The sequence below is a fragment of the Gossypium hirsutum genome, chromosome A13 (assembly GCF_007990345.1).
Source record: "Gossypium hirsutum isolate 1008001.06 chromosome A13, Gossypium_hirsutum_v2.1, whole genome shotgun sequence".
In the NCBI taxonomy this organism is placed as follows: Eukaryota; Viridiplantae; Streptophyta; class Magnoliopsida; order Malvales; family Malvaceae; genus Gossypium; species Gossypium hirsutum.
The window spans coordinates 3,903,810-3,954,536 of record NC_053436.1 but is presented as its reverse complement, the minus strand read 5'-3'; the positions used below and the strand labels follow the sequence as shown (position 1 = coordinate 3,954,536).

Genomic DNA, 50,727 nt, shown 5'->3' with positions numbered 1-50,727 from the left:
AATTTTTTTTAAAATAATAGTTTATTTTATTTTTTAAATAATTTTAATAATTAAATTTTAATAATTTTTAAAATTTTAAAAAATAATTAGTTGCTAACCTGGCATCCATATAACAATCCATAACAAAGCTAACAAACATTAATTTTTCTATCCATTTTGGAGTAATTTGACAAATAGTACAAGTTTAAAAGCTAAGGTAAAAAAAAATTAAATAAATAATTAAAATAATTTTTTTATAGAATGCCAAATAAATTATTTTACCAAAAATTAAATAACTTTTAAAAAATTGGTGATTGGATTCTAAGAAACATAGTTGAAGAAGTATTTTTTTTCATTAATAGCACTTAGAAATAAATAAATAAAAATTAATAAGTTTATTAAGCATTTTCCAAAATAAATTTTTTTATTTATCAAAAGGATTAAAACCCAGCTGGGAATTGAATATTTGCAGTGGCAAAACTCAACCGAGGATTGAATCGTGAACTACAATGGCGAATTCAGGGAGCTGACAGGAGGTTAACTTTTCTATAATAGAAAATTTTCTATTTAGTCCTATTTATAATATATAAAATTTTAAATTAGTAAAAGTTACACTTTGCTCCCCACAAAATAATAAAAATTTAATTTAATTTTTTAAAAATTATAAAGATGTAGACTATTAAAATAATAAAATATAAAAATATATAATTTAATTTCAGTACCAAAAAGAAAAATTCTGACTCCGCCTTGCAGAGATAAATTAAATGCACTCTACTAACAGAAAAAGAAACAAAGGGCTGCTTAGCCATTTGATTTATTTTGCTTAGCAAACTAACATATCTAATATCTACCTTGCACTGCAAAAAGAACCTGTAATTTACATAAAAAGTAATTCATAGTAGTGGAGCTTCTTTTTTTTACTTTTCCTTGGGCAAAATGCTGCAAATGCCACCTTCAGAACCTTCTTCACGCAATGGACCGTGACAGCTTTCGATGGTGCCCTTTCGATTCCAAGCTCAAATGCTGTCCGTGAAAGTAATTTAAGATCCGATCTGGTTTATATAATTGTACCATCCTTTATTGTTGCCTTATCTAGTATGACAGTGATACCGGACCGGATATAAAATCCTTCGTCTGACCTATCCGCTTCTTGAACACCCTACGAAAGCAGCAGCAGCAGTTTATTTATGTTCTATAAATGCAGCAGAACTTGATGTTCAGAAAAAGACTATGAATGAATGGATGAATATGGATTGTATGCTTACATCTTTATTCGCAATGATCACATCTCTTCCTATCTTTGCATTCTTGTCGATTATGCAGTTACTGGCAGAGAAAATAATACAGACAAGATTACGGATATTTCATTGAACTGTCAGAATTTGTTCTCCGTGTTGAATAATTTACCTGATTTTGGTATTGTGTCCAATTCCGATCGGGACCTTACCCTCTGCCAGTAGAGATATAATTTCGAGCTCAGTTTGGTAATAGTCTGCTCCCATCATAACCGTGTCCTGTGGATAGGAAAGAGTCGAACTATGTCAGATTGAACTATGAAGTTTAAAAGAAACCGATTTGCTTTAAACCAAGATAATTCACCTGAAGCTCAACGCAGGAGTCCAAACGTGAGCGTTCACCAATTACCGAGTGTTGGACACTACACTCTCGTAAGAAGCATCCATGGGAGATTATTGCATCTTTAATCTGCATGAACAGACTGAAACATGAGAAGGAACAAAACAAATTGCCAGAATTTTAGTCCAAACGTATACATACCCTGCATTTATCAATTTTTGTCGGTGGTAAGTATCGAGGAGATGTATAGAAAGGTGTCTTTGGATCATAAAACTCAAACTTAGGAAACTGCATGGAAGAGACAACCAATAGCGTTTAAAGCTTATTCGAATGATGACCAAAAAAAGTAATATACAAGTTTCACATGTATCTAACATAACATCCGAATCAATAAACCAGTGAAAATTTAGGAAAATTTTAACAAACTCATGATTCAGAGGCCGAAGGATAAGAACGCAAAACAAGAAACTTGGCTAACAATAAAACCAACCTCTTCAGTGAGGGCTAAATTGGCTTCATAAAAGGACTTTATGGTTCCAATATCTTCCCAGTAGTCTTTGAAAATATATGCCTGTAGACATGTGAGACATTCCGAATTTAGAACACCTTTTGATCAACTACTCAGTATACAAACAGAAACCATGTAGAATATGAATGACATGATGTCTCAAATTTATGGTCTTAAAGATGCTAAAATGCAATGTGGACCAGTAAGAATTGGTGCTTGGTTTGAACCCTCAATGGCAAATGAACTCGTCTCTCTTGTTAGCAAAAGATGGAGAGACATCTTAGAGAAATGAAAATTTCATTTTTATAGCTCTTACCTGGACGTCATGTTCCTTAACTGCAGCAGGAATGATTTCAGACCCAAAGTCATTGGAAGTAGGAAATCTCCATCTCAGAAGCTTTAATAAAACATCCGTCTTAAATACATAGACTCCCATTGATGCAATGTAAGGGCAACTTGCGGCTTCTTGGGGAGACAACCCTAGAAGAGTGGTATCTGTTTGCTGCAGAGAATCATAAAAAGAAGTGGTATCATTTGAGAAAACGTTCATTGTTTATATGGGTAGAAATCAAGTAAATAGAACACTATCACTGTAAAAACATGTTTTAAGAAAATCTGCTCGAGTGCGCTTTAAATTATTAGCCCTTCAGCAACATACATAAGATATATGCAAGCTCAGTAGGAACCTACCAAATCCTTCCTTCAAACTCGCAATAACAGTATCCTAGTGCTTACCATTGCTTTCAAATCAGTCCCCTTCGGCTTTTCAGAAAACTGGACAATACGGCCCCTGCCATCTATCTTCACCAGTCCATAATCAGAAGCACGGCTGGAAAGTAACCAATTATCGATGGTCAGCTTCTTAGATGATTTTAGGATTTGTTGATAGAAAGTTATACAAAAGTAAATCAACTTTGTTTCGAGTTTACAAAAAGAAGATTGCAGTAAAAATAAACCCAAGAGATAATTTCATCATGATGGTAAACCATGAATCTGGTACTAAAAGGGAACAGTTAAATAAAGTATATATACAACTTAAAAATCTAAATGGTTAAGCTGAGAAGATCGAAGACCTGTTGTCCATCGTCACACATGAAATTGTAATATCAGCATTACCGTCTACGTGACTCTGTCATCCATTGCAATAAGTTAGCAAAGCATTCAGCTTATGCTAAAAAACATGACACCAATTGAGTAAAAGATATCAATACCTGTACGAATTCCATATAATCCATTCGATAGAGATGATCCCCGCACAAGATCACTACATTCTCAATGTTCCTATTCTTCGCATCCTAGAAGAATAAATTTTGATTTATCATAGTTTATTTCAGGTTGAACCGAATGTGAACTACATGAAGTAATTATTTTCATGATAAAGGGAAATAATACTTCTAGTTCCTACCTCAAATACCCATATGAATTGCCTCACAGCATCTGCGGTTCCTTGGAACCACTTCTTCCCTGCCTCTCCTGATGTTTGAGTGGCTGCCAGAATCTGTTCATCAAATGAGTTTCGTTCAATTGGTCTTACTCACAAAGGAATTCTCAATAGAACTACTACGGATCATATAGCATCCAATACAAGAAATCATTCAAAAAGAGTTCATTCTATCTTCTGGATAACATCACGCTTTGTATTTCTCGATAGATCGTCTATATTCACAACCACCCCATAGCCATCTTATTCCACCAGATGAATCAGTAAAAAGTTAAACAAATTGATCTTTATAAACCTTAATGATATCATACCTCCACAAACCCATCTCCAAAATTTATACCATTGCCATAATACGTGCGGGCAACGTGCCGGTTGAGGGAAGCTGAATTGAACTGTGTCAGAACAAAAATCTTGTTTATCCCACTGTTGATACAGTTGCTCATTGGAATGTCTATCAGCTTATAGCATCCTCCAATTGGAACCTACAGATCATAGCCACATAAAAACGAACAGTCAAAACAGAAATCTTGACTCGATGCATTGAATTCTGCATCAAGCATATGCTAAATAAATCGCAAAAACAAAGAGAAAAATCTGTCATGAAATTGAGGTTAGCATTAAAGAAATTGTATGTCCTTACAGCAGGTGTGGCAGCCCTTCTGGTAAGGGGAAAGAGATGAGTCCCTGCACCTCCTCCCAATATGACTGAAGCCACATTCTTGGGGTCAACTCTTTGTCTGTTGAATCGACGTGACGGTAAGGTCTAAAACCAAAATCAAAGAAAGAATGGGATTTCGTTTCACCAAAGAGCCATTGCAAAGTCCATGTTTTCAACAGTAAATGATGAAACTGGTCTTTGATCATACAAATATTACCAGAATCAATCATGATAAGCACTAAATTAAATAAGACATGAACTTGAGCGCTCGTAACCTTGCCAGGGCCTCATTGGCAATCAAACAAATACAATGGATACAAAATCAAACATACCTTGGCTTCTCTGGGATTATTTGATGTGATAACAGCAAAAGCGCCAGGTTTGATCTTCATAGCTTTCTTATTATAAGTGCTTAAGCTGTTTGCCACCCGATTGACCCAAACACTGTTGTTATTAAGACTCCCTCTAATTCTCTCCCCCAGAAATGTGTTATCTCCATTGCCAAAGCCACTATTCCTTACATTCACCAGATGAGAATTGACTTTCAAGGCAACACAACCTGAATCCATTAAAGCTTTCTCGCTGGTAGGACCAAATATAGGATAGATCAGATAATAAGACACTCGTTGAACACCCAGAGATGATCCTCTAAATCTAAGTAACCAAGTTAAGTGTAGATCACATAAAGATACAACAAACAAAAATAAAGGAATGACAGTTGTGTCAGACTGTCAGATACTCAAAGGTACATACAGTACAGAGAATATATTAATACAAAATATTAAAATCAAAGTAACCCCAAAACTAAGACAGGCATAAATCAAGGAATTTAAGATTTATTAGAGAACCCAGACCGCAAAACACCCCAATGATGCAAAATTCTCAATGACCCAAAGGCAAAAGAACCATTTTTGAACATAAAAAATACTATACATGTAAAGATCAAAGGAGAAAAACAACAAACCAAGGTGAAAATTTGTAGAATTGGATTCAAAGGAGGTTTTTTTTTTTTTTTTTTTGGAATCAAGATTCGTGAAACGTGTGATGAATGTTGAATGAAGGTGGCGTGGTTAGCTTTATTGGCTTGTGAGCTTTTTCACGAGAAATCCTGCAAAACCTGTTGTTTATATGTGTGAAAAATAAAAATAAAAAAAGAAAACAAAATGTACCATAAATAACAGTGCCCTTTGTTTCCCCTTCAAAAATGCCACTCAGTTCTCAAAATCTAAGCTCTAATCTTTATGCTTACATAGAAGGGAAGCCATTATTAGCCAAACACCTGTCCTTTTCAAAGTTTTCAACTTTGAACCCAAAAAAAATTGAAATAAAATAGTAAATAGATACGTCACATGATAAAAAAAAAAAAATCTTCTACCCATTCAATACTCTAAACTGCAGCCGTTGATTTCGTGATTTCAGGTGGAAAGAAAAGCTTTCAATTCATAGCTTGGCTTGCAACTTTGCATGCTTTAATGGTTTATTTGACTGTTAACATATTTTCCCGCCCACTCGGACATGTTACTGATTGCTACTGGCTGGTTTAACTGATAATTGAACCTAGTAATCTTCAAATTTTTTATTTTAGTCTTTTCCTTAATATTTCAGTATAAAAATCGTCTCCATTTTCAATCAGATTTAATTGACTGCATGATTGTGATAGCCAATTGGTTCAATGAACAATCATGAAGAAGAGGTTTCTTGGTCTAAATTCATAGGTTCAATTTGTGGGTAAATTTTAAAATGTTAGATTTATTTATTTTTAAGTTTATTTGTGTTTATTTCATATCAATTTAGAATTTTAAAAATGTGTTTCGGTTTTTAAATTTAAAATAATTAAGTTTATTCGTTTAAATTAAATAAGTTTTTTATGAATATTGTTGAGGGGGTCAATTTTTTCGACAGAAAGTTCATGTGCTATTATAGTTGCATATCCATCAATTGAGACACTCTTGGTTCTGTGAATCAATACCACAGACATGTACTCGCGGCATGCCGTCTCTTGGTGGAGTACGAGAGATAAAACCCATACCAAAGATAAGACTTTTAGTTGTTGTGGATTGGTTGACTGTTCGACGAACAACACTCCCAAACTTATTTCTAAAGAGTTGATCCCCTTCAACAAACATGTTACGAACATTAATTTAATAAACATGTTCACGAATAAGAAAAAAATAAATCATAAATAAAACCAATAAGTGGTTAGGTGTAATAGTAAGTCACATTACATTCTCAATGGAAGGACCAAGACTCCAACATTAAAGACAACATTGTTGGAAGAGATAGCCACGAACCTCAACATACACTATAAAACAGATATCATAGTCAACATCTAGCCCGATAAAATATTGTCCGCACATAGTCCTCGCGACTTTGTTATTGGGAGCACCCATACAGCCCCCAAAAAATCTCTTACCACTTAAGTGTTGCTACCCCTTTATATAGCACAGGTCTCTCTCGTATTTTGCCGATGTGAAATTTGTCTAGGTTATTACATTCACCTTCCTTAAGAACTCAACGTCCTCGCTGAAGTTTGTCTCACCATCACTTAAGAGGCACGACGAGTGACTCTGATACCAATAAATGTCATAACCAACACCACGACAACAGGTTGAAGGAAAAAATTCTTTTGATGAGACCGAATTTGAGTTATAAATATTTTAGAGGATTAAAGATGTAATTTTTTTATTGTATTAACGTAAAATTTTATAATTTTATAATAAATCAAATTATAAAATTTTTATTTTTGAAAAAAATTAGAATTAAATTTTAAATTTTAGAAAATACCAAAATATAATTTTATCACTGAATTAATTTAAATTTTTTTATTTTTCAAAAAATTAAAAGAATAATTTTCATTTTTGGAGGGGAGGTCGTGCTTGCCTCCTCTAGCTCCACCCTTGATAGACAATATAATAGTTGTACTTTGCTTTTGGCTAGCAGTGTTGAAGCTAGAAAACTTATTTTAAACGGGTGAAATTGAAATAAAATTTTATAATTGTATGACTTATTATTTCATAATTAAAGGGATTAAATTAAAATTTTATAAAAAATATTTTCTATAAAAGTTTATTTCCATTTAAAATTTATTCAAATAATAATTAGTGAAATTTTTGAATATTTTAATGGGGCAAAGCCCTTGTGTGCCGCCCGTGAATGCTGCCGTGCTTTTAACAAGGAAAACTGGCAGCCAATGCAGTACTTGCACACAATCTGTCAGAATTCAGCTTCTGCTTCCATGGTTTTTGGAGTTTTGCAATCATTCATTGTACTTCGATTATGAGCATTCTTGTTAATAAACACATTACTTGACCACCGTTTTTAGCTTCAGCTTATTAAGTAAAACCCATATTGCTTCTCGTATTAACATGATGTGATGAAATTGTGTATTCGGCAGGTCAGATTTTGTTGCCTCAATCACTTCAACTGATGGAGAATCGTTTAACTGATGTTTAAGACTTGTTAGAAGAGAATCACTTTCTACGAATCTTAATACAATTATCAACCACTCGTCCCGTCCTTGTATCAACGGTTGATTTCCGAACAAGGAGATATATATATATATACACACACATAGTTGTGTGTGTGTTAATGATGAATTCCACTCTCAAACAGTGTAGGATTAGGACCTGTGCTTCAACCTAACCGCATGGACGGTTGTTACTTCATGGTGTAGAATCACCCCCATTTCATGGCTGGACTTGCCCCATCTCCCATGTGCCCCTATCGAGGTGTCCGCCTTACAAGTCGTCTGTTGTTTTTGGTCCCACAAACTGCAGTATCCCTTCTTATTTCAGTATTTTACCCTAGCCTTTGCCAGGTTTCCACAGTTTGCTTCTCTTGATTTTATTCAAGTTTTTTTATTCAATGAATCCTAACATACAATGCCACTACAACAACAAATATACATACGAGACTAATTCCACCGATATTCTCAAACTATTACCTAAAACTGATTGATAAATTGATGAAAGGAATTAATTGATATACTATCGATACTATAAAGACCCTTGAAGTTGATGGAGAAAAATGTGATTCACAGGGTGTATTTTTCTAATAAGTGTTGAGACACGCATATTATAGTAGAGCTTAATCGATTTAGGCAAATCAAAAGCAAATGAAGGGAGAGGCATGACTGGTTAATCAACAATGAGCTCCCTTCGACTGCTTCTAATTGTCTTTTCAAGTGAAATGTGAAAAAGGTGATGGAACTGGTGGAGGGGGGCACTAGCCCCATAAAAGTAGCTGACAAGGAGAAAGTGTTAGAAGCCTGGAAATTGAAAGCAGGGAGTAAAATGAAAACAAACAATGTATTATGTGACAAAATATTTCACGTGGGATGCTGCTGCTCATCAACCAAAACACTATTATTACTTTCCTTAACAATTCAACGACAGCTTCTCTCTCTTTATATCAACCATGCAGCGTATTTTTCTTTTTTCATATTTTTTTATCCAATTTATTGTTTATCTTTAGAGTTTATGGTCATTCTTTTCAATAATATATCTTTAAAATTTAAACATACGTTGTTCCTTGAGGGTATAATATATTTTACCATTACATTCAATATATATTTCTTGATACAATATGTTACCACTTTCTTCCTGACTCATGGAATTTTCCTATTCCATTTAAAGTAAGGCAGGAAGGAATTGAAAATATTGAAAACATGGTTAGGGCGTTTGCTTTGAGTATCTAGAAATGAGCTATACTGTAGAGATGGACCTTTGAGGTCAGAATCCTGGCCAGTGGCCATTACCACCACTAAGATGTGTTAAATGACTTGCAGGACAGCTTTTTGGCAATAATTGATTTGGAGCTGTTCCGGTTGCCTTCAATATAAGAAAGCTTTGTAATACAATTTAATCAATGTCTAATTAGGCTCAAACTTAATCAAATTCCTTTCCTACTTCAAAGAATATATTGAATAAAAATTGAAAAGCAAAGCGCAAATTTTGATGCTAGTAGCGTTGTGCTGGTTAGGTATATGATGTGCACTACTTTCCGAAAAAGGAATAACCAAATTGTAGCAAACAACACAGGCCCATTTCCTAAATAGTCGTAAAATCAATCACCAACACTGTTGGCGACTAAGCTCAATGTCACCTTAAAGTTGATAACCATTTCCACTGGCCCCTCCACCCATCACCTCAACATCAAACTCCTCCAATAACAGTATCGCAATTGAAATAGTGGACACCCCCATGTTGGATCTTGCACTAAGCCACCATTTAGAGCTTTCACCTATTTTTTTTTTAATTGATTGTTATATCCTTGGCATCTTGCTGTTAGATGTTTGTTGTTGGACTATATAACCCAAAGATATCATCTTCCTCGAAAGCCAAAGCAATGCTCGAAATCATGACCGCTGAAGTGCGGTGAGTGTGAAGACTTAAACCCACAAATATAGTGGTCAAGTATTTCGCTTGTATCCTACAAGTGAGGGTTCAATTTTCATCATTCGCCGAGCTCTTCAGCAATCAAAGACTGAAACCCACAAATACACCTTCACATTATCAGCACAATGCTCTAACAATGTTCTACTAGCTCAAAGCAAAGATAAGTTTGGTTTTTGTTGGTTAGAGCTCCCCCAAGGTTTTCAAACTAGAACTACATATTATGCAAGCAACTAATAACATACTATAAATGCATCCTTCAAGACTAAAGTTTTTCAATATTAAAAAGATAAAGTTCCTGGTTAAAGCAAAGATGTGAATCTTTCAAGTTTCAAACCCATTTCCTCAGAATAACACTTCCCAAATTCTACATTTGCTCATAATCCGACAAGGTTGAATATTTCCAATTAAGGCGGCAGCTGGCCTCAGTCTGAACCCCAGACTCCCCAATCCCAACAAATATCCATAAAACAATAATATAAAGTATGCAATATAACATTTTAGGATTGAAACACTAAATCAACATATGAATCTCACATTAGAAAAAAATTTCAGAGAGCTGAATAGTAAGTCTGCAAAGTATCAATTAAACTAGAATGATAAAAAGAGAATGTATCTCACACATTCTACACAAAAGGAGAAAAAAAAAAAGCGGCAGCAGTAAATAAATTCACTTAGAAGTCAACTCAACAACCAACAGCACTATTGCATGGAACTAAGCAAAAATACAACGAACCATCTAGGTATTTGTAGCCCTAGTGTAAATCTGCTGGCTTGAATGGGCAGACACCAACCTAATCGATCCTCTTGCCATCAGTTCCCTAATAGCCTTCCTTGCAAGTGATCCATTTATCTGTGAGGTGAATACAATACCATGTTACGCTTACTGGAAGTGCGGCTTTCATTTAATAGAGCTCAGGCAATCATCTCCAAGCAGACACATACAAAAGAGGATACCATGACACGAGACCAACATGCTACCCCATACAGTACAAATATTAATCAGACAACGTTAGCCTATGAAAATAGCATTTTAGATTGTCATTCAATGCTTTTAGCTGCCCTATGAGGCGTCATTCTATTCCTACTAGCTATTAGAAGCCATTCAATAACCAAACACCGGGATAAATCCATGGCAACAAAATCCCATCATCCAATTCCAAGTTTCAAAGTAACGGACCCCATTGTGTCTATTCATGGAACAAGTAGCAACTAAAGCCTAATTTTAAGACAATGAGCAGTGCATGGCAACAAAAACATAATAAGTAAAACAACATAGAATTTCCGTATACGGAGCTCCATTACCAGAAATAGCTATCTCCCCAATGATATTCGAATTGTCACGCAAAATCCTAATAAAGGAACACTAGTGATCCAATTCATTAAGACTAATGACCTCAGTAGCCTCTAATTTATTACAAAATGATTGAATAAAAAAACAATACACAAACTTCAAATTTCATTTATTTAAAATTATGTATTTATATAAACAAAAAATAACACATTAGTTAGAAAAACGTTTTTATGTTCCAATTAATCGTATTTCGTTCCTATTAAATAAACCTGAAGACTACAACTATTGACTTAGGTTTCATATAGGTAAAGTTTTGCCTTCTAATTTTCGTTCCTCCAACTGGACCGGTATGCATTTCTAGCAGACATTGATCCAGACGAGAGAAAAAAATATCAAACTAAAATCTAACAGTTCCACGAATAAAAGAGCTTGCATCGAAAGGGGGAGAAAATACATAACCAAAACAAATCATTAACTTAAAAAACAGGTAAATGAAATGAAAAGTACCCTCATACGATCAGATAGGATAGAGGGAGTGATGAGCTTGTATTTAGGAGCTTCAGAGAGAAGCTTGTCATACGTAGCCTGATCAAACAGCACCATGTTATTCACCTTCTCCTTTTGCTTTCCCTTGCTCCACTTCTGCAAATACCAAAAAAGAAAAACCCCATTTTTTAATCAAGTCATAAGAAGCAGAAAATGAACCCCAATAAATACATAAAATGAAACATATAATAAAAAAAATGACCTTCTTCTTCTGCTTGCCACCTCCAGACTTTGCAGGCTTGGATGAAGGAGGAGGGGCTTTGTCTTTCTTTGGTGCCTACAAATCCAAGTCAAAATAACCCAGAATTTCGTTAACAATCTAAAAGCAAACTTTGTTTTTGTTTTTGTTAGTAATAAAAAAGAGGGTGATAAACCATGTGTTGAATAATGGAGGAAGGGGATGAACATACCATGGAATCTGCCGAAGTGAATAAAGGAAAAGGAGAGGGGCTGTGAGAGGTTTGTCAAACCCTAGGGTTGGTCGGCGCTACCTGAGCTGAGAGTGTGACCACAACGGGAAGAAGTCTTTTAATTCTCAAACTGAAACCCTAAACCATTGACAAGCCGAAGATAAAGGCCCAAAGCAACTAAAAGTGACAACGGGTTGTACTAAGCCCAATAAAACTTTAAAACTTAGACACTTGTACAAACCCATTGAAATCCCTTGCATTCGTATGAAGTTTTAAGTATCAAATTGATCACAAAAATATTGTAAAGTACTAAATTGGTAATATTACTATTTTACCGGAACCGATTTATAAATTGAGTTTAGTTTTAAATGTTGACTTCGAGTTTTGGTAGCTATATATTTGGGAGTAGATGTATTCATTGGTTAGGTCGGGTCAGGTTCGAGTAAAACTTAAACATGATATTAACATAACTTTATACTTGTCTAAGCTTGGTCCAACTCGAAATATGAGCTTAAAATTTTGTTCAGGTCTGTCTATATTTGCAAAAGACTAACCTAAGTTCATTTTAGGCACATCTATATATATTTTTTAAAAACTTATATTATTTAATTAAAATTTAATAATTTTATATATTTTTATTTATTTAAATTTTTATATACTCATCTTAACATTAGTTTAATGTCCACATTAGAATAGTATTATATATTTAGTATAGATTTATCTTTTTAAGGTGTTATAATTTATATAATATATAAAAATAACATAATATAAAGTATTATAAACTTAAAAACGGGTGGGGTTAGGTTCAAATATTTTAAATAAACCTACATTTTTTAATCAAGCTTATTTTTCAAGCTTAATATTTTTCCTCAAACCCTCTTAAATTTTAGACAGACCTTTAAACCTAAACAAATAACTCTACTCATAAATGCAACATAGTGAATCTTATAAATCATGTATCTGTTATGTATATAAATAAAAATCTGTTATCACTAATAATATAAAGTCAAGAAAACAAAAACTTAATATTTTTAAAATGTTTTCTAGCAGCTGACTCAAGGCCGACCTTAGCTCAGTTAGTAGAGCGGAGGACTGTAGAGGGCATAGCCTTGCTGTAAAAATCGTTGGGTCGCTGGTTCGAATCCGGCAGGTCGGATATTTTTAACTTTTGCCTTTTCGGTTAAATTTGTTCTAAGTCCCTGTAATCATTGTAAATTTAGAATTTAGTCTTTCTAAATTTATTTCAGTAAATTTTGTCCATTTGCTTTTTAGATTTAAGAATATAAGTCTAATTATTAATAATATCAAAATGCTTTTGTTAAACTTAAATTCATTGTACTGTCATTTTCTCTGTTACGTGATAAGATTTTTTTTTTTAAATGTCACACCAATAAAACTAATAAAAAAATTTTAACAACGTTAAAAATTAGATTTAAATTTTGAAACTAAATTACTAAAAATGAAGAAAAATTCAAATATAAAAAAAATAAAAACTTCAAACATATTTCATTTTTCTATTATTTTCCCAATTTATAGAAAAAGTTGAGGTAAACAGTAGAGGTATCCAAACGGTTAACAGAACTAGTATTAACCAAATTAACCAAAATTTTTAATCCTTTAAATGTTAATCGAACCGAATATTTTTCAAAAGAAATTAACCGAATCAAAATATTTCGGTTAATTAGGTCAGTTAATTGAATTAACCGAAATTTATATGTTTTTTTTGTTAAAACAAGTATAAAATGATTATTAAATTCAGTTAATTATCCAATTTAGAACCAAATTAACCATTAATTAAAATTTTAAAAAACCTCTAACTGACCTCCGACCGAATTAGATCGGTTAAATGACCGATTTAGATCGGTTAAATGACCGATTAACTGAATTAGATTGGTTCAATCAATTTATTTCAATTTCAATCGAAGTTTAAACACCTGTAATAAACAAGAAGAGAAAGAATTTATTTTATTTGTTACACTTTATGATGTTCATAAAATAAAGAAAAACCAGAAGAAAGAAGAAGAAATAGTGGGATCCAACTCAATAAACTAAGAATCCGACGTGTATTGATAAGCAAAAAACCAAATGCATAATAATTCTAAAATCACAATTTATAGAATATAATCAAACAAGGTATTCAGAATTTCAGTCGATTCTTTGCTCCCGTGTCATTGAATCAGCTCCCACTCACTCCTCCCTCTATTTAATACATCAACAACATACCACTTCCCTATTCCATATACTATATAAAATATCATCTTTAATCCTTATATTAATCAAGCCAGATTTGGGGTTTTTCTTTATTTTTTTATTGTAGAGTTAACAGTTTAGGTTCGAAGATTTGTTCGAAAAATAAAAAAGTTTAGGCAAAATATAGGCCCGCAAAATGGGCTTGAAAAAAAAAAAAATTTGTTTTCAAAATGGGTCGAAATTTGCCTAAAAAAAATTTAGTGCTACTTGGTGCCATTTTGATGTTTGTTTTACTACAATTTTGTTATTATATTACTGTTATTTTGTTTTTATTATTTGGATATTGTATAACTATTGTCTTATTAGTAATTTTACTAGTGTTTTAGAACCATTTACTTGCTAAATTGCAATTATCTTAGGGTTATTTAAATATAATTTTTTTAACAATTTGTTGAAAAATATTTATTTTAATATTTTTAGTGCATTTTATGTATTATATTTTTAAATTTTATTTTTATAGAAAAAATTAATACAAATCGACCGAGCTCAATAAAATTTTTAGATCCATTTTTTGGGTTGAGTACTAGCCTAAAAAATAGGCCCAACCCATGATCAGGTCTTAAATCAAATTTTCTTAAAGAAAAATATATATTTAATCAAATATGCCGGTATCTCTTTTATGGTCAATGGTTTCAAGGAAAAATCAAAAACAATAGAGGCATGTTAAAGAAAAATAATGGTGAGTTTAGATGGGCGATTGAGTGCAATGTGGGACGTTTAGCTAACTTATTCTCTCATGCTACAGTATCTAATCTCACAGCCACAGCTGTTTTTACACTAATCGCAAGTAAACGCACCGCCCATCCAAACCCACCGTGGTGAATAAAATTATAAAATTTTGAATTTCAAATGTAATCTAATATTTCAATTCAACAAATTTGAGTTCGAATTTAAGTTGTTAAATCATTCTTAATTTTTCAAATGATTAATATAACTAAAATCTTAAAATATTGTGTTATCTTTGGAACATGACATCTGAAAAATTAAGAATGATTTTAACAACTTAAATTCAAACTCAAATTTGTTTAATACCATTTTATAAGAGTTAATTGTACCAAACATTCTCATATTATAACTATCATTTTAAATTAGTCTCTAAATTTCAAATCTTTTTAATTACATCTTCAAACTATATTGGTTATATTAATTAGGTCCTTGTGTTACTAAAATAGATAATTTAAATGATAAATGACATGCCAGATCATATGTGACATAATTTAAAGGGTAAACTACAAAGATAGTCACTTTTATTTACCTCAGATTACATTTTAGTCACTTATATTTGAAACGTTACGCTTTAATCACTTAAGTTATCGTTTTGTTACAAAGTGGTCACTCTACCATTAATTGCGATTACCTCCCTATCGACAGTCCTACGTGACAATCCAAATAAGTTTTAAATGCCAACTTGGATGTCTAACTGTTAGGATGAAAATAAGTTTTTAATTAAATAAATTTAATTTGGACTACCACATAGGACATCTAAGTTGACATTTAAAGCTTATTTGGACTGTCACGTAGAGCTGTCATTAGGGAGGTAATAGAGCTTAACGGTTAAGTGACCACTTCGTAACAAAAAAAATAATGTAAGTGACTAAAACGTAACATTTCAAACATAAGTGAATAAAATATAATTTGAGGCAAAATAAAAGTGCCTATTTTTATAGTTTACCCTAATTTAAAATAAAATTTTAAAAAAAATATTGTACAAATGGGATGCTTTAAAAATATTAGTTTTGAGGTTCTCAAAATTTTTATAAAAACTTTATTGTTCATTTTTTTTAATTATAAAAAAATTAAAAAAATTAAAATGAAAAATGATTGAATGAAATAATTAAAATAAACTTCGATTTATTTTTTTTTTGTTTTTATTTTGCCACTAGCTTGAAATGGATAACCTAAAATAAAGGGACAAATAGAACCCTAAACCCATATTGTCCCACAAAGCACTTTCCTCTTTTGGGAACCACTAGGTTTTAAAAAATACTTTCCTCAATTGGGCAATTTACGAATAATTTCTGTCTATTAATGTCGTTTATTGCTGCTCAAAGGTCCTTTTTGTGTATATGGTTGTGTTTGCAATTAAAAATTCTTTGATTTATCATGTGAAATTGTTTTACCATTTAAGTTCAATTAAAACTACCATAGATAGGTTAAGAAATAGTTAGTGTCGATAAATTTTAAGAGGGCTAATATTTTTTAAAACGCATCAAATTCAAGTTGTTCATATAATATATACATACTTTAACACTAGAATTAATTGGTAGACTGACAGAAGGACTATTGGTGAAGGTTTTGAAGTTTACGGATCGATTTAAAATCTGGGTTATAGTTTGAGGACGTTTGGTGAATTAGCCCTATATGAAGAAATTAAAAATTTAAATCTTCTGGTGGCTAAAACGTCCAAATCCACGTGGCATAATAGTACAAAAGGAAAAAAGAAACAGAGGCCTCACTCTATTATTGGTGGGTCTAACGCACAGAGGAGTGAATAACTGAATGGCAGTTAATGAAAGTACTAAAAATAATAAAGCAGAGAGAGAGAGAGAGGGGTGAGGTTACATCGTTGACGTGGCAACGGCTGCTTAGTGAGTAAGGAACGGGAATTTCGGAATTTTAAACTTGTTAAGGCTGCCTTCGTGCGCCACGTGGGCAAGTCATTGTCAGCATTTTGGTTTATCTTCTAACTAACGAGCCTCTAATAAAATTATTAATAATTAACCAAAATATAAATTTCTTAAATATATATTTAATTAATTATATAAAAATATATGTTTAAAAATTATTGGATGCTCAACAAAATGTCCAGTTTCGGACATATTTTATTTAAATTTTAACTGGTAATATTTAAAACCTTGACATGCTAATAGAGATGTACATGGGTCGGGCCCAGCTAAAAATTTAAGCTCATTTGCTAGGCTTCGGCTTGACTCGACCCAAAAAATGGGCCTAAAATTTTGTCCAAATTCAGCCTGAATAAAAATATTAAAACCCGAGCCCGACCTGGCCTGCACATATTAATTTTTATATAATTTTAAAATATATATAAACCATCAAAAATACTAAAAATATTAAAATAAATATTTCTCAACAAATTAAAAATAAATTTTTAAAAAATATGCATACTTAAATAATACTAAAATAGATGTAATTTAACAAGTAAATGCCTTTAAAATAATAACAAAATTAGCAAATGTCTTTAAAATAATAAAAAAAATTAACAATAAAATAAGTTTTATATAATATCCAAACAATAATAATAAAATCGTAGCAACATATTAGTAAAATAGTAGCAAAATAGGGAGAAAATAATATTAAAAAATAGATATATTTTTCATTTAATGAATTTGGGCCGGGGCCGGACCAAAAATGCCTTACTTGAGGCCCAGCCCGTTTTTTAAACGGGCCTTTTTATTTCCAAACCCATTTTTCGGGCCTATATTTTTGCCTCAAACCTTCCCACATTTCGGGCGGGCCTTTGGGCCGGGCCGAGCTGGGCCGGGCCACCCATGCACACCTCTACATGCTAAGATGTATACATTTCCTTCAATAAGCAAGCGATGATTAGGGATGAAGTTAGAAAATTCTTTTAGGGGGACGAAATTAAATTGTGATTTCATAAAAATGTAGTTTTATCATTTTAATGGTTTATTTCTTTATAAAATTTAAAAGATTAAATCAAATTTTATCATCTTTAAGGGGTTAAAATACAATTTTACCTTTATTGATTTAAAATTTTAAAAAAAATTAAAAGATCTAAACCCCTAACTACACTATTTGCAATAATACTATTTCTTTCTAATTATTATACACCATTCTATGGATGTGTTCTTATTAAGATTAAAAAAATAAAATATAAATATAAATATGAAGTAAATAAATAAATAAATAAATTAGTAAATGTGGTTTAATAATGGTTCATACATTCTCATCCAATAATATTAATACATTAATTCTATTACTTATAGGCTTATACTATAATTAATACATTAATTTTAATTTTGGAATAGATATGTATTTTCTTTATTGTTTTTTTTCAATTTTTGGACGAATGTCAATTGGCTCAATCGATTAGTATGATTATATTTGTCAATGTAACAAGATGTAGATTCGAGTGTGCTCAAGCGCATTATCCTCCTATTTATGGGTTGGGAAGGGATTATAGATAGTTCTAGACATTTAAAAAAAAAAGAAGAAGATATGATTAGAACCTATAATGAGATTGTTTAAAAAAATAAATATATATTAAATTTGAGAATATATATTAGATTTGATTAAAAACCTAATTGAAGGAGAACTTATGAATAAAAGTAAGCATTGTATAAAAATAATTAGATATTTGAAAATAGTGATCTAATTATTTAATTTTAAAATAAAATAATATGCATGGTTTTGTTAATAAATACAATAATTGATTAATAAAATTATTTTATTTGGTTTAATGGTATGTTTTAATAAATAATTAAAAGGCTAGATGAGATTATTTTAAAATTTTAAATCAAATTATAAATTTCATCAAACACTTACATACGTGGAAGCCATGTATTTAGAATACATGTATGCATTTAAGAATAACATAAATAAATAATGAAGTGAGGGTCTGAAATTAATAATAACATTATGCAATATGTATGGAATTAAAAAAATTAGTTTAAACTATAAGTAAAATAAATTTTAAATGGGCAATAAACCAGATTAAGAATATTAAAGGTACTCAATTTATTTATCGTGGTATTCTCATTTTTATTGAGTTTGTATTGATTTGACTTGTAACACAAACTCAATTAACGGCATTATTAATATATACAAACAACGTGAGTGAAACGATCTATGTAATAACATTAAAATGTATAAAAATAATAAAATAAAGCTTTGGTTGATCTTGAAGTTGTAAACTAAAAATTTTGTAAATATTAGTGCATCAGGAGTGAGCAAAATCTGATTCGATTCGAAAAACTCGATAAAATTTTCAAATTTTGAATTAAATAGTTCAAGTTATTTGAGTTAAACAATTTATTTGAATCAACTCGAATAAAAAATTAAGTTTTTCGATTTAACTCGAATATGAATTACACAATTCGAGTTATCCGAAAATCTGAATTAGAAAAGGCAAAACTATGCTATTTTGATAAATGTTTACCTTTTCTAAAGTTAAATGTCAAAACCATTAAGTTAAAAGGCAAAACCATTATATTGTTTAAGTAGTTAAATAATTTTATACTTTGTTTGCTAGTTAAATAATCGGTTTATGTAAACGCAACATTGAGTATAAATAATATGATTCGTTAACTCGACTCGAAATTTTTTTATTTGATTCGATCTGATTCAAAAAATTTCAAATTGAGTCCGGCTGCTAAAATAGGATTGTCAACTTGACTAACTCTAAATTTTTTGACTCAATTCGACTCGACTCGTTCAAATACTCACCCCTAAGTGCATGGGTTCAAGTCTTAATATTTGCTACTTGGTATGAATATTTTATCATTAAGTAGATGTCTATTAAGATCAAGATAAATTGGATTAAGTGTATAAAAAACCCTTAAACTTAAAAAAAATTAAACCCCTATTTTTTCTCACTCAATTGGGTGCTTAAACTTTTAAAATGCATCAAAAAGGCCCTCAAATTAAAAAAAAAGTCTCTGTTTTTATTTTTATTTTTATTTTTATTTATCATTTTTGCCACATGTCATGCCATGGTTGTGACACATGGTGACTTTAATTGAAAAAATTATGGGCAATTAACTTTAACGATTAACTGTTAAAGTTAACAGTCAAAAGACTTTTTTATTTGACAGTTCAAGCACTCAATTGAGTGCAAAAAAAAAGAAAAGAAAAGGGGCTTAATTATTTATCTTTTAAAAAGTTTGAGGGCATTTTTTATACATTTTGAAAGTTTAAGTACCCAATTGAGGGAAAAAAAAGTAATGGCTTTATTGCTTTTTTTTGGAAAAGTTTGAAGGTTTTTTTACACCCTTAAGCTATATAAATTTGTACTTTAGGACTCTAATGTTCAGTAGAAGTAGAGTTTTATATCACGTGTACTTCTTATGTATACATATATAGAATTTGAAAAAGTTTTATCTAGGTTAAGTTGCACTGCCTCTAAGCAATCACTTTTCATAATAATATTCGATAATCTGGCTTTTTATGCCTCCTTCAATCCATTTGCTATTGCCCATCTCTCACATGATAATATCGACATTCTCTTTATCCGCCTATGAAAACCAAGCAACCATTTCCCTTGAGCATCCTTATTGACACAACCCAAAGCAGGGTAAAAGTACAATGGAGGCCTTTGGATTAGGAGTCTAATTGTATTTTATCATATTTACTATTACATATTAGATCAAAGAGTAAACTAATTATTTTATTAAAAATTTCTTTAATTTTTATTATATGTTAAAATGAGATATAACTGAGATGTCATATCTAATTATTTTAGAAATACTACAAATTAAAGTACTTTAGAAGTGGAGAAATGGGTAAAAGATCAATAATGCTATGGAAAAACAATAAACCAATTTATTTTTTCAATAAAGTAGTAAACTAATGGAAGGAATATAATTATAATGTGTCTTTCTTTTTCAAAAGATATTCAAACCCCAAAAAGAAAAAAATAATTTAAAAGCTCATATTCCTTTGCTCTATAAATACCAATCCTACACAGATCTGAGCAATTCAATTACATGAAAATTCCCAAACCCAAAGAACAAAGTGAAGAAATACAAGATTTTAAATCCTTACAAAAAAAAAACAAAACAAAACAGAGCAGATAATATTACTAGTATTACACCTCACTCTGTTTCCTCTGTTTTCTTTATCTTCATCTTCTTCCCTTTTTAAAGTCTCTTTTTTTTTTCCTCTTTGAATTTAATCACCAAATCGAATTTTACCACAAACCCATTTTTGTACTAGTTTTATCCTTCAAATTATTTTCTTCTTTTTTATTTTTTAATTTTTTTTATTGTAAATGGATGCGTTTCATGTAAAACTGGAGAAGCGAAATGCAACGTTGAAGCATAGGCACCAGTTACGGAAGGTGGCAAGAGTGGTGAGATTCGTTGAGTTTTGTGTTCTTTTAGTACTGATAACCAGGTTCACGGTCCATCTCCCCGTCGCTGGCGATTATTTCCGAGGCTTGTCGGTGGTTCTCGTGAGTCCTCGGTTCGTGTTCGTCATCGGGAACGCTATAGTCATCATTCTGTTCGCAAAGGCCGGCAGGTTCTCGAGTCGAGATTCGGGTTCGGTAACCGATATTTACGACGAATTCGTCGAAAAGAGCGAGAAAAACAGGGCGATCCGTTGGTACGAGACCGAAAACAGGGGAAAACAGAGGAAGAAGAGCGTAGACGAAAACAAAACAGTGAGTCTCAATGTGCATACATCAAAGGTGACGACGATTAAGAACTATAGAAGAACACAATCGGAGAATCATAAGACGATGAACTGCAACAAAGCTTGCAAGCAACTAAGAAAATCGGAGTCCGAAAAGTACATAAAACACAATGATTGGGATGAGAAAAGGGTGGTGAAGAGTTCATCATATCCGGAAGATGTATTAAGCAGTGAACAGTTTCGCAACACAGTTGAGGCTTTCATTGCCAGGCAAAAGAAGCTTCTGAGAGATGAAGAATTACTCAGTGATTTTGAGTGACAAAGCAAATTCTGGTGAACCCTTTTTCTTTTCCTTCTTGTTTCTAATGATTGTTTTTTAGGGTTGTGGTTTTCACCTTTTCTTGTCCCTTTTGTTACTATACGAGAAAGAATGGTATAAAACATGAATGTTATCCATTGTTAATAGTTGTTAATAGTTTTATATCGTAGTAGTAATTTTATCTTGAATTTTAAAATTTTAATTTAAATTTGATATTTATCAGGATGAAAATATATTGTCATGTACATGGTTTAATTAATCATATATCTCTTTTGGTTTTTTTTTTTGTTTTTAAATATCAAAAATTAAATCTAAAATAAATTTTTGTTGTCATTTCACCTATAATTTATATATTTATTATTCTTGTTTTAATGAGAAATGTTTGAATCTTAATTCAATCGACATAATTGATACTGTACATAATTGATACTATAACAATACATAAATTATCTTCTAATTTAAGGTTTGGGTATAAATAGTATTATCAAGGTATGATAATAAATTTAACCTTAACATTTACTTCTTTTGTCACTATATCTCTACTTATATTTCTTGGATTATTTTAACTCTCATCTTTAAATTTAGTCAAATTATTTTTTTAATGAGAAAAATGATTGGATTGTTAAAAATTTAACAATATTGACGTGAAAATTCGCATAACAATTCATACGTGTGTCATAAAATTAAAAAATGAATTTTAAAAATTATTAAAAGAAGTCAACAAATTTTAAAAAATAATAAAAAATTTTAAAAATATATCCATGTTAGCAATGAAGTATACACAGAGAAAAACACGGGCTACAATCTTAGTGCCTTTAAGATTTCTATAATTTAATCAATTTAGCCGTTAAAAAAAATCAATTTAACTAAAAATTGAAAGTTGGAGGTCAAAATGATAAAAAAAAAATAAGGTCAAAGTGACCAAATAAAGTAAAGGTTATGGGCTAAATCTTAGTGCCTAAGATTGAAGCTCAACTTGAAAGTTAGGAGTGTTTAGACAAAAATATTAGGTATATTTAAAATATGGAATAAGCTCGGGATTAAATATTTGAGGCTCAAGCTAGGCCCAACCTGTTTATTTAAGTTTAAAATGTTTTATATTATGTAATTTATAACACATGAAAATTAAATTTATGGTAATATATAATACTACTATAATGTAAACACTAAAAAGATAACTATATATAAAAAATTATAATAAATAAAAATATATATAAAATTATTAAGTATTAAATTAAAATAAATATAAATATATTTTTTAAAATTAAAAAATAGCATGAAAGGACATAAATAAATTTAAATTAATTATCTATAAATATAAACGAATTTTAACAAAATTATAATCACATAATTTAAGTGGTAAACCAATGGTTGAAATTGTGATGGTTTTGCCCATGCAATGAAAACTCAGTGTAAAAGTTAAAAGAAATAAGACAACAAATAAACTTTTAACCGGGTCAAATTCTATATAGTCCCTATACTATGTGTTTTATACAGATTTAATCCCTCCACTATAATTTGGTTATTTCCAATCTTCTACTTTTATAAATGCATAATTTCAGCATCTAATCTAAAGTCCATCAAATAATTTGAGGTGGATTTCTAAATATGTGGTTATCAAAGTTAAGGGTGTTCAAACTTCGGTTAAAATCGAATTAACCAATCAAATCGATTTAATTCGGTTAATCGATCGGTTAAAAGGTTTTTGAAATTTCGGTTAGTGGTTAATTCAGTTTGAAGCCGGTTAATTAATTGAATTAACTGAACTTAACAAATAATATTTTATATACATGCATTAGGCTCTTACTGGTTCGGTTAATTCGGTCAAATGAACATTATAAAATTATTTTTTTGATATGTTTTATACATCATTTAACAAAAAAAAAATCAAAACATATAAGGTTTGGTAAATTCAATTAACCGAAATATTTTGGTTCGATTAATTATTTTTGAAAAAATTTTGGTTTGATTAACAATTAAAGGATTAAAAAATTCGATTAATTCAATTAGCATTAATCCGATTTGTTTGATTCGAGTGATGTAAAAAAGTAGAGTATTATTCTTCATGCTGAGTTATTCAGATAAGAAGATTGTATGCCCATATGGCATCATAGTTTTGGAATGTATTCTAAATCTTGTTCATACCCTTTTAGATGCTGAAATTGCCATTACATTAATTCCAATTCAAAGGTATAAAAAAGAAATCATACCCAATTCAGCAGCTTGTTAAATGAAAACTTCAAGTACATCACATAAATCCATGAATTTTGCAAAAACAATATCCAATTTCAAGCCTCAAAATGGACACTTGTTTTGTTCAAATCACAGACCCTCGAAAAAACGAATGTGGTCTTCAAATGTCTCCCCATGCCGGATTTTGGTCACCGATCCATCTTCTTCGACCTGAAAAAGTTACATTAGAGTTTATGGTTGTTATCTCGGAATATGCTAAACATGCAATGTATTCAAGGTTGAATTTCGTTACCCAGTACTCAGGAGGGCGCATCTTGAGATTGTATGTTGATGCCATGCTCATGCAGTAAGCACCTGCATCATGCACCACCAGGCCGGTCCCCTGCAAAAAGCCAAAAACAGAACTTCGGATATTGCAATCTCAAACGATTGATGCTCCATCCATTACATTAATAGATAAAATACCTTAGCTGGGGTTGGAAGTTCTCTCTCTTTTCCCAAGAAATCTGCAGATTCACAGACAGGACCGACAACATCAAAGGTAGAGACGTCTGCATCAGGAGGTGTAGGAGAAACCAGTTCTATGTGCTGCAATCAAATATAAATGGGTCCATTGAGACTATATGGGTATAATTGCATAAACCAGAAGACACAGAAATTTTATGAGGGTTACTAGCTATGGTTTATAAAAGAAAGTAAAAAGAGAAACTAAATACAAATGCATCACAACATAGATTAAACAGGTAAGTGAAGGTGGTGCGCCAAACAGCATATAATCAACCACTTAGACACAAGTTTGAACCAATGCCAACAAGGACTGAGACATACTTAAAACCCAATGTTAGATACATGTCAACTGTATTAGCATAAGTTTTGTTAAAGGTCAAACTTGATAAATGATGATATGGTCATACCAAGCAAGACAAATATCAACATAAATTTGTCAAAACTCAGAAAATGATAAATGATGATATGGTCATACCAAGCAAGATGAACTAAGTCTTTCAAATAAGAAAGACGCTAGTGATGATGAAATAATGTAAGGTAAAAAACAAACCATTCCACATTGAACAACATTTGAGAAAGGATTTTTTAAATTCTGCATGGTGGACATGGTTAAATAATACTTACTTGGTAAGCGTCATAAAGACTAGGACGGATAAGTTCAGCCATACTGCCATCAATGACAATGAAATTTTTTGTTCCATTAGTTTTGACTCCAGTGACACGATTCACTAAGCAGCAAGTGTTTGCAATCAGTGATCTCCCTGGTTCAATGACGAGGTTAAGATTTCTTGAGAGGACCAATTCTCTGACCTACACCAATCACCGCCAAGTTAAACATAACATTAGTCAAAATTAACATTCCTAAGATATGAATTTTGAAACTTTGTACATGGGCAAACAAGGATGATGATCATGGTACATATCACAGCATTTTTTTCAAACATGAAAGAAATTTTCATATGAACAGAAGACTAGGATGCACTTGTTACTTTATTGTATAAAATAACTTTATACAAGCTGATAAAGCTTGTAATGCACGAAGAACATAAACTGAACACATTATGTTTCCAACCAAAATGTGATTACTATGGCCTGGAAGTCAGACCAGCTAGCCAAATAATTCATGTATGAGTAAGCCACAGGCATCGTGACAGCAATTAGTAAGATTTACAGTCTGAGCCTTACAGTGTCAATGAGATCTCTCGGTGTGGGAAGGACGGCACCACTATGGTAGTAATCTATCCCCAAACCACCTCCAATGTTTAAATAATCTACCTCGAAACCTTGGGCACGGATTTCATCAATGTAGTTGACCATGAGAACAGCAGCGTCCCTGAATATATCCACCTAAACAACATAGCATAAGGGCTTCAAATTAGAGGTTGAATGAGCACCAATAGTCTCCATGAGCAATTCAAGAACTAGCTTAAGAACAAAATATTGTTGGATACAGAAAATTGACCAAATTGAAGCGGTAGGTGTATTCTTAGAAACAATTTCAAGACACAAAACAAGAACTAGCTGATCTCGCACCAGTCAACTTGGTTATCAGAACATATTTTGGGTTAACCACTGTGAACCTGCTCTAAAAAATTGTCTTACCATATCTAAGTTGCAGAAAGTTAAATCAGATAAACACACCATTGCTAACATACCTTGGTAATGGTTGAACCAAGATGACAATGGGCCCCAACAAGCTTTAGCTCATTAGGGTGTGCCTTTACGGCATCCAGAAACCACTGCAGCTTCTCATTCCTAATACCAAATTTAGAGTTCTTGTTCCCAGTAGCGACATATGGATGGACCTACAGAGTAATAGCAAAGCATTTAGAATGCATAAACCCAAAACTCAGATAAAAAATCTCTTTTTTAAAGGTCTCCTCTAAGTGGACATGAGCTGGTTTAATGGTGAAAGAGCCATCATGGAGATGGAGATTGAATTATAGAGGTCAACAAGTATGTCGGTAACTAAAACTAGATGAACTTTCTGTTGATGGCACTTCAATAAACAAAAATTACAAAGAGAATGCTTTTAAGGGACAAAAGGTATGAACTGTGCCATACAATAACTACACTAAAACACAAAGTCCAGTTAGCTTTAAACCATTTATTGCCACCCATATTTGCTAAGGTCAACTCAAAACCAAGTTTAGTCAATCTAGTTCAAAAAAGTTATCAGCTTTGTTATAAAATTAAAATTTTGAGTCAATCATATACATCATAATCTCCAGATAGTTAACACTAAATAGTACAACCACTACCTTACCTGTGGATCCACATCCGGGTTGATCCGAAGCAACACATTAACCTTCCTGCCAGCAACTTTTGCAGCTGTAACAATATTCTCCAGATCAAATTCACTATCCACATTCACAAAAACACCTTCTTGGGCAGCTAGGATCAAATCCTCCAAGATCTTCCCATTTCCATTAAATATACACCTATACATTTAGATATAAACACCAATCAATCTAAATAAACAGTCAACAAGAATCACCAAATCATTCCTACTCAAATTAGTAGCAAACTTATGTAACATAACTTGGCAGTAGCACATCTTAAAGCAAGATAGATATATTAAAATATCATGTCATTGCAACGATGGTTTCATTACCAAGTACAATTAAGAAGTCTAGCACCGACAAGCACAAGAGCATACCTAAAATCTTGAAAGCTATTAACTTTTATGAAAAAATTGATAAAAGGTACAAAGGCACTCCCTTGGGGAATGTAATATCTCCTCTAAACAATTTGCCAACCATCTAGATAACCATTCAAACAAATGAATAACTAACGTTTTATTGGATATTGCTTTTTATTCACTTTCTTTTTGTAACTATTAGCTATTTGCTGATTGAAAGTTTAGCTAAAAATTTGTTGAGTGGTTGGACCCTCAAAATGTCCGGTTGCTCCAGTATTGTCCACAGTCAGGCTTTTATCTCCGACCCTGCCAAGAGCCCTGACGAGCATACAGAATGGGAGCTACTTGGAGGCCGCCTAAACAGGCAAAACTATGGAAACTTAGGCATAGTTGGACTCAACTCCCACTTGGTGAACCCAGTAAGGCTCTCAACAGAGTCCGGAGACAAAAGACCGACAGGAGATAATACTGTGTAAATGGTCCGACCCCTTAACAAAATCCAAAGAGAAATCAATAAAAAAAGTAAAAAAACGAGTAAAATGAAATGTACATCTAAACATAATTGATCAATAAACAAAAACCAAACTATTGATTAGAGCTTTGAGAAAGTCATATTCTTTTGCATCCAAATGTGGAGCAAAATACGAAGTAGTTAGCAAAAAAAAAGAAGAAGCAATGTTGAGTGTAAGAAATTTACTTAGTAGGATCAAAGCCGGCATGAAGAGCCAACTTGAGTTCATTGCCACTAACAAGCACAGCACCACAACCTAACTTCCTCAAATGCTGCAAAATCTTCAAATTATTATTCGCCTTGATGGCGTAACCAATGATGGAATTCTTCAAGCCTTCAAGAGCCTCCTTATAAGCTTCCACATTCCTAGTAATCTGAGGCTTACTGTACAAATAAAAGGGCCTCTTTTCGACTTTCTCCATGATGTCCTGAACCTTGGTATCCTCACAGTAGAGGAACCCATCAAGGGATTTCGTGAAGCAGTGTTGAAAAGTGGGGTTGAGGGTTTTAGCAGGGTTCTGGGAGAGCACAGCTTTGAGGGAGAGAGATTGGCGCCTAAAGAGATTCTTGGAGGCCCTGAGGGGCAAAACGGGGAGTTGGGAAAATGGGTTTTGCTTCAAAGGATGGTTTAGGGTTTTGGGAAGAGATGCGGCGTGAGAGAGATGGTGGTGAGTAGTCGCCGCCATTGATGATGAAAATGCAGCAGCGTGTGCGTTTGTTGACTGCTAGTGCCACAGAAAAAAGGATTTTCAATTTGTGTTTTGTAGGAAGCAGTTTTAATTGTAATAATAAAGTTCAGAAATCAGATCCAGGATTGGGCTATTCATCCTCTTCATCGGTCCATTTCAGAATGTGGGCTCTGCATAAATATAAATGCAGTAAAATCAAGAATTTCCGGGTACCATTTTCAAGCCCAGAAAAGAAATCATTCAGCTAGCTAATCCTGTTTCCAACTACCAGTACATGAAAGCCAACGTCGATGCTCTAAACATCATCCAACTCGGCTTGGCACTCTCGGATTCCCAAGGCAATTTACCCGATTTCAATACTCCCTTCTGCTATATTTGGGAATTCAATTTCAAAGACTTCGATATCCATAGGGATTATTGCTATAAGGACTCCATCGACTTACTTAAACGACAGGGCAATGATTTCTTGAAGAACAAGTACAAGCGCATCCTTTCCAGCGATTCCGGAATGATGCTTTCCGACCTTTTATTTAACTATTTCAGAGGTTTAACCTGGATCAGCTTCCATAGTGCTTACGATCTCGGGGTTTTATTAAAGAATATGACACAACTGTTGTCAAATAATGCCGATTCTTTTATAGAATAATTGACTTATTATTTTGGTGAAAAAATTTTCCACATCAAACATACTTTAAAGTTCCGTCCGTGGGTTAGACTATTTGTTCAAATTCGAAGCTTTATTTGTAAAGTAAGAAAATTTGAATAAAAATATAGATAAAAAAATAGATTTAAAAAAAGAAGATTTATTTTTTAAATAGATTTTATCTTGGCATATATATTTATTGACGATTTTACAGATTTTATATGCCTATATATTTATTTTTATATTTTTAATTTATTAAGAAATACTTATTTAAATATTTTTAATGTATTTGATGTGTTATATATTTTTAAAATTTATTTTTATATAAAAAATAATTTAAAAATATTTATTACAATTTAATCATGTCGAGTTTAAGTTTACCATTTTTAATATAGACTGAATTTAAATAAAAATTTAAATTTATTTTTTGAATCGAATTAGCTAAGAATACATTGACTCGACCAATGATGACTAACCACCACTAATGTAAAGCAAATTTACTATCTTCCCCATGCTTCAAAACCCAACTTATTTTCGTATGTATGTATATATATATTTGATATAAAAAAGATGATCGACGAACTTGATCATAAGTTAAAAACAACAACTTCATCAAACCCTATTCTTGTTAATGGTGGAGTATTATTATTATTTGGTTAAATGAATTAAGGATTGATAAGTGAAGTTGAATATTTTTATTTTAAGGCTGAAAAATGAGATGGTGATAATTATTGGTATAACAATTGGCATGTAAGAAAAAAAATTCAGAGTTACAGATAATAAAATTCAAATTTAATCTTACGTGTGAAATAAAAGGTTTGAATGGAGTGGCATGCATATCGCTAAGATTCTATACATGGCCTTTTGACAGATACTCTTTTCAAAGTCTTTACACCTTTCATCAACATTTAACAAATTATCTTCACAACACCTAAATTTGTCTAATATCAATCATGCCATGCTGTTTTGTATTCATATCCCTGAGCCTCCTATTTATTCAATATATATATACATGGTATCATCAGTTTCTCTTTCATCTTGTACATATAGGTTTTTTCTTTTTCTCTTTTTTGGGGTTTAGCAATATTATATGATCTTGGTGTTGTGCATTTTGATTTTAGTGTCTGGTTTGCTAGAAAATTTTAAGGGTTGCAGAATTGTGATCATGGCTGATACCTTGGCTCTACCTGTTGAACCTCAAGTTAAAATGGGTGAGTCTTCCTTTTTTTTCTTTTTTTCTGTTCTTTTTCATTCTATGATTCATGCATTAATGCAATGGGTTATTGTTTTTGAATTTATGAAAGGGTTATAAATTCTAGGGTTCGAATTTACGTCCTGTGTTTTGTGCAGGTCTTGAAAGATCCGATACAGACAGCTATGAGGATGAGAGGAAGAAAAAGCTTGGATCTTTTAAGAAAATGGAAGTCAGTGCCTCAAGCAAGTTCAGAAATTCTCTTAAAAAGAAAAGTAGGAGAGATAGTAGAGTTATATCGGCCGCAAGTATAGACGATAACCTCAACCCTGAACAGCTACAGGCGGTCAACGAGTTCCGTCAAGCACTCATCTTAGATGAACTACTGCCTGCTAAACATGATGATCATCATATGATGCTAAGGTCACAATCTTTCATTGACTAGATATTCTATTGCACATTATCTTTGGATGAAAGACTAAGCCATTAACTCATTATGATTTACAGGTTTCTGAGGGCAAGGAAATTCGAACTCGATAAAGCGAAGCAAATGTGGGCTGATATGCTCCAATGGAGGAAGGATTTTAGGGCTGACACAATCATGGAGGTAAAATAAGTAACATTGAATCACATTGCTATATTATGTTCGAACACTTTCTATTCTGCATTCTGAACTTGCTTCTTTCTGGGTCGGTTTCGTTGTTCAGGACTTTGATTTCAAGGAATACAATGAAGTGATTAAGTATTATCCTCAAGGATACCATGGAGTTGATAAGGATGGGCGACCTATTTATATCGAAAGGCTCGGTCAAGTCGATGCTAACAAGCTGACTCAAGTCACAACGATGGATCGATATCTGAAGTACCATGTAAAGGAGTTTGAGAAGACCTTTGCTGTTAAGTTCCCTGCTGCTTCCCTTGCTGCAAGAAGGCAAATTAATCAAACCACAACCATATTGGATGTTGAAGGAGTGGTATGCAATATATGTTGCTTACCTGTATGTATGTATGCTCTAAACTTTGCTTCATTGCACATCTAATGCCTATGTGTTATTATAAATGAACTTGCAGGGTCTTAAAAGCTTCAACAAGGCTGCAAGGGAGCTGCTTCAGCGCGTTCAGAAGATCGACAATGACAATTATCCCGAGGTAGTCTTACTTCTTAACCACAGTTGGCTACAAAGTTTTTTCAGTAAAGATGAAGCTAATTCGATGCTTTCAATATTGTAGACTTTGAACCGAATGTTTATCATCAATGCCGGCTCTGGATTCAGGTTCTTATGGAGCACGGTTAAATCGTTCCTCGACCCAAAGACCACTGCAAAGATCCATGTAATTATATGAACTCTCCAAATTGCTTGAAGCTATACGTGATTTTGATATGTCTATAGTGTTGATAAACAACTTTTATGCTATATATGACCAGGTTTTAGGTAACAAATACCAGAGCAAGTTGCTGGAAGTAATCGATGCTAAGTGAGTCCCTTCTTGACCGATCGAAATCTTCGTTGTTTCACTCTTTATGTACCTAATGTCTAAACATTTCTTTGTTGTGGTTTCTCTGACAGTGAACTGCCAGAGTTTTTAGGCGGTAGCTGTGACTGCACGGACAAAGGGGGTTGCATGGCTTCGGACAAGGGTCCATGGAATGATCCAGCAATATTAAAGGTGTTCTTTCACCTAAAGATTGATTGGTTTCTAATAGCATTTTTTATTTCTTTATGAAATGATTAGATGGGGTATTCATGTTAACGATCTTAGAGAGAACAAAACGGTGAGTTCAAGTACACGAGGAATACGTCGGGCATCAAGGACATAGCATGCCGAGACATGAAGATGGACTGTTCCACCGAAACAGCTACAGGAACTGCTGAATGGCATGAAGAGAATACACCACTATCTCCTGTTTTTGAAGTGAGTTTCCTCACTAGTGTGCTTCTTAACACACAAGAAATCCTGGATTAAGATAAATCATTATCATGCAGTCTCCCATCAAGAAAAAGTGCCTTGATTCCTTTGCCTATGACAAATGCATTCCAATTGTCGACAAGGGTAACGATTCTTCTTGGCCTAAATCCGTGGAAGACGAAAAACATGCCATTTCCAAAGGTTAGATATTTTCGCTAACAGGCTAATTCTTTTAACTTTCGAGTTCCATGAAATTATGTTCTACGAACCTGATGTTGTAACATCTAACACCATCACTTTTTATTTCACCAAAACTGCAGATTGTTGCCAAGTGAAGGATGATGGGAAAGGAATGAACACCAGCATCTTCAGAGGAATAATGACATTCATTACGGCTATTGTAGCCATGATTCACTTGTCTCGCAACATACCAAGCAAACTAAGCGAAGTTGCCATGTACTGTGTTCGATGTTACTACTCGAAACCGAAGATCACAGGCCACGCAGCTGATAAGTTGCCACCACCACCGCTCCCTATCACAAGCGACGATTACTTGGCCATGAAGAAACGCATGTCTAAGTTGGAAGAGATGGTGAGCTTTCTCATGCAGAAACATGCAGCTATGCCACCTGAGAAAGAGGAGATGCTGAATGCTGCACTAAGCAGGGTCAGCATCCTGGAAGAAGAGCTATGGGCAGCTAAGAAGGTAACATCTATACATACATACAACTTGGTTAACTTTAAGAACTCATACCCCCAAAAAAATCCGAAGAAGAGCATGCATTCCTCACTGCCAAAGTATAAATTGTTTCTTTCCTTTGTTGCTTATGCAGGCACTTCGGGAAGCCCTTGATAAACAGGCAGAGCTTCTAACCTACATTGACAAGAAAAAGAAGCGGAAGAAGTTCGTAAGTTACAAAGCTTTTACGGCTGCAATACTTGTACAATCTTTTACATATGTATACATATTGAGGTGTATGTATATATAACTCACATCTCATTTTCTTGGATTGTGGTTGCAGAACCCATTCCGCTGGTGCTGAACCTTGACATTGGGTGGCGGACAGCAGTGGTGATAACTCATCCCACAGAAAAAATTGGCTTTTTTTCATAAATAACCCAAAATTTATATTATTTACAAAAATAACTCACTTTGAAAATTATGTACATAAATTACCTGTTTTGAACAGTAAACGTCACTAACGCCGTTGCCATTGGTATCATCATCCTTGGTTTTTTTTTTTAAAAAAATATTTATTTTGGGTGTCATCGATACCATTAAAGACACTGAACTGAAGTGTGATTATATAAAAGGTTCAAGGGTTGATGAAGCAATTATCTTTTTAGATTGAATAAGTGGTGAGGCCAGTAATTAAATGCTTTTAAATTATTTGTTTATTTGCATGTTAAGTCTATTTCATTTTGAAATTAAATTTAAATAACCCTTAAAAAATATACGAATAACAAAAATAAGTACTTTTTAATTTTTATTATTTTTTAAAAACAATAAACTTAAAAAGCTATATAAAATTCTTATATCCCTCAAAAATTTTCCTCAAGATTCTATATAACTTTTTAAGTTTATTATTTTTAAAAAATAATAAAAATTAAAAAGGACTTATTTTTGTTATTTTTATATTTTTAGGGGTAATTTAAATTTAATTTCAAAAGGAGACAGACTTAACATGCAAATAAAAAATAAAAAAAAAGTTTAAAAACATTTAAAACTAGAGCCACCGGGAGAAATGACACGACCATTTTTTTATCCAATCTAAAATGGTAATTGCATCATCAAGTACCTAAACGTTTTATATAATCAAACTTCAGTATGGTGCAATCAATGGTAACGACACCCAAAAAAACTTCTTTTTTTAAACCAAGGGTGGTGACACCAATGCCATTGACGTCACCAACATTTACGGTTCAAAACAAGTCATTTACGTACATATTTTTCAAAGAAAATTTTTCTAAATAATACAAAATTTTGTATCATTATTACAAAAAGCCGAGAAATTCCTTTCCATTAGTGCATTCTTTTATTTAATTGAGTATATACGGTCATAGTTGTAAAGTATTGTTCAGGAGTTCAAAATGTAGTCGTTAAGTATTGAGGAACTCAATACTGTAAAAAGTTAGGATGGGATGACATTTTGTTCATAAACAAACAAAATTGCTATTTTAGGTAGCTGCTACAAGTTGAAAATCTGTGTAAATATAAACTGTTAATGTCACTTAACCATGCAGTAAATTGAGTACGTATCCGACATGAATATGTTCATTTGATACAACCAAGATTACTATTTTAGGTATCATTTTGGTTGCTAAATTTCTGACATTAAACCCTTCAAAACCAAGTTCTGAATCTTTAACTTAAATAAATGCAGCAATTCCAAACATTAAAGGAGAGAAATAAAATGGAATGAAATAAGACAACAGAAGGATAGTTCATTTAGGGTTCTTGTACATTTGAGGGCAACAAGATTTGTAATGGAATCAATTTCGAGCGAATAGTAAAAAAGAAATGAATTCAAAACACTATGCAGCATTCGTAGTCTCCATGGGAAAAGGCAGATCACCAGCAAAACTTCTTTTTCTGAAATAGAGAGGGAATACCATTCACAACCATCGAATAATAAGAACATACGACATAACCATAAAAAATTAACCAGAACATGTACGAAACGTATAGGAAACATGAATTACCGTACCCGCAATTTGGCTTCCTCTTGTCTGTCTAGGTAAGCAAGCAGTTCTTCTTGCCTCATCAAAGCATCATGAAGAGCCTATCCGATAGGGCAAATGCATGCAAAATGAAAATTAGGGCAAGAAATAAAAGAAAAAACTGTTGTAAGCGTGTCAAAGTAATTGATTAATCAGTTAATACCAAATATTCCATAGAGGAAATCGAGATATGGTGAAGTCACCTAAAGGCTTCGAGTCTTAAATTTGACACGAAAACAAGTAATAAATCAAACTTCAGAAGAAGATTTTCCCCAGCTTTGCACTAATGCAAAATGCAATGACAACATTATCATCTACCAAGCAACTAACAAGAAATATGAACAACATTTGAAGCTACGTAGCCATGTAAATAACTCATAACTGAAGTACCAAGGATGAGACATTCATCACTCTAGGACTATTAGTTTGAATGACGTACTAGGAGGGAATAGATTAGGGAGTTATAACAGAAATATGGACAATGGTTTTGTAAATAATAACAAAATTAAAGGTGCCAACATTACCTTCTTGGCAGCAATTAACTCTGCTTCAAGGGCATCAACTCGACATACAGCAGCATTCAACAATTCCTCTTTATCATAAGGCATCACAGATGGCTTTGCTTGTAGTGTATCAACTTTCTCCTCGAGCTCAACCAACCTCTTGAGCACAGAAGATAGTAGATCTGCCTGAGAAAGAGGTGGAGAAGGGGAATGCTCTTCCTTTCGAGTTGCATCAGGGGTAAGTTCAGTAATGTTTTGAGAATGACCGGAAACTGTGCCAGATAGCTTTCTAGTTATATGGCAGGCTACTGAGCGCAAAAGAGTGTAAAGAGTTATGAAAAAAGTCATAAGAGTCAGCAAAATCCGAGCTCGAATTCCTTCTGGGGTCTTGGAAGTTTCAGGCAATGTTAATACACCTGAATTGCAAAATAGCATTTCATTTTCTTAAGCATGTTAGAAAACGACTAAGCAAGCTTTTAAGAGGAAATGTAGCATCTAAATGGGTAACACGGTATACAAGATTATATTTATTAACCTTTGGAACCAGAAGGCATCAGGGGGGAGGTTGGTTTCTTCCAACTAGCATCAACAGCTTTGTCAACCATCGGAACATATTCATCATAGCCTGAGAAATTAACAGCATGGCCTGTTTTCCCAACAACCTTAGTCTGCATGAGTTACAAAGCCAAAGAAGAGAATTACCAACACTGCCAAAAATGTCAATGATGCTAAACTTGGGTGTATAAACTGATAAGATCAATAATGAAATCATGATAATCGTATATCAAAGCATATTGTTGATTGACAACCAAACAAAACAAAGAAAACACTAGAAAATGCAAATAGTTTATTCAAACAAAAAAAAAAGCAAAAACGTAGTCATACTTTATAACCAGTTTCATGTTAATGTACCCAGCATTCCAAAGCATATTAGTGCACCAAAAACAGCAATCCATGTTAACAGTTCTTGTATTAAACAGTTTATATGCTCATAATGAATGTATTATGATACAGCAATAAGTAATGTACTACAATTCGATAACCAATATGAAAGGTTAGGTTGTCAAAAGAACCCACTTCTTCACGAACAGGGGTCAGCCTAAGCTGTGAATAATTCTTCATTGCTTTTGGGGATGCAATTTCTTCAGCTTCTGATCCAGATTCTGCCGTGGATGTATCACTTCCTTTCAACTGCTTCACACAACACAAGCAATGAGATAATGCAAAAATCTTACCTCAAAAGTTGACAGGAATGTCAAAAAATTGTCAGAACAAAAGGATCATTATGGGTTAGAAAGATCATATACCATTAGATAAGGTGGCTTAGCATAAGCAATAACCTTCCCATTACCGTTCCAAACTTTTTCAACTTGTCTGGCACGCCGTGCTTCACAATTAACAACCATCTGAGAGAGAATACACAAAATGAAATGTTTTCTTGGTTACAAAGTACGCTGATCAAGCCCTTGAAATTAACAGCATCGACAACATATCATAAACCAAGACCAGCTTATAACCTTCAATATTTCGGGATTTCTCCAAGGCCCTTTATCAGAGCGAAGGCACCCTCCCTGATCTGCACAAGTACAGCTACCACCCAGAAATTCTGGCAACTCACTGAATGGAATTTAAATATCACTGTAAGCTTTTTGATAGAATGAACCAACAATAGAGTGATAGATAGTAAAAGATATATTTTATGTGCAAAGAATGATGGGAAAAGTTGTATTGCAAACTAGAGTAAGATAGAGATAAGTCAACAATATAACATGTCATGGAAGTTCTAAGACCATTTACCTGGCATCAATGATCTCAAGCAATTTGTTCTGGTACTTGTTTCCAATAACCTACAGTCAATGCACATTACATTCATGTATGATTAGAAATCACCAACAAATAAAGGGAATGAGAATTGAAGAGAAAAAAGAAAAATACACAATTTCAAAAATATAGCAGAAAATTTATTCGAATACATGGATCTTTGAAGTTGTTTTGGGATCCAAAAATGTCTTCACAGTGTTCCACAGCAGCCTAAACCCAGGTCCAGCATTGATGATAAACATTTGGTGAAGCGTCTGCATAAGAGATAAGGCAACAGCATAAAATTTCGGCTCAACATAAAACAATATAAGAACTTTGATAGAAGCATGACTTTGTAATTCAACATGCAAGCACATTGAGATGGCAGACCTCAGGGTAGTTGTCACCATCAATCTTTTGCAGTCGCATAATCAGATCCCTTGCAGACTTGGTAAAATTCTTAAAGCCCTAATAATAGGAGAAAAGAAAAACAATCAACACTTAGCAACTACGTGGCAGCCAAATATTCTGATATTAACAAGGCAACAAATGATAACAAAACACTTACCACACCATGAACATCTAAAATTGTAGTGCTTGAATCAATGTGTCTCCTTGCTGCAATTGTACAAGCAGGAAACTTAACACTGAAGGCCTTCTCAAATTCCCGGACATGGTATTTTACATACCGATCCAAAGTTGTAACTTGCATCAGTTTGTTTGGATCAACTTTTCCCAATCTTTCAATATACACAGGTCTACCCTCCTTATCAACACCATGATAGCCCTGAGGGTAATACTTTAAAACCTCATTCAACTCTGAAAACTCAAAATCCTGAAAAACAAGGACAAAAATGCAGTGACAACACGGATGACAATCAATGCTACTTCAGGAAAACAGTGAACAGTAATTACCTCAATAATGGTGTCAGAACCAAACTCCTTCCTCCATTGGAGCATATCTGCCCACATGTGTTTAGCTTTATCGATATCAAACTTCCTTGCTTTCAAAAACCTATGTAAAAGCAAGGCTAGAATTAATTATTTCTTCTAGCAGCATTTTAACTTAGCAAGGCAAGTAAAAGAGAGAGCAGCAGAAATGATGCCGAAGCCTTCAAGCATATACAGAAAGGATATATCACAATCAGCAAACAGAAACCAACCAACTTATGCTTTAAAAGCAAAACAATAGCATGACTACTAAACTCACAAAACTTGTTATGTTTTTTCTAATCAAGCCAATTAAATTCACACCCAAAGTTTAATCAATGAAATAATGTTTGTAAATCATCAGAGAAATTACAACATAGCATGCATAGAATGCTGGGTAACTAGGTTGTCCACCACTTACTTTACAAGAGAACCGAACTTATAAAATTTGCGTCATAAAAGAATAAGCCAATAGTAATCAACACTATGAGAAAAAGAATGAGGCGAGCACCTCAACATCATGTGATAGTCATCATGTTTTTCCGGAAGCAATTCTTCCATAATTAATGCTTGCCGAAATTGATCAACAGCCTGCAGCTCCTCGACATCACGAATATCCTCAATGGATACAGAGCTGACACGGCCATCACTTTTCCTTCTACTACTCTTCTTCTTGAGAGAATGTTTAAATCTAGTAGATGCATTTAAAGCTTTCTTTTTTAGAGATCCCATTTTCGTGCGCCTTTCATCTTCAGAGTTCTCAAAATCAGACTTCCTCTCTCTCTTTTCATCACTACCTGAAATCCCCTCAAAGCCTACCTCATACAACACACCAAAGGATTGTATTTCAAATAAGTACTGCTATTAATTGTTATTAAACAAAGAAATGCTAAGAAAAATCAAAGAATTGATTTCCTTGTAAAATCAAAGCAAAAAGCAAATTATAATTCTATTCTTTCTTGTCAGATTCATATATTATCTCTGAAAATTATTCGGAAACATTAAACACAAAATCAACAGAGCATGGTAAAATTGCCAAACTAAAACACAAAAATAACGATTAAATGTTCCAATGTTATATCTGAAAACCAAATTAAGAATCGGTTTCCTTTCTTCTTTGGTCAAAATGAGTTTAAATTTCTCCTTCTCTATCTGCACTACCACTAATTTCTAATCAACGAAACTGAGCAAAAAACGTTACGCCAGAAATAGTAAAATCAGGTCATCACTACCTTAAAACCCCTCAAGGCCTACCTCATAACATTTACCAGAGGATTACATTTACAAACAAGTACCGTTGTTAGATAAAGAAAGGACAAGAAAAATCAAAAGCGAAAATCTAAGTATAGTTCTTTTTTCTTCTCATAGATATATATTATCTGAAAATTGTTCAGAAAATCCTAAAACACAAAATCAACAAAGCATTGTAAAATTACCAAACTAAGACACAAAATAAATACATAGTAAACGAAAATAATCTGAAAGACTAAACAAGAATCGATTTCCTTTCTTCTTTTGTCAAAACAAGTTCTAAATTTCTCCTTCTCTATCTGCACTACCAGGATTTCCTAAGCAACCAAACTGAATATAAAATGTTACGTCAGAAATAGTAAAATAAGTTCAAAAAAAAAAACGAAAAAATGTTTAACTCACAAGGCCTAGCAAATCGATCTAGTGGCCCCGACATCTACGCTCCCTTGGACGAAAGAATCAAGACGGCGCAGCCGCCACCGGTAATCACAGATTTGTTATAATCGGATCAATTTAGTCTCGCGCGCCTTATCAAAAAAACCAGCATTACAATAAACAAAAACAAGAATAAAAAGTTCTACGGAGAAGAGTCCAAATATGAGGAGCTTTGAATTTTGTCTTTCTCTTTTACTTTGTAGTCTCAATTTGTTTACGGAAAAAAAAAGGGAAAAAAAAGAAAAGAAAAAGAGAGAGTGCTTACTGGGTAATAATTGTGTTTCCTGACTCACGGATCACGAGGTAGATCGGACGGTCATAAATGCCTCTGACCAGAAATTTATTCTATCTTGAATATCGTAGCGGATTATAAAATTAGAATAAATAAAATAATTATTGTTTTTGGTAAAATAAAATTTAGAAATTCAGTAAAGTACACTACACGATAACGAATGGATATAGAAATAAATGAAGGGGCAAAAGAGTTTTATCACAGGAGCATCTCTTATGGGTTTGATGATTCGCATGTTTAATACTTGGTTTTGTACGCGTTAGACTCTGACTCAGTTTTTTTAATTAATTTTAAAGTTTCGATTTATATATAAATTATAAGAATAAATTGTATATTTTATGAGTAAATATAACATATATTTAAAAATTATAAAAAATGAATTTGTCAAAATTTTAAACTATTTATTGATTATTTTAAAATTCAAGTTTATTATTTTAATTAAACGCTCATTTGTTTTTATAGGACCAATTTGCAAATTTGCAACTATATTTTACTTCACTTTGATTGAAAAGTAAATTTAATTAAAAAATATTTATTTTATTTTAATATTTAAAAATAATAAGCTAATTAATATAATATTAAAATTAATTAAAAAATAAAAATCATGTTTTAATATAATAATAAGCTAAATAATAGCTATTAAAATAAAATATTTAAAAGAATTTTTCTTACTAAATTATGTTTTAAATCAAAATTAATATTGAGTATTAAAATCCAATTAAAAAATCAAAATTGGTGAAAAATTATAATAAATTTCAAGATGTTTGGCAAATATAAAATAGAAGGTTTTTCATTTGTAATAATAAATATCAAAGTAAATAAAATAAAATAATAAATTTTAATATTCATTTCTAATATAATTATAAATTTACATTTTAATCCGTTTTTATATGATTTTTTAATACTATGACCTAATCGTTGGCCAAAATGTTATTTTATAAAATAAAATTATAAAAATAATTAATTTTAATAACAGAAATAAATAAATTTTCTTAACTATGAAAATTTATGCGAACAAATTACGGAGTTTAATTTTAAATCCGATACGATAAAAAGGGATAAAATCATATCCATTTTTATGACGGTCAACGCAAAAATGTTGACTTTAGCTGTGAAGGAGTGTAGAAAATCAGGAATCTGCGGACTGCGGGGGCTATTGTCACTGTAATTAGTTAATGATTCGGTCACTGACGGGTGTGTTTAATAAATTCCGGTACTATTTATTTTATGGTATTTGTTATAATATTAATATGCTTCCAAGTAGGAACAATCTTTCTCTTTTTGACTTTTTTTTTTTAATTTACTTTCTGATTAATTGCTTTTAATTTATGAAAACATTAATAGTGGGATAATAAATGATTACTTGAAAAATGCCACATTTCATTGCATGCCTTACGCATGCAATTTTCATTGCATTAAACGCTCTTTTTACTTTTACTCAATTATTTGCTCTCATTATACTTCAAAAAATAAAACTCAATTTATTTTGAAAAATTATCCCAATTTAGGGCGTAAAAAGTGAAAAGTGAAAATTAAAAATTAAAAATATAAATAAATTGGAATTCTTTTTACATTAGTTTTTGCTTGTTTTGATGACATTTCGTTAAAATTACGATTGAATCTTACCTTATTTTAGTGCTAATTTAAAGGAGTTAGTTTTTTAGTTTTAATGTTTTAATAATTAGATCGGTGATAGGCATGGGAAAAGAAAATGGATTTGGGATACAATGGTTTTTTGGGATATGTTTAGTAGCGATTGTGAGCTATAAGGTATATTGGATAGTTTACTTCTACTTCAAAAATAAGGTTACGATGAAGTCATTATTCAGTCAGATAATTTTGAGAATGATATTATGAGAATGACACATAAAATAATTTATCGTAATAAGTGCATTATATTACGTAGTAAAATAATAAGAAATTTTAAATATAAAAATAAATATAAAACGTGTCACAACTTAAATTAATTTATAATATTAAAAAACTCCACAAACTATATATATGAAATAATTACCTAAAAATAATTCTCTTATTTATGTATTTTTTATACGACTCTATGCTATTTTTGACAAAGAAATCTCCGACCAAAATAAGCCACAACTTGTAGTTTGTGTATTTAAATTATTACATTTATAATTTTCTTAGCTGTTATATTTGTCTTTGAAAATAAATTAAAAGGTTATTTTAATATGCATTTAATTTAAAAATGTTAATCTTAATTATTGTTTTGTATTATATTGAAAGTTCATAACTATCATTGTAGACAAATTAATAGAATTTTGAGGTCACGCTTCCGGATTTGATTATTTCGGAGTTTGAATTTTTTTGGATTTGGATTTTATTAGATTTATTTTTTTTAGATTCAAGCATTTTTAAGTTCAAGTGTTTTTTTTGTTTGAATTATTCCAAGTTTAAACTCGATTTGGTTTAGTTTAAATTTTTTATATACAACGTAATTATATATACTTACATAATTTAAATGTTTACATATTAGTATAAATTATTAATTATTATATTTATACTACTATTTAAGTGTTTGACTGAGTTGGTGTCATAAGTCAATTCGATACCAACTCAATTAAAAAAATTACTAAAATAACTTTAAATTTTTAAATAAATTAAATTATTATGAGGCTATTTTTATTGTTTTCTTACTTTAAAAATATATAAAAAAATTAAAACTATTGAAATTTGAACCCGTGTCACCAACATATTTATTTTTTTACCACTTCAACCAAAAATTTTATTTTGGTAATTTTATATATTTAAATTTGAGTTAATTCCACCAGACATCCTCATACTATGAACCTCATTCTAAATTAGTTCTTAAACTTCAAAACATTCTAATTACGTCCCTAAACTATCTATAGTATATCAATCAGGTCCTTTCATTATTAAAAACTATTAATTTAATTATTAAATAGCATGTCAGATCTTATGTAACTAAATTTAAAATAAAAAAATAATGATAAATAGAATGTTATTGCGTAACTTTTATAAGTAAAAACTAAAAATAAAGTAAAACTTGCAAAAAAAAAAAAGGGTTGAAAAAGCAAGTGATAATTGAGGTTGTATGTAAATTTGTAGATATTTTTTTTATATTTTTGTAATTTTCTATTGTTTTTAAATAATTTTGAATAATTAAAAATTTTTTGGTAAATTTCTACAATATTTTTCATAATTTTTGCATTTTTTATATTTTATGATTTTCATAATTTTATATAATTTTTATATTTTTATATATTTTTTATGATTTTAAATATAAAATATCAATTATCACCATGCAGCACAATCCTGGTGTGGTACGTGACAAAATAAGCCAAAATCAAGTTTTTAGGTTCAAGATGGGGCTATTTTGCCACCTTTACCGAAATCTTAGTCTTCTTTTTTGTTTCACAATCAACAACCGTTGGTTATAGCTGGCCCTCCTTGCCACTACTACACTATACTATGACTTTCTTCCTTCTTTGTTCATCCTTTCCGTCCTCTTTTTATCTCCTTTTGAAAAGATAAATATTTCCCTTTTCTTACAAAACTGACCCATGGGTTAGCCATCGTTATCTTCTTTTGTCAACCTTTATCTAATGGAGTTGATTTTTTGGTCCTTTCTTTCATGGGAGAAGGTCTTGCTACAATTCTTTTCTCTCGATTCTCAGTTTTTCCTTTGTGGCATGTGTTTCAGGGTTTGGTAGCCTTGTCGGGGACGGTACAATTTTTTATGTTCCTAGAATCCACACACTAATAGGTGGCTAGTATCTCTTTGCATTGGCTTGATTCCTCTGTTGTCATCTTGGCTTCAAACATCGCCTCTGTTTCCCTAATGATTAATGTCATTTATGGTTTTGTGCCTTCAAAACAAGGTTTAAAGGTCTCGCTAGGGAGAACATGGACTCTACTATTCAAGAATCAGTGCACTGGCGTCGAGTCTTTCGTGCATAAGTGTCTTAATAACATTAAAGATAGGCCTGATTCCCCTTTACTCTCATGATTGAAGGCTTGGCAATGACTTCCAAATCTGTTTTTCATGGTGTTGTTTGCTAACACACTTTGTAACTTATGCTTTTCATGTTGTTGTTTCCTTTTTCGACTTTTGTTGCCCCCTATTTTCTGGTTTCTTTTTGTCCTGCTTAGGGAGCAATGTAGGTTTGGATGTCTAGGGGTTTGGGCTGGTTTCCCTTATCCATTTGTTTTTATGTAACTCGTCTTTTATCATGTATAATTGTCAAATTATACTCAATTTCTTTACTTATTATCGATGCCAACTTTTTTTTAGGTTATAATTACAATTAAAATTAATATTGCTGAGTGTATACTTCTCTCTACCTCTTCATGGAGGCCCATCTTCGTATTTATAAGTCACAGTCCACTGATGTGATGTAATAAGGGTAAATAGATGCTATGCATGGCAACACGTTACCCTCTAGGGTGACACGTGTCTTCAGGTGCCCTTAAGAGGATGTTGATGAGCAGGAGAAGGCGAGCAAGACAGTGACTAGCTAAACTATACCTTGTGGACTGAGATAGGTGGCAAGCACACATGTCCTTTATAGAAAAGCTGGAGAATGGGCAAGCTAGACAATGATGAGAGGTTGGATCTCGAGTCGGACCAACTTTGAAAAAAGAGCTAGTGGAACTTATTAATTATTAGGGTAAACTATTTAGTTGGTCACCTAATTTTTAGAATGTTTTTATTTTGGTCATCCAAAATTAGATCCTTTTAATTTGATTACTCAACTTTTAGGGTAATTTCATTTTAGTTACTCAAGTATTAAATCTCTAATGACGGTTAATTGACATGCCATATCATGTTTATGTTTTCATTTTGCTTACCGAACTTTTAGGTTGCTTTTATTTTGGCCACCCAAGAAATATTTTTAAAGTATTGATAGGATAAAAAAAATCAAGGATTAAAATGAAAAAAGCTATAGAAACTAAAATAATACACAAAAATTGTTAAATTGTACTTATTTATCCGATTGACAAAAAATCTATTTTTTTAATATTAAAAATTTAAATTTCAAGCAATCAAAATAAATTGAATGAATTGTTGACAATTTTTTATCCTTTGATAACATCTATCGATTTGTTAATTTAAATTTTTATTTTAAATTTCTAGATTATCTTCAATGAAATCAACTCAAATAACTCATATTTAATAATTATCTACGAAACTAAAAATTTTGTTGATCATATAATCTTGAATTTTCCATGCTAAACTAAAAGTAAATGAAAAAATACTTGCAATTAATTAAATTAATTGTTTGTTCTTTGTTTCAGTAAAGAAATGAAAAAATTTATGAGTTTTCTTTGGAGTGGAAGATAAAATTAATTAATTGTAAGAATTTATTTTTTTAACTTAGCATGACAAAAATTCAAGATCATTTAACTAAAAGAAATTTAAGTTTCATAGGCAACTATTAAAGACAATAATTTTCATTAATATTTTTTTAAATAATTTCAAAATTAAATAATTTGTAGAAAATATTTTATCCATTGATAATGCCAATCGATATTGTTACTATAAAATTGAATGTTAATATTTAAAAATTTATATTTCAAAACCCAAATTTATAATTTTCAGTAATGGGATAAACAAAAACAATTTGACAAAATTTGTATATTATTTTAATTTTTACCACTTTTTCATTTTAATCCTTGATTCTTTTACCCAATCAACACTTATTGCCGTTACAGATTTCATGCTTTGGTGACTAAAATGAAAGCACATTAAAATTTGAGCGAACTAGGTAGTTTATATTAATTATTATTGTTAAAACAGGCTTTGGTGGGCCGACTATAGGCCTTTATTTTGGGGCTTAAATTGACCCAAAATTAGCAGTCCAATAACCCATTTTTAATATTTTTTTAAATTAAGGTATTTTTGGTGTCCGTATAAGATTTTTTTGAGATTTACATTTATTTTTTTCAATTATATTATTTTTAGAATTCTAAGTTAAATTTTCTACTTAAAAATATGATATATTTTATCATTTTATTTAACATTGTTTTACTTTTTTTTAACAATCTCAGTATAGTTTTAGATTATATCTGTTCTTTTTTATACAATACCTAGAATTACCCATTACCCCTCTTAACCCTTAAATAGGAGGATAATGCACTTCAGCGCATTTGAACGCACGTCCTCTTGTATTGACAACAATATTAGTACCAATCGAGCTAAGACTCAATCGTCTACTATATTTAACACTTATAGATTCAATTTTAATATTTTATTAATGCACTTCAGCGCATTTGAACGCACGTCCTCTTGTATTGACAACAATATTAGTACCAATCGAGCTAAGACTCAATCGTCTACTATATTTAACACTTATAGATTCAATTTTAATATTTTATGCCCGAATGAAACATCACATTGTTGTGTCTTGGAACTAGAGGTGTCCATGGGCCGAGTTGGGCCTGACCAAAATTTTAGGCCCATTTGTTAGGCTGGGTCTCGCTTAGCCCGTCCGTATTAATTTTATTATATAATTTTTAAAATATATATAATTAATCAAAAATACTAAAAGCATTAAAATAATTGTTTCGTAACAAATTAAAAATAAATAAATATATATATGTATACTTAAATAACACTAAGATAGGTGCAATTTAACAAGTAAATACCTCTAAAATAGTAACAAAATTAACAATAAAACAAAAGTTATACAAAATTCAAGCAATAACAATAAAATAATACGAACATAATAGTGAAAAAATACAAGAAAATAACAAAAAAGAGAGAGAGAGAGAGTAAAAAACAAGGAAAAGCATCAATGTGTGTGTGTGTTTTTTTTTTTTGTATATTCAGGCTGAGTCAAGCTTAGACCAAAAAACTTTACTCGAGGCCTGATTTATTTTTTAAACGGGTCTTATTTTTTACCCAAACTCATTTTTCGGATCCATACTTTTACCCAAACTTTCTTACTTTTCGAGCGAGCCTTCAGATCGATCCCGATGACTTAGTCTATAGACACATTTTCTTAGAACCAACCTCTTCACTAAATAATTTATTTATTTTTAGTACGAGTGGTTTCACTTTTATATATATATATATAAAAGCTTACTCATGATTTCAGTTTATAGAATATTCCTTCTAATATATTGTTTAGATGAATTTAATATAATGGGGAAAAAACAAAAAGATTATCTTTGGTTCATATAAAAACAGAACATTTTGAAGGTCAAAAGTAGATAAGTGGATGTTTTTAAATTTTATGTTTTATTTGTTTCATTGTATTAAGACGAAAATCAACATTTTTCCCTCTAAAATATAAGACATGCATGATAAACGTGTGTGCTTTTTCAGCTAATGATATATTAATAAACTTATCATCCTATCACCTACATCGTTATATCTATCTACTTGTATCTATACTTGTTTTTATTTTTTTTATTTTTTATCTAATCTTTAAATAAAACAAATAAAATCTATAATTTATTTACCAAGTCACTTATAATCATTGCCGTAAATTCTAAAACAGACATTTATTTTACATAAAATAATTTTTTCCACTCAAATCATAGGTGTGGTATTATTTTTACATCATTAATTCGGGTTTCTATTCACTTATGAAATGACAAAACTCTATTATTTTTACAAAACAACAGATATTATTTTAAGAGTTTTATTTTTTAATTATTGTATAAAATATATACATATGATGAGATTTGAACATGGGATATTGTAATCTTTACACCATGTTTGGTTGGGTGTATTAGCATAGCCATTACACCCCTATTCTGTGGGCCCCACTTAATCCTATTTTAATCCTTTGTTTGATTCAGTGTATTGACTAATACGGGTCTATTACAGTACAGACCAAATCCTCAAAATCCACTGATTTTTAATCCCTTCCTTTTGCTCAGATTAGGTCCTGCTTTAGTTTTATACCCTGTTTTACCCTCCCAATACGCTTCCCCTTTCCATCTTCTGTTTTTTTCCTTCTCGCTTGGGGTTTCTACAGATTTGCTCCCTCTGCCTCTCTAATATTTTTTACAACACAATTCTTTCAAAGCCCTAATCAGAGCCGCATCTTCTTCTTAGACTCAGGTTTTTGCTTTTAACTTCCATCGGTTTTCCTTCAAAGAATCGATCATTTGTTTACAGATCAAATTAACATTGTTTGTTCATTTTGTTAGTGTTTTTGGATTTGAATTCGGGGTGAACAGAAATGGCGAAGTCAAAGAACCACACTGCCCACAACCAATCTTACAAGGCTCACAAGAATGGCATCAATAAACCCAAGAGGCACCGCCACACTTCCACCAAAGGGGTATCTTTTTTAAATCTTCTAATCGAATTTTCAGTTAGTCTTCATTTAAAAATAAATAAAAACGGTTCTTTCCTTGTGGACATTTATAGATGGATTCCAAGTTCTTGAGGAACTAGAGGTATGCAAGAAAGCTCAACAAGAAGAGCGGTGAGTCTGCCACTGAAGAAGAGCAAATTTTTAATGGCAAAAGATCTAGCTTTGATTAGTGTTTTCTAATTGTTATTTTTCCCCTCGGTGGAATTGAGTGTTCGTTTACTATAATCACCTTAGTTGAAATGTTATTTTGGGATTGTTGAATCTCATTTTCAAAAGAGATTTGAAGCTGTGAGCTTATTAATATTAAGAACATGTTTTGAGCTTAATTTTCTTTTTCTTTTCTCTTTTCTTAATATGTTTAAGTATTAGTTAATTAATTTTTGAGCTGTGGTTGATGATGATACATGGTTTGAGAGATGGTTTTATCATTTTCATTTTTTTAAATTTGAGAGGTTCATGGTTTGATGCTTCGTATTGGGGCTTGTTAAGTTATGTGATGATTCATTTTTCTTGAATTACATGTGTATCAGATGTGCATCGATGTCCAGCTAACATAGTCATTAAGCATTCTTATCTAAGTAAAGTATTTGGAAATAAAGACAAGAATTGTTGATAATTCTGTCTCAGGATTAGGTTTTTAGTGGTAAGGTTTAGGGTAGGCCATGAATCAGGACAGTTCCATGCTCATGGATTCTATAGCTTATTTTGAGAGTGGTCAGAGTTTCATATTTTTGGCACAATGAATCGGAATTATTAATCTCATTTATGACTTGCTTACTTTCAAGAGTTCACTTGTGTTTCAGTCCTTAGGCAGAATTTGTATGTAGGAACTGTTTGTGGGTTGACTTGCCACCTTGATGAGGATCTCTATTATGGGACTTGGGTGTAACTAAATGTTTCTGATGGCAGGAAGATGTGTATGAAGAACATGGGTTTAGGTAGTTGTTCTGGTTTCTTAGGGTGTTGTATATTCTGAGTTTTGCTATGATTCAACTGATTCCTTGGTGGTAGATTTTGGTCAGGGGATTCTGAAGTTTGGATTGTGGTTTTATCTGTCAATCTCGAGTGAGGATCTTTAGCTAATTGTTCCGAGTGCTGAGAGTAATCTACTGCAGTAGTCTCTGTCGATCTCGAGCGAGGATCTTTAGCTAATCACGGTTATATGCTTGCTTGTTATATGCTTGTTATGTTATGTTGCTTGCTTGTTATATGATTTTTGGAAAATCAAATAATGATGATTATTTGATATATTCATTTACTTGCAAATTGCAGTACAAAATGCAATACAAAATGGGTCTTTTCTGTTTGTGGTTCATTTGAGGTTTCAATGTTTATGGAGAATTCATAGCTGCAACAGTTCACCCTAATAAACTAGAGCGTGAGGAGCATCTCGTTGCTGCATTCCGATACTTTGATAAGGATGGAAGTGGGTATATTACAGTTGATGAGCTTCAACAAGCTTGTGTTGAGCATAACATGACAGATGTTTTACTCGAGGATATAATCAGAGAAGTTGATCAAGATAATGTAAGCCATATTCTCGAGCTAGCTGATTTGCTTCATCGATTTTTATAGTTATTCTCTTATATGATTGAGAGTAAATGGTAATAGCAGGGTACAATGTCTAAGTACATTTGCAGGTCCTCGATCCTCATTGCACTTCTTTTATCAGTTGGAATAGGTCTTCTTTTTTATCCTTTGATCGATGATTTAAGTTTTGATTTTCTGCTTCTACAGGATGGAAGAATCGATTATGGTGAATTTGTTGCTATGGTACTAATTTTCAGTTTGTTGGCAGATTGTACAGCAGATCCAGAATATGATGACTCATGACAAAAGCGATCGGGAAACGGTTTTGGTTTGTCGCATGCTCCAGGACGAGTTACTTGATGTTGTTTGTTTGAAGCATTAGAGAGATGCTGTTGGTTAATGGAATGCCATAGGTTTTGTAAAACTTTGAGGAGTGTGGAACTGTTAAAGTTATTCAAAATTAACAAGCTCAATATAAAGCAACAAATTTATATTAGATTCGCAGAATATACTTGCTGCATAAATGCCTTTGATTTCCATAAGTTCATATTTAAAGTTGGAATTTATAAATGTTTCAATGAGTATATGCTGCCACAGTTTATAGGATCTTAGAGAAATGTAATTTTCACTAACACAAATTACTCTTCTTTGCGGCTTAATTTAACTTTTAACACTAGTAATCTGCCACTAAATTTATTTCTTTTTACAAAATATTTAGAAAAAATATTAAATTATATTTAGAAAAATTATATTTAATAATAATTATTTTAAATTATATTTTATAGTATTATATATTATGATTTTAGTAAATTCATATAAGAATATTTAATATTAAGAATTTTATTAAATTATATATTTTTATTAAATTGTATTTAATAATAATTATGTTAAAATATGATTAAATTATTTATTATTTATATTAATAATCTTATTAAAATTTAATAACAATAACAATAATCAT

The 50,727-nt window shown here is 31.7% G+C and overlaps 6 protein-coding genes, 1 long non-coding RNA gene, 1 other non-coding gene and 1 pseudogene across 13 annotated transcripts; 5 read left to right on the top strand and 4 right to left on the bottom strand.

Annotated features, from left to right (window-relative positions):
* Positions 1–664: 664 nt before the first annotated feature.
* LOC107942434 (glucose-1-phosphate adenylyltransferase large subunit 1) lies at positions 665–5,659 on the bottom strand. 4 transcript variants are annotated; one of them, XM_016876103.2, is made up of 15 exons: positions 5,537–5,659; positions 4,494–4,743; positions 4,144–4,266; positions 3,815–3,985; positions 3,468–3,560; positions 3,274–3,357; positions 3,136–3,191; positions 2,798–2,891; positions 2,379–2,564; positions 2,045–2,125; positions 1,756–1,842; positions 1,579–1,683; positions 1,387–1,493; positions 1,245–1,305; positions 665–1,138 (listed from the first exon to the last, which is right to left on the bottom strand). In XM_016876103.2, the coding sequence occupies exons 2-15, from the start codon at positions 4,728–4,730 to the stop codon at positions 1,037–1,039; spliced, it is 1,587 nt and encodes a 528-aa protein (XP_016731592.2). In that variant the 5' UTR covers positions 4,731–4,743; positions 5,537–5,659; the 3' UTR covers positions 665–1,036. The 4 variants fall into 4 exon arrangements, with proteins under 4 accessions (XP_016731592.2, XP_016731591.2, XP_016731590.2 ...); XM_016876102.2 differs by lacking the exon at positions 5,537–5,659 and adding an exon at positions 5,331–5,467; XM_016876101.2 differs by lacking the exon at positions 5,537–5,659 and adding an exon at positions 5,126–5,285.
* A 4,455-nt stretch (positions 5,660–10,114) lies between these two features.
* LOC107918575 (40S ribosomal protein S25-4) lies at positions 10,115–11,995 on the bottom strand. The gene is made up of 4 exons (XM_016848163.2): positions 11,805–11,995; positions 11,597–11,671; positions 11,356–11,490; positions 10,115–10,407 (listed from the first exon to the last, which is right to left on the bottom strand). Exons 1-4 carry the CDS (start codon positions 11,805–11,807, stop codon positions 10,294–10,296), a joined length of 327 nt encoding a protein of 108 aa, XP_016703652.2. The 5' UTR covers positions 11,808–11,995; the 3' UTR covers positions 10,115–10,293.
* An 870-nt stretch (positions 11,996–12,865) lies between these two features.
* On the top strand, positions 12,866–12,960 carry TRNAY-GUA (transfer RNA tyrosine (anticodon GUA)). Its single transcript has 2 exons — positions 12,866–12,902; positions 12,925–12,960. It is a non-coding gene; the product is annotated as a tRNA-Tyr (tRNA).
* A 7,762-nt stretch (positions 12,961–20,722) lies between these two features.
* On the top strand, positions 20,723–21,923 carry LOC107942426 (uncharacterized). The gene has a single exon (XM_016876092.2). The coding sequence runs from the start codon at positions 21,025–21,027 to the stop codon at positions 21,706–21,708; it is 684 nt and encodes a 227-aa protein (XP_016731581.1). The 5' UTR covers positions 20,723–21,024; the 3' UTR covers positions 21,709–21,923.
* A 1,939-nt stretch (positions 21,924–23,862) lies between these two features.
* Positions 23,863–28,808, bottom strand: LOC107942432 (diaminopimelate decarboxylase 2, chloroplastic). Its single transcript, XM_016876099.2, has 8 exons — positions 27,747–28,808; positions 26,675–26,849; positions 26,064–26,213; positions 25,594–25,755; positions 25,033–25,218; positions 24,367–24,489; positions 24,194–24,283; positions 23,863–24,111 (listed from the first exon to the last, which is right to left on the bottom strand). The coding sequence occupies exons 1-8, from the start codon at positions 28,244–28,246 to the stop codon at positions 24,031–24,033; spliced, it is 1,467 nt and encodes a 488-aa protein (XP_016731588.1). The 5' UTR covers positions 28,247–28,808; the 3' UTR covers positions 23,863–24,030.
* Positions 28,809–29,806: 998 nt separating this feature from the next.
* On the top strand, positions 29,807–33,635 carry LOC107942429 (phosphatidylinositol/phosphatidylcholine transfer protein SFH3). Its single transcript, XM_041084526.1, has 13 exons — positions 29,807–30,103; positions 30,243–30,507; positions 30,592–30,691; positions 30,792–31,058; positions 31,156–31,233; positions 31,315–31,416; positions 31,511–31,560; positions 31,653–31,752; positions 31,846–31,998; positions 32,070–32,193; positions 32,313–32,698; positions 32,826–32,900; positions 33,015–33,635. Exons 1-13 carry the CDS (start codon positions 29,983–29,985, stop codon positions 33,033–33,035), a joined length of 1,842 nt encoding a protein of 613 aa, XP_040940460.1. The 5' UTR covers positions 29,807–29,982; the 3' UTR covers positions 33,036–33,635.
* A 782-nt stretch (positions 33,636–34,417) lies between these two features.
* Positions 34,418–39,878, bottom strand: LOC107942433 (phosphatidylinositol/phosphatidylcholine transfer protein SFH6). 3 transcript variants are annotated; one of them, XM_041084524.1, is made up of 14 exons: positions 39,600–39,878; positions 38,458–38,761; positions 37,932–38,031; positions 37,585–37,851; positions 37,407–37,484; positions 37,190–37,291; positions 37,014–37,063; positions 36,734–36,833; positions 36,524–36,622; positions 36,294–36,407; positions 35,752–35,884; positions 35,238–35,632; positions 34,701–34,775; positions 34,418–34,585 (listed from the first exon to the last, which is right to left on the bottom strand). In XM_041084524.1, the coding sequence occupies exons 1-14, from the start codon at positions 39,631–39,633 to the stop codon at positions 34,565–34,567; spliced, it is 1,872 nt and encodes a 623-aa protein (XP_040940458.1). In that variant the 5' UTR covers positions 39,634–39,878; the 3' UTR covers positions 34,418–34,564. The 3 variants fall into 3 exon arrangements, with proteins under 3 accessions (XP_040940458.1, XP_040940457.1, XP_040940459.1); XM_041084523.1 differs by having other exon boundaries at positions 36,294–36,410; positions 39,600–39,877; XM_041084525.1 differs by lacking the exon at positions 38,458–38,761 and having other exon boundaries at positions 36,294–36,410; positions 39,600–39,735.
* An 8,064-nt stretch (positions 39,879–47,942) lies between these two features.
* LOC121212186 (60S ribosomal protein L29-1-like) lies at positions 47,943–48,562 on the top strand (annotated as a pseudogene).
* Positions 48,563–49,567: 1,005 nt separating this feature from the next.
* On the top strand, positions 49,568–50,372 carry LOC107900331 (uncharacterized). The gene is made up of 2 exons (XR_005907378.1): positions 49,568–49,763; positions 50,035–50,372. It is a non-coding gene; the product is annotated as an uncharacterized lncRNA (long non-coding RNA).
* The last annotated feature ends 355 nt before the right edge of the window (positions 50,373–50,727 follow it).

Excerpts from the sequence above, each read along its gene's own strand:
- LOC107942429 (XM_041084526.1), top strand. The coding sequence starts at position 29,983 with ATGATCTTGGTGTTGTGCATTTTGATTTTAGTGTCTGGTTTGCTAGAA. Across the intron at positions 30,692-30,791 it reads GGGCTGACACAATCATGGAG|GACTTTGATTTCAAGGAATA; the intron begins GTAAAATAAGTA and ends TTCGTTGTTCAG. Across the intron at positions 31,059-31,155 it reads TATTGGATGTTGAAGGAGTG|GGTCTTAAAAGCTTCAACAA; the intron begins GTATGCAATATA and ends ATGAACTTGCAG.
- LOC107942433 (XM_041084523.1), bottom strand. The coding sequence starts at position 39,633 with ATGTCGGGGCCACTAGATCGATTTGCTAGGCCTT. Across the intron at positions 38,762-39,599 it reads AGATCGATTTGCTAGGCCTT|GCTTTGAGGGGATTTCAGGT; the intron begins GTGAGTTAAACA and ends TGTATGAGGTAG. Across the intron at positions 34,586-34,700 it reads AAGAGGAAGCCAAATTGCGG|AAAAAGAAGTTTTGCTGGTG; the intron begins GTACGGTAATTC and ends TCTCTATTTCAG.
- LOC107942434 (XM_016876103.2), bottom strand. The coding sequence starts at position 4,730 with ATGGATTCAGGTTGTGTTGCCTTGAAAGTCAATTCTCATCTGGTGAAT. Across the intron at positions 4,267-4,493 it reads ATAATCCCAGAGAAGCCAAG|ACCTTACCGTCACGTCGATT; the intron begins GTATGTTTGATT and ends TTTTGGTTTTAG. Across the intron at positions 1,494-1,578 it reads ACTCCTGCGTTGAGCTTCAG|GACACGGTTATGATGGGAGC; the intron begins GTGAATTATCTT and ends TCCTATCCACAG.
- LOC107942426 (XM_016876092.2), top strand. The coding sequence starts at position 21,025 with ATGGATGCGTTTCATGTAAAACTGGAGAAGCGAAATGCAACGTTGAAG.
- LOC107918575 (XM_016848163.2), bottom strand. Across the intron at positions 11,491-11,596 it reads GTGGCAAGCAGAAGAAGAAG|AAGTGGAGCAAGGGAAAGCA; the intron begins GTCATTTTTTTT and ends TGGTATTTGCAG. Across the intron at positions 10,408-11,355 it reads TCCTATCTGATCGTATGAGG|ATAAATGGATCACTTGCAAG; the intron begins GTACTTTTCATT and ends TTCACCTCACAG.
- LOC107942432 (XM_016876099.2), bottom strand. The coding sequence starts at position 28,246 with ATGGCGGCGACTACTCACCACCATCTCTCTCACGCCGCATCTCTTCCC. Across the intron at positions 26,850-27,746 it reads GCCGGCTTTGATCCTACTAA|GTGTATATTTAATGGAAATG; the intron begins GTAAATTTCTTA and ends CTAAATGTATAG. Across the intron at positions 26,214-26,674 it reads ACCCGGATGTGGATCCACAG|GTCCATCCATATGTCGCTAC; the intron begins GTAAGGTAGTGG and ends ATTACTCTGTAG.